Here is a 72,089-nt window from a genome sequence, read left to right as displayed (position 1 = left end):
TGTTTGCCCTTCTTTTAAATAAAGTGGAATAGAAATCCACATTAATGAGCCCTACAGTTTATAATGAATCGGAGTGAAACTGATGATTTGTTCAAGTTCTGTTCACCAAGTTCATTAACTTAATGTAATATACAGTGAAAAGACTCTTATCTACCATGACTATAATTAAAATGTAAATGTTCAGTATATCCATCTCACCCTCAACTCTAAGCATCTAAAACATGCCTTATGGTATAATTCAGCTACTTGCAAAATTACGCAAAAAGATCCTTGTAGAATGATATTACATATGACCCGTTATAATTTGCGAGCTATTATTTGTACTAATCATAAAAGTATAGGTAAAAATAAAGAGATAACTTTTGGTATTCTATAGGCTTTGTTGTAACTGGAATTTTTTCTTACTCAAATCCTAATTTCTTTCACATATTTTCATCCACCTCTTCTGCTAGACAGGACACCAATAGGCAGGAAGACAAGAGGTAAATGAAAAGAAAACTGAATTTTCACTAAAAGAAAAAATGAGCATTATCTGAAGAGCAAAGAATAAAACCCAAACATCCCCAAATGTCCTTGCTTTATTTAATTCCTAACAAGACACCACACCTGTTAAAATAATGTGGTTTTTTTTTTTTTTTTTTTACTTTTATCAGCTCACTTCCATCTTTTTGGCATCTCTGTTTAATTGCAAGAACAAGTGCCTAGTAAATGGGATTTGCAATCCAAAGTTTACTCGGCCAAGCCAAGTCCTCTGCCTATAATGCCCTCTTCTCTCTACTCTATGTATGTGGTAAACATTTGCTGCCTCCTACTTTAGGGAAATTGTAGGGACAGAACTTTAAGTAAAATACACGTTGATATGTATCTAAATTGTTGCTAAATTTTCTGGTCAAAAAAAAAAAAAACAAACCCAAAACACATTAAATCCAAAGGCTACATATTTGAATTACTAACATCTTCCGTTCTCTGACAGCTGGGGATGTTAAGATGAATAAGAAATAGACCCTGCACCCATATGTCCTTATTGGTTGTTTTTGAAGTAATACATACTTCCCTACTGCCTGGAAAATAACCACAGCCATTGTTCCCTGAGTGTGTCCCAGTCACCCCATCAGCCAGGGCTCTGGGACACCCTGTAATTCCCCGAGATCCAGAAACTAAAGGGTTAATGGCCAGCACAGATGAGCTCCAAGCCCTCACTGCTGCACTTGGTCGGTGTCTGTACCAGTTATTAGACCTTTTTCACACCAACCCTGACCATGATGTCAAATTATTTTTTAAAACTCTTCTTGAAGCCCAGAGGAGGAGGTGATTAATTCCAACCCTAGAGATAAAGAAAGCCTATAGAAAACAGATTAAATGTGGGTTGAGTCCATAAGTGATCAACATAAACCTTTCATCTCCTGTCTAGTCTTTTCTCCTTTGATATTTCTAATTGCCTCTATATTAGGACATAAAGCCGTTAGTTTGCATGTTTTGTTTGTTTGTTTGTAAGAATAGTGCGCTAAGTAAAAGAAAGGAGCTTCTGATCAAAAGTGGAGGGACCCTCTTGAGGAACATATAACACTTTGAGCTTGAAGTCTTTAGCCAGCAGCTTCAGCTGTACAGAAACCATTTTATTTCCTGGCCCTCAGGTGTTTTCTGGATGGTTGAGATTAGTGAGCCAGGAACTTCCTTGTAAGTGGATACTAAATGCCTTTCAAAAATATTTGCAAGTAAAATGACTATAAAGGCAATTTTATGAAATACGAGCCTTCTGAACTCTAAGTACATTTGATATCTAGGTTTTTTATGCTACTGTGCTTTCTACCACATTCAGAAATGTTAATGACAAGATTTTATCCAATATTTTCATTACACCCATATCTTACACAATGAGATTTTGTTTCTATTGTTGCTACCTTTCAAATATAGTCATATTTGGAATATAAAAAGAATAAAGTAATAATTTCAGAGAAAAAGGACACAAAAACTTTAGTCATAGTACCTAAAAGGTTCTATTGAGTAGAAATGTCCAGTATAAAAAAAAATAAGCCATATTTTTACACAATATTAAAATGAGAAATCTTCAATGATAGTTGCTTAAAATGTCTGCAATTATATGGGATTCATAAGGGCCACCCCCTACTGTTTTCCATTCAAATGAATGGGAAGCACATGGGTAAATTACCGCCTGCAGCGCATGATAGCGGCCATAGTAAGCAGCTGTCACTGTAGCCCTGTAATTATGCAAGTATCCTTCCACCATTATACAATTAGAAAGACCTATCTTTCTTCCACTAGGTGATGTTTTTGTTGGTGTCAAGAGCTCTAAACTATCTCTACTTGTTCAATCACTTGTATCTGAGTTGAATATAACTAGTATAACATTATTGGGGACTTTTTTTTTAATATCATTTCTTGGGCCTTCTGAGAAATTTCTATCATAATAAGAAAGCTTATATTATTCCAGTTAACGTTTGTTAAAAATTTTTTTTTCATCTTTGCCTATCTTTTTCCCAGTGATCACCTGGGTTGGAGCCTATCAAGGAGGGAGGTGAGGAAGATCAAACATTTTGGAATAATCTTTTAGTATCATAAGTAAATTAGATAACCAAAGTAAAAACCAAAGCACAGTTATTAAATATTTTTCATGTCACTGTTATAGTTTTAAAACTAGATATTAAAAATCTAGAGATTAATAAACCTTTAAAACTTGAAATATTTCAAGATCACTGAGGAATGGAAATTTAATTGAAACTCAGGATATCAAAAAATAAAGTGACTTACCAAAAATAAAAACATGACACTTTGTTTATGGATATCAGAAGGCGTCTTGGCTAAAAAGATAAATGCTTTCACTTGACTCAGAGCTAATCAGCAATACTGCACATAATGACTGAGCCATGAATTTATGGATCTCTTTTATAAGAGGAGCAGAGCTGGGTGGTTGGTTGAACATATAAAGCCAATCAGATAAGACTGTAACCCTTGCATAAATATTAATTGCTGCCAATCTATTACTAGTTTAGAGACTAAAATATATATCATCATTCCTAATCTCACTAATTATATACTAGCATTAAAAAGAAAATTCAGCTTGTTAGAAACATCTTTATCACAAGTCTTGTTAAACACTTCATGCATTACAGAATGCATGTTGCTTGCATTCACTCAAATTCAACTGTGCTGAATGCAGTGAGCAAGAGGATAGTTAGAAACATCTTCATGGCAAGATTTTTTTAAATGAGGTATAATTGACACATAACATTATAATAGTTTCAGGTGCACAACATAATTATATATACACTAGCGTTTTAAATAAAGACTAACTAGAAGGTCACACAGCAAACTAATGAGTCTCTTTTAAATGCTGACAATCAGGTTATTGAAGACTTGAACTTAGAATAGCATTAGAAAAGAATAAATTTCAAAACAAGTTCAATATCACACGCTAATAAAACCTGTATTAATCACGTAACACGATCAGTTAATGATCAGGCTGTTTTTGATATTCTTAACTTTTTTCCTATCTCTGCTCCTTGTATTCGCTAAGTCAAAACAGGGCCATGTTCACTGCAATGTGTCTTAGATTTGAAGCTCTGCCGCTGCCTAAATCCCAGCCCTCAAATATCTCCTGCCTTTATTAGCGCCATAACCTCTGTGTACCATAAAGAATTTTTGTTTTAAAAATAACAGAAAATCTTAACCCAAACAGGCTTGAGGCAAAAAGTCTCTACTGCTTAAAGAAATAAAAATGTCTAGAAGAGGATCTGGTTTTAGGAGTCAATCTCTCTCTACTTCTTGGCTCTACATTTCTGTGTTGGCTTCGTTTTCAGCCTGGCAGTGTCCTTAAAGTGCTCATATGGGGTAAAATGTGCAAGGGGTAAAATGTTCAAGCAAACCTTGTACAAGAAGACTTGTTCTACCCAAAATGCCAATAGCGGTCCCAGGTAAGAAATACCACTGGTCTATTGGAAAAAAACTCTCTGGGCAAAACAAAAAACCCACCCAGATTTGTAGAGTTAACTGATTTCCATGGTGTAAATATTCCCACCATGGCTGATTCAAACTGCCAGCATGAAATTTAACAAATGGATAGAAAAATTATCTGTTAAATATGACACCTAATGCCTAGAAATAAGCAAAAAAAAGATATAGTCACTTTTACCTGAATCATTAAAAATTCAGTATATACTACGAATTCACAATGATGATTACCTTTATCTAATGAAAAGCACTGAGCTTGGGAAGCATAAAGTTGACCTTAGACTACAATTTAATATTTTAGTTTTTTTTATGAAGAGAATGTAGTAATGTAATACTTGTGTATGTGTATGTATATAAAACTTAAAAGAAAGCGTTGACAATTGTTATAATATTTTGGATGGAGACAGAAATTGTGGTCCTGGAAGTTCTCTTATCCTCAGTTTCCTTATATATGCTTGAAGAAACATGAAAAAGAGGCTTCCATTAAAATACATATTTTCTTCCATACAAAACTTTCAAATTTTGAACTTGCATATTTAAACTACTAATTCCTGTTTCACGCTATATTAGGTCTGAAACTTAAATCCCACGTATACCTTGAAAAGATAAAATACTCAAATGCCATACACTGAGAACTCTTTAAATAACTTTGGAAAATCAGTAACTTTGAAATTATTATTTGTTTCAACAATTTACATGCTAGTTATCTAAAGATTTCCAACTTTATAATGCTAAAAACATAGTTTCATGATTTTTAACCTTAAATTAAGTTTAACTTTAAAAATATTTGCACTCATGGCAACATATAATGAAAAAGAGTGATTGAAAAACACTTGAAAATGACAACATTTCTCAGTTTAATGGGAAGCAAGCCAAGTTAGGTTTTTAAACTATTATATCTGGATTAAATATAAGTTGGTTTGACTTTTTGTACCAACTTAGAATCGTGGGCATATATTGGAATACTGATAAACTGATATAGTATTTTCTCTTAAGAAATTAGATCCAATTAGGATATATAATGAGGCTCATATTCATTACCAGTACTGTCAAAATAAAACAAACATGCTTTGGAAGTATTCTTCCCAGGAAGAAAACCCAAGGTTTTTACTATGAAATAAAATACTTGCCTTCCTAGAGAAAATCAAAAACATGACATCATAATGCCCCCTATTGTTTAAAGTGGGGTATGCATTAGAAACTGTTCCCAAATTATATACAAATAAGTGGACATTTTGGTAACTTGTGGTGAATTTATAACAGCAACAAACGTTAAAAAATAAATACATCTCCTAGACTCTTAAAAGCACATTTCCAAATAGCTTAAGATTTGTAACTTGAATAATCTGCCCACCAAAAGGGAAATTCTAAGAGCTCCGGAAGACACAAATTAAAATCTAATTGTGTGACAATAACAGTAAACTTATTTTCATGTATATATTAAATTAATATGCTTTATCTTTATTTCTTTAAAACAATGACCCCGACAGACACCATACCTGCCCCCAAATACTTAAGCATCACATAAAAATAGCCCCCAATACAGGTTATCCCAGAAGAGGAAGGTGTGATAGATGAACTGACCACATGGTGGCAACATTTCACCACATAAATGCAAATAAACCAGCATTAGACACTGGAAATCCCCTGGATTTCAAGAAAGGACTCAGAGTAAATAACTCTGAGTTAAACTCACTTTCTTTACAGTACTTTACTCCTTTTATAGTGCTACTTTACTTTCTCTATAGTAAAGTAAGAATTACCTAACATTCTACCAGTATGCAGATACTAATTTTATTTGGGAGTCGAGTACGTCATTTCCCACGTATAATCTGGTTTACATGCAATGTATACTTTATTTCAATCTTTTAAAATATTCCATTAAATTTAAATTTCAATGTGTGAGGAACTTGTTAATTTTTCCCCTTGGAACAGTTCGGTTTTATTGAAGCCTGTTGTAGAGTAGGGCTGTCTCCGGAACCAATTCCAAATCTACACCCCTGCTCAACTACTCCCTCGACCCACCCTGGTGGGAGAACCCTACAGAAGCCTTCTGGGTGCCACAGATGTTCCTGGCATCCAAACTGCAAACAACCCTAGGGCTGGAAGAAATCTGATTACGCTTTAGTGGAAATACCTAGAGTGGAGAAATAAGGCATTCAGTTCTCCTGACAGCTGGGCCTGAAGGGGTTTTCTAAGAGAATCTCAATTGTCTTTATTATTGACAATTAAACAATTAAGTCCATAACATTTAAAAGAACCAAGAGGTAATATTTGATTAAATTGTGACAAAGATAAAAGCAAGTGACATACTTTTTTACTAAGTATATACCTTCAGGTCACATGTTTATCTACAGTGGAAGTTAACCCGTTTTCTGAAGTCTCCTAATATGTGTACTAGTCATTCGTGCACATTTATAAGACAGTAATGAGTGATAACCGCTCTATTCATGAGCACGTAGACCTGATCAAAGATGCAATTCCCTTAGAAATTAACTACCATCCTTGTATTATTCTATGGTCAGTGTGTAGGGCTCCAACCCTCTCACAGATGGGTACCCTAAGTAATTACAAAGGCAGGAAATTAGCAATGTCTTTTTTAAAAATGTTTTTATTTATTTATTTATTTATTTGGTTGCACCGGGATCTTCGTTGACCCGTGTGAGATCTTCCTTGTGGCGTGCAGGATCTTTAATTGGGGCATGCGGGATCTTTTAGTTCTGGTAAGAGTCTGCACGCCGCAACTAAAAAAGGATCCCGCATGCCTCAACTAAAAGATCCCGCATGCAGCAATGTCCTTCTACAAATTCAACACTGTTGTTGGAAGAGCACTCCAACGGCTACATTTTTTAAAAATGACCATTGGCAACATTTTGGCTTAAAAAATATCTATATCTTATCACTTAAACATGAGTTATAAAACAATAGGTGTAAAAGAGTATGTAATTAAGACTAAATTACAATTTCCATGACAAGTTAACAATGGCTCAAGAGGATGTTAGTAATGCATTCCAAGTATGCATTCCAGGGAAATAATTAGACATTAAAAAGTTATGATTGGGGCTTCCCTGGTGGCACAGTGGTTGGGAGTCCACCTGCCGATGCAGGGGACACGGGTTCGTGCCCCGGTCCGGGAGGATCCCGCATGCCGCGGAGCGGCTGGGCCCGTGGGCCATGGCCGCTGGGCCTGCGCGTCTGGAGCCTGTGCTCCGCGGCGGGAGAGGCCACAGCAGTGAGAGGCCCGCGTACCGCAAAAAGAAAAAAAAAAAGTTATGATTGGCCATATAACATGTAACTTAGGATATGTGAATGTCACAGTCAATTAAGTATACATATGCATAAATATCTATTTATAATACATAAACCCACACATACATTTGAAATTACAGAGCAAAGAGGAAAGAAAACATACAGAATTATTCACAAAATTTTTTATTCATTAACATCTGTGGACTATGACCCTACTTTTACACAACATTCCAATACCAGTACTCCCAGAGAAACCGATGGAGCAAGTATAGTACAGAGACTCAAACATTATAGAGCACCACCATATATATATTTGTGAAATGATGATATATTTTTTGGTTGCCACTGATGTTACAAAGTATTCCTAAAAAGAAACTTAAGCCTTGAGGAAAATTTGTGTTATTAGTAATTTACTGGTAGTTTGTAGGCAAACAAAAATTTTAGGATGCTTGGCCAGCCTTGTTCCATAGATCAGTGATTTGTGGAAATATCAGAAATCTTAATCTACATGCAGGACAAATATGTTGTAAGGAAGCTAATGTTTGTTTTGTTTTGTTTTTAACGTTTTTACTGGAGTGTAATTGCTTTACAATGGTGTTAGTTTCTGTTTATAACAAAGTGAATCAGTTATACATATACATATATCACCGTATCTCTTCCCTCTTGTGTCTCCCTCCCACCCTCCCTATCCCACCGCTCTAGGTGGTCACAAAGCACAGAGCTGATCTCCCTCTGCCATGCAGTTGCTTACCACTAGCTATCTATTTTACGTTTGGTAGTGTATATATGTGCATGCCACTGTCTCACTTCGTTCCAGCTTACCCTTCCCCCTCCGCATGTCCTCAAGTCCATTCTCTATGTCTGTGTCTGTCTTTATTCCTGTCCTGCCCCTAGGTTCTTCATGACTTTTTTTTTTTTTTAGATTCCATATATATGCGTTAGCATACGGTACTTGTTTTTCTCTTTCTGACTTACTTCACTCTGTATGACAGAATCTAGGTCCATCCACCTCACTACAAATAACTCAATTTTGTTTCTTTTTATGGCTGAGTAATATTCCATTGTATATATGTGCCACATCTTCTTTATCTATTCATTTGTCGATGGACACTCAAGTTGCTTCCACCTCCCGGCTATTGTAAATAGAGCTGCAATGAACATTGTGGTACATGACTTTTCTTGAATTATGCTTTTCTCAGGGTATACGCCCAGTAGTGGGATTGCTGGGTTGTATGGAAGTTCTATTTTTAGTTTTTTAAGGAAACTCCATACTGTTCTCCATAGTGGCTGTATCAATTTACATTCCCACCAACAGTGCAAGAGGGTTCCCTTTCCTCCACACCCTCTCTAGCATTTATCATTTGTAGATTTTTTGATGATGGCCATTCTGACTGGTGTGAGATGATATCTCATTGTAGTTTTGATTTGCATTTCTCTAATGATTAACGATGTTGAGCATTCTTTCATGTGTTTGTTGGCAGTCTGTATATCTTCTTTGGAGAAATGTCTATTAAGGTCTTCTGCCCATTTTTGGATTGGGTTGTTTGTTTTTTTGATATTGAGCTGCATGAGCTGTTTGTATATTTTGGAGATTAATCCTTTGTCAGTTGCTTCATTTGCAAATATTTTCTCCCATTCTGAGGGTTGTCTTTTCGTATTGTTTATGGTATCCTTTGCTATGCAAAAGCTTTTAAGTTTCATTACATCCTGTTTATTTTTGTTTTTATTTCCATTTCTCTAGGAGGTGGGTCAAAAAGGATCTTACTGTGATTTTCGTCACAGAGTGTTCTGCCTATGTTTTCCTCTAAGAGTTTTATAGTGTCTGGCCTTACATTTAGGTCTTTAATCCATTTGGTTTATTTTTGTGTATGGTGTTAGGGAGTGTTCTAATTTCATTCTTTTACATGTAGCTGTCCAGTTTTCCAAGCACCACTTATTGAAGAGGCTGTCTTTTCTCCACTGTATATTCTTGCCTCCTTTATCAAAGATAAGGTGACCATATGTGTGTGGACTTATCTCTGGGCTTTCTATCCTGTTCCATTGATCTATATTTCTGTTTTTGTGCCAGGACTACACTGTCTTGATTACTGTATCTTTGTAGTACAGTCTGAAGTCCAGGAGCCTGACTCCTCTAGCTCTGTTTTTCTTTCTCAAGTTTGCTTTGGCTATTCAGGGTCTTTTGTGTTTCCATACAAATTGTGCAATTTTTTCTTCTAGTTCTGTGAAAAATGCCAGTGGTAGTTTGATATGGATTGCATTGAATCTGTAGATTGCTTTGGGTAGTAGAGTCATTTTCACAATGTTGATACTTCCAATCCAAGACATGGTGTATCTCTCTATGTATTTGTATCACCTTTAATTTCTTTCATCAGTGTCTTATAATTTTCTTCATACACGTCTTTTTTCTCCTTAGGTAGGTTTATACCTAGGTATTTTATTCTTTTTGATGCAATGGTAAATGGGAGTGTTTTCTTAATTTCATTTTCAGATTTTTCATCATTAGTGTATAGGAATGCTAGAGATTTATGTGCATTAATTTTGTATCCTGCTACTTTACCAAATTCATTGATTAGCTCTAGTAGCTTTCTGGTAGCATCTTTAGGATTCTCTATGTAGAGTATCATGTTATCTGCAAACAGGGACAGCTTTACTTCTTCTCCAATTTGCATTCTTTTTATTTCTTTTTCTTCTCTGATTGCTGTGGCTAAAACTTCCAAAATTATGTTGAATGACCATGGTGAGAGTGGGCAACCTTGTCTTGTTGCTGATCTTAGTGGAAATGGTTTCAATTTTTCACCATTGACGATGATGTTGGCTGTGGGTTTGTCATATATGGCCTTTATTATGTTGAGAAAAGTTCCCTCTATGCCTACTTTCTGGAGGGTTTTTACCATAAATTGGTGTTGAATTTTGTCAAAAGCTTTCTCTGAATCTATTGAGATGATCATATGGCTTTTATCCTTCAATTTGTTAATATGGTGTATCACATCGATTGATTTGCATACATTGAAGAATCCTTGTGTTCCTGGGATAAATCCCACTTGATCATGGTGTATGATCTTTTTAATGTGCTGTGGGATTATTTGTTAGTATTTTGTTCAGGATTTTTGCATATATGTTCATCAGTGATATTGGTCTGTAGTTTTCCTCTTCTGTGACATCTTTGTCTGGTTTTGGTATCAAGGTGATGGTGGCCTCATAGAATGAGTTTGGGAGTGTTCCTCCCTCTGCTATATTTTGGAAGAGTTCGAGAAGGATAGGTGATAGCTCTTCTCTAAATGTTTGATAGAATTTGCCTGTGAAGCCATCTGGTCCTGAGCTTTTGTTTGTTGGAAGATTTTTAATCACAGTTTCAATTTCAGTGCTTGTGATTGGTCTGTTCATATTTTCTATTTCTTCCTGGTACAGTCTAGGAGGGTTGTGAATTTCTAAGAATTTGTCCATTTCTTCCAGGTTGTCCATTTTATTGGCATATAGTTGCTATTAGTACTCTCTCATGATCGTTTGTATTTCTGCAGTATCAGTTGTTACTTCCACTTTTTCATTTCTAATTCTATTGATTTGAGTCTTCCCCCTTTTTTTCTTGACGAGTCTGGCTAATGGTTTAACAATTTTATCTTCTCAAAGAACCAGCTTTTAGTTTTATTGAGCTTTGCTATCATTTCCTTCATTTCTTTTTATTTCTGATTTGATCATTATGATATCTTTCCTTCTGCTAACTATGGGGGTTTTTTGTTCTTCTTTCTCGAAGTGCTTTAGCTGTAAGGTTACACTGTATATTTGAGATGTTTCTTGTTTCTTCAGGTAGGGTTTTGTTGCTATAATCTTTCCTCTTAGAACTGCTTTTGCTGCATCCCATAGGTTTTGGGTCACCGTGTTTTCATTGTCATTTGTTTCTAGGTATTTTTTGATTTCCTCTTGGATTTCTTCACTGATCTCTTGGTTATTAAGTGGTATATTGTTTATTCTCCATATGTTTCTATATTTTACAGATTTTTTCCTGTAATTGGTATCTAGTCTCATAGCACTGGGGTCAGAAAAGATATTTGATATGATTTCAATTTTCTTAAATTTACCAAGGCTTCATTTGTAACCCAAGATCTGATCTCTCCTGGAGAATGTTCCTTGAGCACTTGAGAAGAAAGTGTATTCTGTTGTTTGGGGATGGAATGTCCTATAAATATCAATTAAGTCCATCTTGTTTAATGTATCATTTATAGCTTGTGCTTCCTTATTTATTTTCATTTTGGATGATCTGTCCGTTGGTGAAAGTGAGGTGTTAAATTCCCCTACTATGATTGTGTTACTGTTGATTTCCCCTTTTATGGCTGTTAGTATTTGCCTTATGTATTGAGGTGCTCCTATGTTGGGTGTATAAATATTTACAATTTGTATATCTTCTTCTTGGATTGATCCCTTGATCATTACATAGTGTCCTTCTTTGTCTCTTGTAATAGTCTTTGTATTAAAGTTTATTTTGTCTCATATGGGAATTGCTACTCCAGCATTCTTTTGATTTCCATTTGTATGGAATATCTTTTTCCATCCCCTCACTTTCAGGCTGTATGTGTCTCTAGGTCTGAAGTGGGTCTCTTGTAGACAGCATATATATGGGTCTTGTTTCTGTAGCCATTCAGCCAGTCTATGTCTTTTGGTGGGAGCCTTTAATCCATTTACATTTAAAGTAATTATCGATATGTATGTTCCTATTACCATTTTCTTAACTGTTTGGGATTGTTTCTGTAGGTCTTTTCCTTCTCTTGTGTTTCCTGCCTAGGGAAGTTCCTTTAGCATTTGTTGTAAAGCTGGTTTGGTGGTGCTGAATTCTCTTAGCTTTTGCTTCTCTGTAAAGGTTTAATTTCTCCATCCAAGCTGAATGAGATCCTTGCTGGATAGAGTAATCTTGGTTGTAGGTTTTTCCCTTTCAGCACTTTAAATATGTCCTGCCACTCCCTTCTGGCTTGTAGAGTTTCTGCTGAAAGATCAGCTGTTAACTTTATGAGGATTCCCTTGTATGTTATTTGTTGTTTTTCCCTTGCTGCTTTTAATATTTTTTTCTTTGTATTTAATTTTTGATCATTTGATTAGTATGTGGGGCGAGCCTGCAGCGGCAGAGGCCGGCAAGACGTTGCACCAGCCTGAGGCTCGCCATGCGTTCTCCCGGGGAAGTTGTCCCTGGATCCCGGGACCCTGGCAATGGTGGGCTGCACAGGCTCCCCGGAAGGGAGGTGTGGATAGTGACCTGTGCTCGCACACAGGCTTCTTGGTGGCAGCAGCAGCAGCCTTAACATCTCATGCCCGTCTCTGGGGCTCCTTTAAGCAGCGCTCTTAATCCCTTGTACTCCAGCACCAGGAAACAGAGGCAAGAAAAAGTCTCTTGCCTCTTCGGCAGCTCCAGAGTCCTTCCCGGAATCCCTCCTGGCTAGCTGTGGCGCAATAGCGCCCTTCAGGCTGTGTTCACGTAGCCAACCTCAGTCCTCTCCCTGCGCTCCAACCGAAGCCCAAGCCTCAGCTCCCAGCCCCCACCCGCCCCGGCAGGTGAGCAGACAAGCCTCTCGGGCTGCTGACTGCTGGTCGGCGCCAATCCTCTGTGCGGGAACCTCGCCGCTTTGCCCCCCACACCCCTGTTGCTGTGCTCTCCTCCGCGGCTCCGAAGCTTCCCCTCTCCGCCACCCACAGTCTCCGCCCGCAAAGGGGCTTCCTAGTGTGTGGAAACCTTTCCTCCTTCACAGCTCCCTCCCACTGGTGCAGGTCCCGTCCCTATTCTTTTGTCTCTATTTTTTCTTTTCTCTTTTGCCCTACCTAGGTACGTGGGAAGTCTCTTGCCTTTTGGGACGTCTGAGGTCTTTTGCCAGCATTCAGTAGGTGTTCTGTAGGCGTTGTTCCACATGTAGATGCACTTTTGATGTATTTGTATTTGTGGCGGAAGGTGATCTCCACATCTTACTCTTCCACCATCTTGAAGCTCCTCCTAAGGTTAAGTTTTGTGTTGCTGACCTGTTGTAGGGAGAAGATGGGGAAAGGACATAAAAATTTTGTACAGGGAAATTGTATTTGTTGGCAGTAAGAAGCACACACATATAAACACTGGTATTCTCATCACTTACTAATATTATATATGTATTGCCACATAATTATGATTAAGTAAATTATAATTTTTATTTTGTGTTATTTACATTATAAAATAAAATTATCGTGTACCTCTTAAATTTCATAAAATTGCTGTGAAATCTCAAAAGATGTAATAATTTTTGTCTCCATAGCATGTGCTTCTCACCACTCGGTGGCGCTATTCTGAGAGTTCCCCCCCTTAATTTTTAAATTATGTCTATTTAGTGTTCTTTTCAGTGTATCCTATGAAAAAGCAAAAATAAATAAATAAAAAATATTTACTTTAATGTAATGAATATAGATTTTAGCAGACTTACATGGAAAATTGCCTTATTGCTTATGGAGCTCCCACACATCCTAGAGCCGAGAATACAAAGAGATGAAAAATACCTGATCCTCAAATGAACCATTATGGGAAATAAACGCATAATGTCTATAATGTTAACAAAATTCAAGAAGTCAATGTAAAAGCATGTAAATTAGAGATACAAGATAAATTCCCAAAAAGAAAAAAAGAGGTAAAAAATTCAAGATAATTCTCACTGGGGATTAGGAAGTGGGAGTGGGTGATTCTTTGATAACACAGAGAAAAAAGGAAGTTATTTAACTTGCAGTATAGGTTTCCTCCTCTCTTTCAAATAATCTATATAGCTTTTTCCCCTATCATGAACTGCTCAACATTAGCACCATCTTGCTCTTAAATTTACATAAATAAATAAACCTAAAGTAATTGGGAGAAATAAAAACAGTCTGTGAATCTGCCCTAAGTGTAATCATGACTCTGTAATAAGGAATATTTGGGTGAGAAACTTTAGTTAATTATTTATGAGGTAATATTATATGACGAAATAGTAGATGCAATGAAGGAATAAAAGGAAATTTTCAAAAATGTATGACCAGTGTTCATTATGTACAAATGTCTGAACCAGCTGGACCTCAAACACTGTATGATGTTCCTCTATACTCATGTTTTCCTGGAGTAGGCTGTTTGTTATCTTAAATGCACTCTTAATGACTAACCTTGTTTGATGCAGTTTAGGGTGATGCACAAGAAAGTTTAACTAGAAAAAATAATTAATTTAACTGTTCTGTGGCAACTATTAGACAACCAATCTTTTACCTAATTACAGACCAGTTAGGATAATTTGGGCTCCACGTAACATGCAAGCCAATTCATAGTGACTCAAACAAAAAGGATATGTGTTGGCCTGCATAACAGCAGTCCAGGGTTGAAAAATCTCTCTCTTCTATTATGTCATTAAGGACCTGTTCTCTCAGTCTCTCCATTCTGCCATCAACAGCTTAAACCTAAACCAGCTTCCAACCTCCTGGTTTTAAGGTGGTCACCAGTACAGATCAAAGCCACATGTTTCCTTGTTCATGACCAGCTCAAGAGAAAGAAAACACCTCTTTCCTAACTGCACAACATAATTCCGTTCTATTGGACCAACTGGGCCCCTTAGGTTATTACATGCCCATTCCTAAACCAATCACTGTCACCAGGGGAATGCAATGCACTAGCTGGCTTATGCCTGAGTTCCTGACACTTAGAAGAGGAGAGGGATTTTCATGATTGCCCTGGACCTCTCAAGCTTTACTCTTAGATTTAAACAATTTGATAAAGTGAATGGCAGCTACAATGGGTGTTGAGGGATACACAGATGTTTGGAAGTTGAACAGCAATCGCGACTCCCCCACTGAATGAAACACCATCTAGCTTAAACTGACTACCATTCATACCCGATATTTACCATCTCAATACTGAATCAATATCTTTTAATATGTTTTTGCTTAGAAAAGGACTTTCCTTTGAAGGATCTTCTTCTCAATAAAAGGTTGCCACCTGAGCATATCCTTTTATAATACAGAGACAGATAAAATATACATCCAATTTGATGAATAGACATGAAGAAAATATTTAACTCTCAAAGTAGTACAGATATTTAATTCTACTCTATACATGCATCATGTATTTATTTGTGTGCAACTTTTCCCCCAAATATTTAGCTGTGATATTAACTATCCTTTCTAGTTAAACTTTCTTGTGCATCACCCTAAACTGCATCAAACAAGGTTAGTCATTACGAGTGTATTTAAGATAATAAACAACCTACTCTAGGTAAACCTGAGTTTGGAGGGGCATCATTTTGAGGTCCAGCTGGTTCAGACATTTGCACATAACGAGCACTGGTCATATTTTTTTTTAATTTCCTTTTTATTCCTTCATTGCATCAACAATTTCTTCATATAATATTTGCTCATAAATAGTTAACTAAAATTTCTCACCCAAATATCTCCTTATTACACAGTTATGATTATACTTAGAGCAGATTCATAGACTGTTTTTATTTTTCTCAATTATTTTAGGTTTATTTCTTTATGTATATTTAAGAGCAAGAAGATGCTAATGTTTAGCACTTCATGATAGAAAAACAAAAACTATATAGATTTGAGAGAAAGGAGGAAACCTATACTACAAGTTAAATTGCTTCTTTTTTTCTTTGTATTATCAAAGAATCCCCCACTCCCACTTCCTAATCCCCAGCAAGAATCATCTTTAATTTTTTACCTCTTTTTTTCTTTGGGGGAATTTATTTCGTATCTCTAATTTACATGCTTTTACATCGACTTCTTGACTTTTTGTTAATGTTATAGACATTATGCATTTATTTCCCATAATGTTTCAACAGAGGATCAGGCATTTATCATCTCTTTCTATTTATTGACTGTAGTATGTGTGGGAGCTTCATAAGCAATGAGGAAATTCTCCACGTCATTCTGCTAAAATCTGTATTTATCTCTCATTGGTACTTCACAAAGGGAACATTTGGCTTTATCACCATTCAGTATGAGGTACTGTATTAGGTATTTATTTTTAACGGTAACTGAGTAGCCCAATGCTGGCTGTGTGATGGTTTGTCTAAGGTCCATGGTCTAGTTGGCTGTGACTCTTATAGAGATTTGTTCAGGGCTATTCAACCATTATGCCTGTCATACCTGGACTTTTTCATTCAGCTGAAGCTCCAAAGCTGAAAACAAAGGATAATTCTTCCCAATTTTAAAAGAGGCATCAGAGAATCTGTGCTGAACTTGCTAAGTGATGACCTAAAAATAGACACCTTAGCCCATCACCCATACAAGGGTATGTAAGAGGTAGTGAGGAGAATGATTCAAGGATGACAAAGAAAACAGAGTTTTGGAGAGAATTTTCAGAGGACCAGGCAATCTTCCAGTCCTGTGAGGTAGGGACTTCTTACCCATTTCAAAACAAGTAGGAAGGATGTAACCCAACCAGCTGGAGAACTTGATCTTGGGTTTCTAGAGTTCATGGGGTGCTGGAGCTGGTGCCTAATTCTCAGTTGGAGATGTGTTAATGTTAAAAATCCATCAGGAAGTATCTTGACACATGAATGATGGGCATGGGAAGCACATATGCATTGCCTGTAGGCCACAATGACCCAGCGAGATCCCCAAATGGTGGGACATGAATTGTTTTCAGAAGGATCCAGCAGAAAAGTTTGAAATGTTCTGGGAGATAGAAGCTAAATCAGCAGGAAGGAATGACCTTCCTATCCTCCATGTGGTTATGTCACTGGTAAATACACAGATTCATTTATTGCATTTTGAGTTTGACTTTTAGGGATTCCATTTTCAAATTTAAATTAGTTTTTTAGTTATTGAAATATATAAATAGTTGAAAAGTCAAATCTATGAAACAAAGATTTTCAGTGAAGTCTAGCTGTCATCTGATCTTTTTCTTTTATGGCCTGCTCCTGCATCCAGATAGATGGATTGATAGATAAATAGAGATAATAGATGTATAGATATAAATAGGTCTATATATATAAACACACATTTATGTTATATATATCATATATACACACATAATACACACACATATGCACTTACACACACACACACACACACAGATTTTATAGCTACATAGTACTCCATAGTACTCCACTGTGTGGATATACCATAGTTTATTCAACCATTTCTGATTGATAGATAGTTTTGTTTTCCCCATTAAAAATAGTAGATAATAGAGAGGGAGGGAGATGAGTCTGGGAACTAGGAAAGAAACAGAATGTGTAAGGCTTTGAAAGCCATAGTAAGAGTTTTGGACTTTATTCTAAGGACATCCACAGCCATTGAAAAGTTTTGAGCCGAGGACTAACATGCTATGCTGTTTGTTTTGTCTAGGACTGTGTGAACTGAAGAAGAGAGGCCCAGGAAGGTGACTACTGCATGAATTGCAAAGGAAGATCATTTCTATTAATGAAATATGTCCTTTGCTTACCCTGAAGCCTACAGTTTTAAATAATTTCCTAGGAAAGCAGATTGATATAGCCAACTAGAGTCTGCAAGATACTTAAAAATAGGTTTCCAAGATTAAGATTTTAAGTTTATATTGTCTGGTCCCAGACATATATTTATTTAACATTTCAGAGTATATAAAAAATCCCATACAGATTATAAATTAAGGAAATGCAGAGTAATTTCTGTATGTACACAAAGACTGAAATCTGAAATAGCTTTGTGTTCAATGAGAGTCCTGAAGGTCATTTAGTTTTTCAGAATCTGTAAAGCTTTTCCAAAACCATGCCATTAGCTCCCCTGTGGTACTACACATTAGAGCTAATAACGCAGTTACAACTTATGTAGTTAAACAGTGACATTGCTTACTTCCTCCAGAAGTTCTTCTTTTTAGACATACAGTCATCTTCATTGTACAGTTGTATGGATTCACATTGCTGCAGCCAAAGTAAAATTATCAATATAAATTCTCTGTCTTAGTAAATGCCAGATTTTCTATCAATTAACCAAATACTGAATTTCATTAAAGCTCTAACCTATTTTAAAAGAGTATGTAGTGTTTCCAGGCAAAGACTCGGGTTCTTTTTTTTCTTTTTTCAAGTGGCTTAAAGAACAAAGGTGTTTTGTTTTTTGTTTTTGTTTTTTTGTGGTGCGCGGGCCTCTAACTTCTGTGGCCTCTCCCATTGCGGAGCACAGGCTCCGGATGCGCAGGCTCAGCGGCCATGGCTCACGGGCCCAGCCACTCCGCGGCATGTGGGATCTTCGCGGACCGGGGCACGAACCCGTGTCCCCTGCATCGGCAGGCGGACTCTCAACCACTGTGCCACCAGGAAAACCCGGTTTTTTTTTTGGTTGTTGTTTCCTTTTGTTCTCTTCTTGTTTGTTTTGCCATCTTTTGCCTTGTGAAATGTGTATAAATTCTCTTTCTCTAAAAACTAAAACAGTTATATTTTAATATTCTAGCTACAAATAATAAATCTTATGGGATTCCTAGTAGATGAAGTAAACCTTTATACTACAGAGGAGGAGAAGGAGAAGGAGGGGGAAGAAGAGGAGGAGGAGGAAGAGGAAGAAGAAGAAGAAGGAAGAAAAGGAGAATATGTGGCCACCATATTCATGGGTGGCCTTGAAAGATATTTTGGATGAAAATCTTCTCAAGGGGAAGATCAACAAGGAGTGTACCTGCTCATCTAGTTTGTGTGAGAAGTGGCCAAAAGTGAGACTATGTATAGGTTCCTAGGCAGTAACCAGACAGATGAACTTCTGGTCAGGACATTGGAAAGGACCAAAAGTTCAGAAATAAGAAGGTATGGCGTAGAGGTATATGTCTGGACATATGGAATGGACAGAAAGTATAAATACTTTGTAGCAGTTTTAATGCCCATCAAAAAACATGCACCACAGAAAAGGTCCTGGATAACTAAGTACACAAAATTACTTCACCAATGGATATTAGCTAATCTCATTATCAGCAACTTCAGACTTAGCATAAAGGGTATATTAAAGGAATGGTCACAGTGGCATAGATGGAGGTTATGGATGGTTCAAGCGCATGGACTCTCATCAAGCCCTATGTAGCTACTTCTGCTTCTGAGCATGTAACTTGTTCAGTAACAGAGACCAACTCTGTGCATCTGATTGTTGAAAACAAGTCTCCATGTGTTTCTCATATGTTTGAAGGCTTTACCAGCAGAGGCACTGGCCACTTTTGTTCAGGACTATCTTTTCAAGGATGTTTGTAGTGAACAGACTTGGAAGACAGAGGTCGTGTCTTCCCCTGGAGTTAAGGGGCAGGTTTGTTTACTATCCACTACTATAGTGATAGCACCTCCTTCTGGGGAAAAGATACAAACCTACTTCCCATTATAAAATATCTGGGTTCCCTAAGGTTGGGGTTCCTGTCCTGTCCGACTCACTGCATGTGTATTCCTCTTCACAAACCCCTTTTGGGAAATGGGGGTGGAGCAAAGATGATGATACTCTCACTACTGCTGTTGCTGTACATAATAAACAGCCTGTTTTCTCTGATTCAGGAGTCTCATGTCTTCTGGCAAAATCTATGAAATTATGGCAGACTAATGTAGTTTGTAAATAGAGTGAAATCTCAGCTCTTTCACAGTTCTTGACAACAATACGTCACTATTACTTGAGGAGACCAATAGACCAGTTGGAACATGTTGACTACATTGACCCCTTCCATTCTAGAAAGGCCAACAGTCCTTCCCTCTTAGAGGAATAGATGCCTATTCTGGGTATGGATTTGCCATTGTTACCTGCTTAGTTTCAGTGAGCACCAATATTTCAGGGTTTATGGATTTCATATGGCATAGCATCAGATCAGGTAACCTACTTTGTGGTGAAAGAGGTATGAGAGTGGGCCCATGACTATAGAATCCAATAATTATATCACATACCAAACCATCCAGAAGCAGCCAACCTCACAGAATGCTGGAACAGTTTTAAAGGCTCAGTTTCAGCACCAGTTCAGAGGCAACTCTCTGAAAGTATGGAATGCCACACTTTGGTATATATTAAATTAGAGGCCTCAATATGGCGTTGTGTCCCCAATGGAAAAATACAAAGATTTGAGGACCAGAAGGTAGAAGTAAGAGTGACCATGTATAGCATCTCTCTCAAATACCCAATGGGGATTTTGTGCTTCCCATCCTACAGCTCTGGGCTGTGCAGAAATAGAGCTCCTGAAAGCAGAAGAATTATACTATTATCAAGGTCATCAACAAAAATTCCATTATATTATAAGCTACAGCTGTCACCAAGGTGCCTTGTCCACCAGGACTCCTCGTGTCCAGAGATCAGCCAGCAGACAAAAATAGAAATCACCATGCTAACAAGGGTAACTGACTCTGAGTGGCAGGAACTGGTGAGGCTGCTTTTACACAATGTGGGCAAGAAGGAACACATGTGGAACCCAACTTATCCACTTGGGTACCTCCTAGTATTCCCTTGCTCCACTGAACAGATATATGCAGCAACTCAGGCCTGATAAGGACATGATCATCAAGCATTCAGACCCTCAGGACGCGTAATCAAGATATGCTGAGGTGCTAGCTGAGGGTTTTAGAATGGATCATATAGGTGGACAAAGATGAGAACCAGTGAGATCAACCACAGTGACCAAGGCTCTAGTTCACCCTATAAATTTCTCTTTTAAGTTTCCCCTCAGGAAGACAGATCCATGGGAACCATGGAGGAGCTCCTCCCCAAATAAGTGTGGAGAAGTAAATCTGTGCAGAGCAAGTGCTAAACTGTGGCAGCCATGAAAATGGACCATTCAAATATCTTGCTGAATGAAGTGTAATTGATTGGTGGCCCAAGCTGTTACATTAGGAATCCACCAACATGACTGTGCTGAGGCCACACTTCCCACATGCTGCTTCTAGCCAAAGACTGAACACACAAGGAACTCCTCTGATGGGAAACTTTGGCTCAAAACCTCCCATTGCCTTAGCTGAAATTTTCTTCAAACTGCAGTGCAAGACCCTCCTTCCTTCCTTCTCTCCTTCACAGAAGTCGGAACTTCATTAGAGTCAGAAGGCTTTCCCCACCTTCTCCAGCCCCTTTTCATTTGTCCCTCACAGATGTTTTCTTCAGTATAGTTCTTGCACCTCTAACCCCATCTTGCCTTCTGCCCTTAGAGGACCCAAACGAACACAGAGGCATCATTAATAAGTACATCTAGAATAAAGGACTTTATATTAAGTAAGCCACTACCAATAGTGTCAACAGTGACATCCATTAGCTCTGCTAGATGTAATCATCAGGAATTCTGTGAATATGTGTCAGAAATAGAAGCTGAGTACTCTACCTTACAGCAATTCTATAACTCAAAAGTGACACTGTATTGCAATTTTCTTGAGGTCAGAGCCAAGATTAAACTTTCTGTGATCAAGAAGAACTGTCCTCAAACACTCTTTTTGAATGTTGAATGAATTTGGAGATTACCAGTTGTGGTAGACTTGATAACATTTCTTAATTAATTCGACCTAAAATTACAAGGCAAAACTATAAGTACTGATATCAGTACTTACATGCAAAACTTACACTGCAGGAGTGTCATTTGGAGGACAACTAATATTGTTTGAACCGTAAGTAAGGCCAAGCTGCTTTATACACCACCTAGGTTGTCAAAAGTTAAGATAAAAAGAAATACCTCCACTACCACACAATTTTGAAAGAGATATACTTTTCAAGCTCAACCTAAGTTCTAATAGTTCCAGGTTCAAAGGAAATTTCCATGTTTCAAAATTCATTTAACTACGTAAGTGAGGAGTTTCCACCTAACCTACAACTGAAAAGGAATAATCTGAAATGTAATGACATACTAAAAGGCAAATATCTAGAGAAGAATCTAACGGAATTCTATAAGTGCCTTTCATGTGCTCAAGGATTAATATTAGTATTTGGCAGAATTTAGCTCTGTGAAAAGATATTTTCAAAGATAAAATAATAAAATCTCATTACTGATCAGCATTGTGATGAATACTTGCAATTGATTTTGATGATGGGAAACATTGACTTGGAACCCAATTAGTGAATATTATTCCTAAAGGAGAATTCCACTTCTCTGATTAATATGCTTATATTACCAAAAATTGTCTTCAATTATTATGTTTTGAATATCATCAATAAGATTTGTGGAATCCTGATTTCTCACTTGTTATTTAATGTCCTCTGTAATTTAGTCTCAATTTTGCCTCTTGGCCCACAAAGCCTAAAGTATTTATTAGCTGATCCTTTCCAGTGTAGGTTATGAGTATGAAAGGTTCAAAAACAGAAACCGTATGCAAAGCCTTGATTGTTTTTCCTTGAATTTGATATTAATTAAATATACTCTATTTTCCAGAGTGCTATTTGAGAACAATTCTCTGATGCCTTCAAATACAAACATGTTTGCAGCAAAGCAGATATGTGAGGGGAAAATGTCGATGAGTTTTGAATGATGCCATTTAGATTTTCACAACCCAGTTTCCTTAATCTTATACTGCCTGAAGTCATCATTTGTGGCTTGACATAAGACAAAATTATTTGAAATTGTTCAACATGCTCCATTATAGTAGTATTCTTAATGATATCCGATGCACTCTTAATCTAATTTGTAAATTGTACTGGTGCCTAAAATGTTTTAGCTGTATTTAAGTTTCAGAATATAAGAATATACCAATAACAGTGACCTAGGGTAAAATATATGACTATGCAGAAATTATGTGTTTGGGCAGTGCAGGAAGCTATTTACAGATTCTACCTGCCTTACTCTGTGGTCATCCCCTGTGGCATACCCAGATATTTTCATAAGCTGGCAAGAAAAACACTGGGAGTGAGATAAATATGCAGTTTATACTCAACAGAAAATGTAATGAAAATATTAAATGTACTTGTGCTCACATTAATAATCTTTAAGATTCAATGTTACAACTATAGTGCCACTACTAATGAAGTTTTTAAAAAATATGCACACCCAAAATAAAGCTTTAACTGAAAAATAATGAATATTAGTTATATTACTCTTCAGAATGGCATTTCAAGAGTGTTATTAAAATTATAAAATAAACTAGACCCAGTTTGTTAATGCTTTTTTTAAAAAACTATTTTAGAAGATAAATGCTTTATTAGAATTCATTCATCTCAAACTTATTCCTTCCGCATGCTAATTAATAGAACAGGATCATGGTTTTGTTAATTAAAATACGATACCTCAGGGAATTGAAATTAATTTTGAAGTCCTAATAGATACTCTCATATCAATAAATCTCCCAGATGTTTTGTTAGCATTATATGAAAGTGGATAAAGGCACTCTTAGCTTGACTTTGGAGAAAGTGAGAGGGAATTACCCATTTTAGGCTAATCACAATGCATGAGGTAGATTAATGTAGTTTTTCATTAAGATTAATCTCCATGGATATGTTAGAAATTTCAGAATAAGCTTTCAAACACTATATATCTAAGTCTTTTGTTCAAATGAGATCCAGTTTAATAGTTACTGAAAGCTGTAACCATCTGGCAGATGTTTTCTGGCCTATGTGAAATGAGTTGAGGGGCTCATTTCTGCTTCCAATGAACACATGTCCAGGTCACCAGAAATACCACCACAATTTGCACCCTAATTAGCAATCTCAAGCATGTTGTGGGCTGCATGGTAATGGAACATGGGCTACTCTCCAAATTTGGAAATGAATCTATTCAGATACAAATAGAAATGCCCTCGTAGGGTCAGCATCAAGAGAGCTTGCGTTTCTGTGTAGTGTAAATTTCAAAAACAAAAGATTGGGTTTTTTTTCTGGCTTTAGGTATTCATTTGACATTTTCTCTGAAAAATTCTTCTTTTTCATTAGCAATTTTTTGATATAATATAGAGTAAAGCATATGTCCTTATGGTTCTTAACATTTTGAGGAAAACAGACCCTTCTGAGAATCTGATAAAAGCTACAAGAGCTTACCCCATAAAATTAATTGATGGATATATACCAACATTTATATACAACGTCAAAGACTTTACAGAATAACGTTATCCTAAGATAAGGGAAAGATCTTAGAAACTATGACCAAGATTTTCACTGTGATGTGTAGACTAAATTCAATAAAGAAGTTTCTTCATTACAATAATAGGCCCAATAAAAATACATGGTAAGAATTTTTAAATAAAATGATTCGATACAATTGTCACTTCTTTCATATGCTAGTTGGAATGGTACCCCCCAAATTCCAACATTTTCTTAGGTTGGTAGTTCTCTAACGTCTGAGGCTATATTTCTATAAATATATTTATTTGGTCCTATAGGCTATACATTAACTACAAGTCACTGCCTTTTACATGAGGCCTTCCATTTTGTTTATAACTATCAAATACCTGCTCTAAAAGATGAAATGGAATGTCCTTGACCTGTGAGAAGAATAATTACACAAGTATGAAAATGAAATTCAGGAGAGAAAACAAGAATTTTCTTTGTACATCAAATTTATATAATATTAAGGCGGGTATACTCCGCTTGAAAAAATCTGTTCCTTTAAGTCAACTAATCTGTATTGAGTTAGAAAGAGACATAAACAGAATAGAAGGGGTTGCTGTCCTTTTAACACAATGAGTGAGAGATGAACATATGGAAACAAGCAGCTCTAGCACAGCATGGGATAAGCCATGGGGGGGAGCAACAAGATGGGACAGTAGTCCTTAAGAGGTAAACCTGGGTGATGCTCAGGGTCTCTGGACCTAGAGCTCCTGGAGGGCCACATGTGTGTTTTGTTTGATTCTAATTCTTATGTCCAGCGTGATGACTGGCCAGCAGAAATTCACGTAATAGAGATTTTGTGTTGAAAATTCAATTTGTCATGGAGTTGATGATGGTGGTGGTGGTGTGTACGTACAACTTATAAAACATCAGAGCTTTTTGAATAATCAATATGTATAGTTATTTATACATGTTTTACAAAATGTGTTATACAAATCGAAGGATCAGAAGAGAGGTATGGACTAATATTATGAATTTGAGAGTTGATAGAAATTAGAGTACACATGTGGATCAGATTGTTCAGGGAGAGAGTATAGAATGAAAAACTTAAAAAAAGGACCAAGGATGCAGCATAGGTAACACCAAAATTAGAAGGTAGGTAAATGCAAGAAGGCCCTCAGGGTCATAAAAGCAAAACCAGGAAGAAATAATATCAAATAAGTCAAAGAAGGAAAGTGTTTTGAAACAAGCAGAAGCCAGATTCTGCTTGTCTAGGTAGAGAATGGCGGGTAGTGGGTGGGCAGAGGAAGCTGAGAAGGCAAATAGTGATGTTTATTTCAGGAAGCTTTTATTCAAACAAAGGAGACAAAGCCTCTGGCATTGCAACTGACACAGACACCAATGAGAGAAATATGCTCCAGATTTTCCTTCATGTGACACAAGGATTCCTGCCCAAAGGATTTCACACAGATTTAAGAACTCTCTGCCAGGAAGGGGAGGTCAAATAAACATTACAGTGAATTATGAGAAATGGTTTCTGGAATCACCTTTCCTCTAGGTTTATCTGTCCAAATTACTTGTAAAATGTGCCTGAGGCTAAGGAAATGAAGCACCTGAGACCTGGAGACTTCTTGCAACTCTGTAGCATTGTCATTCTTTTTTTTTTTTTTTTTTTAACTTTAATTAGCCTTCTGAGGAGCAACTTAGAAAGGCCAATGTACCATTTCTCAGATAATTCCTGGTTATAAAGAATATAAAATATGAGGGGAAAAATTAAACACAGATGACATAGAAGCCCTTAACTCGATTTCCTTATTTACAAATACTTGCAGCCAAATACAACTACAACGTTCACTTTCCTTCCTTGCCATTGTTTTGTTTATTTCTACTTCACTTAAATAATTGGTTTTGTTCTGTGACTTCTCTTGTGCAGTAATGCATGCGAATATAAATGAATTAAATCAGCCAAAGAATAAAATTAGATGATAAGGTGTGATTCCTTCCCTCTGCGTTTTTTGCTAAATAGAACAATTTTTAAAACTGAAAACTCTCAAATTTAGCTTTTCCCCTTTGTTTACTTTAAACTAATAGAGGGTCTAATCCTCTCCTTTCCTCTGGCACACTAACCAGAGGGACAAGATGGGCCTCTGTGAGACCCCCTATGGCCTCCTACTTTGTAATCTCATTTTAGTTACAAACTCAAGAAAATGCTGTTTTGGAAATCCTGCCATTTGGGAAAACATGAATGGAACTTGAGAGCAGAGCATTATGCTAAGTGAAATAAGTCAGACAGAGAAAGGGAAATTCTGTATGATATCACTTAGATGTGGAACCTGAAAAAGCTGAATTCATAAAAACAGAAAGTATCATGGTGGTTACCAAGGGATGGGGGTAGGGTGAGGGGGAGAACTGGGGAGATGCTGTTTAAGTGTACAAACTTGGAAACAGTAGATAAATAAGTCCTGGAGAGCTAATGTACCATATAATGATTATAGTTAACAATACTGTATTATAATCTTCAAAGTTGCTAAGAAACTAGATCTTAGTTGTCCCCACTGCAAAAATAGAAATGATATTTGTGTGACATGAAAGAGGTATTAGCTAAGGTTTTGGTGGTAATCAGACTGCAATATATACACATATCAAATCATCATTTTATATACCTTAAACTTGCACAAAGTTTTATGTCAATTATGCTACAATTTAAAAACATTTAATAACGATGATTATTTGAGGAAATAAAACTGTTTAGAATTCATTTTCCCTCACTCTTTCTTTAAGCTCTTGGTGACAGAGTGACTTAAGGCTTTCTGTGTAACTGGATAGGCAGAGTTCACACTTCCACCTACCAGGGCAAAATTACAGATCCCTTCTAGACCCAGCAGAGGCATAAAAAGGCAATATTCATACAATAACTGGACAGGTTATGGTTGCTTATTAATTCAGTAAATATCTCAGTAAATACCGTTCTCTTGGTAAATGTAACAGGTTGATCACAGTGACCCAGAAGAATCGACAAATGCCAGCTCTTAAGAAGGAGCATGAAAGGGATCTAGTCTGGGAGGTCGGTCACCTTCTACTCTTTCTCACTTTCACTTTCCTAAAGAACTGTTTGTATCTGATCACATGTTTGTTTAATGAAGTGTCTGACTTTAAATGAGTTAATGAACCTCTGTTTGCAGAGCAAAATAGGCAATGCTGGTTATTATGTGAATAGCAAGCTGATCATTGCTTCATTTCTCCTTAATTGTAATATCGTTTGAAAGCTTTATGCCACTAATATATTAGAAGTGATTTTGAGAGAATATTAAGATAATTAATATTAAGAAAAATTTTAAAGCAGATCAAATCAAAGCTGTTCTGTTTGGGGCTTCCCTGGTGGCGCAGTGGTTGAGAGTCCGCCTGCCGATGCAGGGGACACGGGTTCGTGCCCCGGTCCGGAAGGATCCCACGTGCCGTGGAGCGGCTGGGCCCGTGAGCCATGGCCGCTGAGCCTGCGCGTCCAGAGCCTTGCTCCGCAACGGGAGAGGCCACAGCAGTGAAAGGCACGCGTACCGCAAAAAAAAAAAAAAAAAAAAAAAAAAAACTCTGTTTGAAAGGAGAGAAGAGGAGTTCAAAGTCTGTCTGCCCAGCCTCACATACACCCCTGGCTGCACTCTGCATCCCACACCCTGCCCCTCACACTCAGAAGCCCCTGAGGCCTGCTCTTGGAACGTGAGGATTTCCCGAGACATAGTCAGAAATTCATTGATCTAGACTATTACCTTCTCACATTCCTTTCCTCTCCTAACTTTGGTTATTTTATGACTCATAGTCACCTTCAACTGTAGAGCAATCAAAGAACATTACTGGAACCGAATTTTGTGAAAAACATACACAGCACTTGTAAAACAGAGAGAAAATTACTCGCCTTATCAATTTACTGTGATTAACTAAATTAAATTAAATATATTTAATTTCTCTCATAGCATCTGATACAAAGATGATAAGGGTATAAAAGTTAATAAACAAAAACCTCAGTTAAATAGAGGGGCAGCTCTCATGCTCTTCCATGATAGCAGAGCCCAGCAGGAAGAAGAAAGACTCCCTCTTCTTGCCTGGCAAGAAGCTTAGTCAGTGAGAGACAGTCACAAATCAGAGTATGAAAAGCCATGGACTGTTTACTGTAGCCCTCCCAACTTCCTTTTCCCTCTATAAAAGAGCTGTCCTCTCCATTCATGCTAGGGACTTACTTCCACATGGCTCACCATAGTTGCAGACCCCAAACTGCAATTCTTTGCTGATCCTGAATAAACTAGTTTTCTGCTGGAAAAATAACTGGCAGTCTATTTGTTTTAGGTTAACAAGACCATGTGAATTTCCCTCCTTCCCCTTACCTCCTTCAAGCATTCCCTTTTTCAAATGAACCAAGGACTCTAGTGATGCCCCAGATTTTTTAAAAGAAGAAATTTTATTTAAAGTCATGATTTCTGCAGTGAAAATCATTTTCTCTGTGTGTTTCTCCAAACAGGGGAATAAGTATTCTAAATAAGGGCTATAGAAAATGGAATTCAAAGGAATTCTCTGATAGTGGACCTGAAGCATCTTGATGGGGACAGCTCCCACCTGTTGAATTCCATCAGTGTGTCCTTAGTGATGCAATGAAATTTAAATTCACAGCAGCTCCCTTTTAGGGGTTAGTGTTGCATTATTAACAAAAGATACCAATACTGACATCTTTTTACTCAAACAGAAGGCAGCAACCCATGGCTTAGCAGGTGGTACGTGCAGTGTTGCCATATCTATTGAAGGCCATACATATTATAGATATGGCAGATTTGTATATTGATTACAACAATTTTTCTAACAGATGAGAGTAAAATCCCAGTTCTAACAAAATCACAAAAGGGTCTTAAGGTAGGGGTTTCATGGCAGGTATTTCCCTTTTGTCCCTAAAAATCCATTCTCTATCCATCTCTACCTATCCCTACCTGGCTCTCTACTCAGAAAAACTGATTCCTTTGTTCTACAAAATAGAAGCCCCTGTCTTCTTGTTGGAGTTTAGCCAGAGACGAGCCGGGAGATGGGAAGGTCAAGGGAGGGAGAAATCAGAGTAGCTATATTCCTTTTACGTACCTCTCATGTCAGCCAACCCCACCCACCTCTGTCTTTCTGGGTTCTTGTTGTAAGTCACACACTTGTCCCTTTGGGGCTGACTAGTAGACTGAGGGGTATTCGTCCTAGGTCACCACACCTACAGATTTAGAAATAATGGCTTTGTAAATAAATAAATAAATATTTCTGACTTCGTTCTATTTTGAAAGTGCTTCTGTTTCCTCTTGGTACCCTGACCGCTGGGGGTCCCTTCCTCATTCATATACAAGCAGTGCATGTGTTGGCCCTTCTTTGTGCTCATGCTCCAAATTCAGGGCCTTGGGCCCACTGATATGTGCCTCTGTACTTTCTCCCTAAGAGAAAAAAGGAAATAAAGGGAAAATCTCAGAAGAAGAGAAATGTTTATGGGGAAAAGGACCCTCCTAGAGAATCTAGGGCATGTGCTTATGTTCAAATTCAATTTGGAGAGATAAAAAAATTCGTACACATTCCTTTTTACTGTGAAAAACACCATTCCAAAATTCAGAACAACAAAAATCTCGATTTGCTATTTATTTAAAATGCTTAGTGCTTAAAACATAAATGTCAAACCATATAAACGTTTTAAAATATGAGTCTTATAAACTAACTTCCAATTCCTGGTTCCATTTTCTTTATAACAATTTACATTTTTTTTCAAGATGGATATCAGAAGATATGCTTAAAATATTCTAAAAACATTCAAATATCTAAATATTAATATATGAAACTATTTATAAAATTATTCTAAAATATGCTTATGCTTTAGCTTCCTGATTTATACATTTAAATAGTACCTCTTGAGTCAACAATATTAGGTTAGCTCTTTAATAAAATCACACTTGCTTTCACCAAACATTATATGGATAAATGTACACAATTGCTTTTATGTTTTCAAGGTTTCTAAAATTTACCTTCTGTTATTTGTCTATAACCATGTCCTCTGTGTTTTATCCATAGGTTGATTATACAAACTGACCAATAATAGCATTTATCATATGGCATACAATACTGCAGAGTCAAGTTATATGGGGGAAAAATGGATACAAGTAACCTTTAGCTGCTAAATATGTGCCAAAGGGAAAATATCCTCAGCATCAAGGTCAAATTAATTTTCTTTTCAGATACTCAATGAATTGCTCAAAACATTGTCACGTGACTGTGCTTGTTCCTCCATCTTGAACCATAAATCCAGTTATATATAATTTTAAATGAGAATTAAAAATAATCATACTCAAATCCATAAATTACGTACAAATACAGTATTATTTATGTTCAACTTTCAATAGATTTATTAATCCTAAGAAAAATTGTTAATGAATGAAGCTATGATTTCAGGAAGGTTACCTTGGTAACAGTTTGGCTTGGTTTCCATGGTTACAAAGAGTACAGCTGAGAGGCTCAAAGAATCACAATTTCCTTTGATTGGTAGAGTCTCAAAAATGATGATTTGGAAAGTGACAGGGGATTAAAAAAAAAAAAGAAAAAGGTTTCCCTCATGAGGAAAGAGACATTAAGTGTAATAATAGCACACTGATGCTCAGACACAAGACAGGCCTTTGAAATTTAATGAAATCTCCCTTCGCCTCTTCATAAAAAAATTGGACAGACTATCTCAATTTATAACAGCATGAATCTGCAAACCCAAATTCCCGCTCCTGATTAACTGGTCAAAATATGTTAGATGGTTTATGATGAACTTTTGAAAAATTAGTTTAAAAATTTACTAATTGACTTAAAAATGTAAATAATTCAAAAGACTAAAATAAATATTTTTGATTTCTCTTTATTGTTTTCTGGGTTTGAGTAGGAAAAAATAATATGGTTTAATAGAAGTATAGTGAGTGATAAGGGCATTAAGAAATCAGAGTCAGGGATATCTCTGTAGCTAGTTGCATGTACTTAGGCATATCATTTTATTTGCAATTATCAGTACTTACTATCAAAATTAACACAGAAACTGAAAACTATCTAAGCTACTCGTTGGAAAATACTATAATACATGATTTTAAGATCTCTTTCTGTGCCTTGAGTCCTTTGATTTTAAAATACTTCCTCCCAATTGAAAAGCACACTGAAGAGATGTGTGGGCAGGCTAGGAAAAATGTGGACAAAAGCTCTAGACACTTAGCCCCTCCCTACTGTGTCAGAGCCTCATAAGAAGAAGAAAAAATGTCTAAGACTCTTCATTTAGATTTTCCCAGCAGGAAGGATGTTTAAAGGAAAGACAGAATGAACAATCTTTCCCAGAGTTAATTGTCTCCAGCCGGAAGGCAAAGAAGTCAAAGACAAAGAACTTAAAAAGCAAGGCAGATCCACTGAGAGAGGAATGAGGCCCATAGAAATGGATGTACTAAAGGCCATGGGTCTAGACACCTTGACTGCGGTCTCCCAGTCCCCTTTGCCAGGCAATGCCCCAACCCTTCAAACTCTAACCCCCTGGTTTGTAGACTAGTCATTCTGGAAATTCTGTGGGCAAAAGCAACAGTTTCCAATTGTGTTTCTGTTCCCCTGCTTGGTGAGAATGTGGAAATGGCAGCTGGAAGAAGTGACAAAAGAACTACCCAGCCAAACCTTGCCAGAAGCAAAGGAGGGCTCCAGGATCCCACTTGACTTTGGATACAAGGGTATCCACCACAAAACAGAAACAGGATACACAGCCAACTTAGGACACTGAAATGGATACAAAATCTTTCATAAAAAATGGAAAAAGGAGTACAGAGATCAAATCTTGCAAATAAGATAACACAGAGTCTAGGTTGAATTCTACTCTTGATTTTCATGGTCTTGGGCTACATAATAGTAATAGATTGTGAAAAACAAGATGTTAAACTGGAGCTCTGTGAATTATATATCAGGCCAGAAAAGAAAATCATGGAGGATTTATCCACACTACCTCAAATAGATTAGAAGATCTTGGCAGAGCTGGATGAAAGATAAAACATTTTAATACTGCAAAGATGCTATTGGAAGGAAAAAGGAAGGAAAGAATGAGAGAAGAGAGAGAATGAAAGAAAGGGAAGAAGGAAAAAAGAATTTGGCTGAAAGGGAAGTTGGATGAAATGATGGCATACAAAAGGGAAGTAAAAAATTAACTCCCGAAGGAAAAATTACCTAAGAAAATAAATAAAAATGTCTTACTGTTCCTTGACAAAAAATAGTATAAAGAAAACACAAACCCAAAGTAACTAAGTTTACAGTGATAAAATAGCTGAATAAAATGCAAATGCAGAACTAAGAACCAAACTGAAGGGGCAAAAACAGCATTACATAACTAAGAAATAATCTGAAAATAACAGGTACTTCCAGTAACTAGATTATACTAGATAATATAGGTAAAATGCATAACATAAAAGATAATATAGGAAACTGTTGAGATTAATAATGTGAATGCAGATGAACAAAGTTATGAAAGCAATTAGAAAAAATAATAGTAGATACAGAGCAGGTAATAACGATGAAACCTAGGATAACCCTTGAAGTAGAGAGCACAACTAATGGAACAGAGAAAAATACTTTTAAAAGAAAAATTTTCTTACATAAAAGAATAAATGGATGCATGGATCAAAAGATTATGTGTTTCTTTTTCTTTGTTTCTCTCTCTTTTCTTTTTTTTTGGCCACACCATGTGGCTTGCGGGATCTTAGTTCCCCCACCCGGGCCCTCAGCGGTGAAAGCGTGGAGTCCTAACCACTGGACTGCCAGGGAATTCCCAAGATTATGTGTTTCTAAAAGAAGTGGTGGCGCAGTGGTTAAGAGTCCACCTGCTAATGCAGGAGACACGGGTTCAATCCCTGGTCCAGGAAGATCCCACATGCCGCGGAGCCACTAAGCCCGCACACCACAACTACTGAAGCCCGCGTGCCTAGAGCCCATGCTCCGCAACAAGAGAAGCCACCGAAATGAGAGAAGCCTGCGCACTGCCACGAAGAGTAGCCCCCGCTTGCCACAACTAGAAAAAAAAAAGTACTAAAAAAAAAGTATTACAATACAATTAGCTTCTAACATGGTAGTCAACTTCTTGAACTTCAAGGCTAAAGAAATTATTCTTCATTCATCTAGGTAAGGAAAGTAAGTCACTTATAAAGTGGGAAATGTCGTTGTCCTCAGACCACCACATAAATATTGAAAAAGCCATAGGAGCAGAGTCTACAAAGTTCCAAGAGGAAATCAAGTATAATCCAGGAATGTTATACGCAGCCAATCTGTCAAGCAAGTGTAAAGACAACAGAAAGAAATTTTCAGATATGCATGGTTTCAGGAAACATGAGCCCATAAGCCCTTTTTGAAAACACAACATCATGACAAACGTAGCCCTAAATAATATACTGACCTTGTGGTAAACAGCTAATGTTAAACATTGAAAACTTTATGTATAGAACTAAGACCAAACATTAAGATATGGTATAGAAGATAACTTTAGACTTTATTACATACATGTGATCAATATATAAGTTTAGCCTTTATAGAATAGAAAAAGAATCTATAAATTTCAAGCCAAGAAGCTGAAGAAAGGGGGGTTGTATAGGAATATTAAATGGGGTGATTAAGATAGACTGCATGTAAAAGGTGATATTTAGGCAAAAATGTAAATGATATGAGGGAGTTTATTTGCAAATATCTTGCAAAAGAACATTCCAGATAGATGTTACTCAGCAAGGGCTTGCTGCCTTATTTGCATAGAAGCCAGTACTATGGCACCAGCTTTTGAGAAAAGAAAGAACTTTATTTACAGGTTGACGAGCAAAGAGACAGGAGGCAAGTCTCTCAAATCTGTTTGCTGATCCAAGGTTAGGGGTAAAATTTAAGGGGCTGGGGCAATCTCCAACTTGGAAGCTGATTGGCTAATATTGAATTCGTACATATAAGTTACTCATCTGCTGGAAGCTAGATTTTCCTTATGGAAGGACTTCTTGCTTTGTAAAGGGCTCCAGTGAAAACATTTCTATTCTTTGAGTTCCATAGACTGAAGATTCTTGGCTCTGGGGTCATGCTGGGCACCTCCACAGTGCTGTCTCTGTAAAACAACTCAAGGTTTGATTTTTCAACAACCTATTTGAGGAGGCAAAGTCAGTTTAAGCTGATGCTATTTCATAGAGGGAATAGTTAGAGCAAGTCGTAAAGTGGAAGAATCCCAGGCGTGTTCTAGGAATAGCAAGAAGGCCAGTGTGACCAAAATAGACTAAGGGGAAGAGTAGCAGAAGATGGGATAATAGAGACAAGAAACTATAGGGTCTATTGAGCTCATTCCAAAGTTTCAGGAGCAGGATGATATGATCTAACTTACATTTTCAAAGAGTCGTTCTTGCTGTTGCATTTGAGAATTAGCAGTAGGGGGCAAGGGTAGGAACAGGGAGTCTATTCCCGAGACTACTGCAATAATCCAGGCATGGAATTATCATGGCTGGGCTAAGATGGAAGCAGTGAAAGTAATAAGAACTGGTGGGATTATTGATGTAGTTTGAAGAAAGAGCCAAAGAACTTCCTGTGTGAAATATAAGATGTGAGATAAAGAGAAGAATCAAGAATGACCCACAAGATTTGACCTGACTGGGAAGACAGGGTTACCAATGACTAGACGGGTAAAGCAGATTAGGAGTTCAGTTTGAACCTGCTGAGTTTGAGATGTTATTACATAAGTAGAGAGTTCAGAACAGCAGCCTGAGCTAGAGATATATTTTGGAGTAATCAACATTTTTAAAACCATAAGACTAGACAAGATCACCAAGGAAGTGAATGTATAGGAAAAAATGACTAAGGATTGACAATTGGAGTATTCCAAAATAAACATTTGAAAGAAGAAGTGCCTCCAGCAAAACAGACTAAGAATGACCAGTAAAAACAAACAAGCAAAAAAGGGATATGCTAAAGCCTATTAAGAAAAGTGTGTCAACAAATGAACTTATCTACAAAACAGACTCACAGACATAGAGAAGAGACTTGTGGTTTCTAAGGGGGAGGAGGGTGGGGGACGGATGCATTGGGAGTTTGGGATAAGCAGATGCAAACTATTTTATATAGGATGGAAAAACAACGAGGTCCTACTGTATAGCAAAGGGAGCTATATTCAAATCCTGGGATAAACCATAATGGAAAAGAATATAAAAAAGAATGAATATATATGTATAACTGAGTCACTTTGCTGTACAGCAGAAATTAACACAACACTGTACATCAACCATACTTGAATAAAATTTTTTAAAAAAAGAAAAGTGTGTCAGGAGGAGCACATGATCAACAGTGTCAAGTGTTGTCAGTAGATCAAGCAAAAGGAAACAAAATTGACCACTGGATTTAAGAACATGGAAATTATCATTAACCTTAACAAAAGTATAGTTTTTTGTGGAATGGTTAAGGCAAAAGTCCATGTGGGGCAAGTGAAGAGAGCACAGAAGGAGAGAAGTCAGAGGCTGAAAATACAGAAATCTCTTTTGAGGAGTCTTGTTACTAAAAGGAGCAAAAATATGGTCTGTAGCTGACAGGAGAGGGGGTCAAAAAAAGTTCAGATGGAAGTTATAACAGCAGTTTGTACACTGATGGACGTGATCCTGCAGAGTGAAACTTGATGTAGGAGAGAAAGGAGAGAATTGCTGGTACAATGTCCCTAAGTGTGCCTGAGAGAAGGAGATGCAGTGCACACAAGAAGTGACCAGCATGGACAAACCATGTATGGATACACAGGGGAAAGCAGGCTATGTGCATGTATAGTTGCTGACAAGTGCATGATATGGTGGTAGGGGTTTCTGAAAGTCATGTTCAGATTGTTGTATTTTCTCAGTGAAGTAGGATGCAAAGTCATAAGCTGAGAAGAAGGATAGGATAGGAGGTGTTGATGCTTGTTTAGAGAGAAGGCATGAAATTGTTGTCTAGGTTAGTGGATGAAATGGTAACCTGGCAGCATTGAGGAGCCACTTGATTTTGAGGTCATGAATATAAAACTGAGACTGATATGCATTGTTTTGTGTCCTTTGTTCATGGTAAGGTACAGACCTGCAGTAAAAGTGTTGCAATTAACCAGGATTTTTTTTTTTTTTTTTTTTTTTTTGCTGGTTGGTTGGTTTTTGCTAAATAAGTACTACAAAATAGGAAATATGTGTATTCAGGGGTGTGATCATAACAACTCTCCATAGACCTTAGGCTGAATAAACAAGCAAATGAAGACATCAAGGGGGGGCAAATGGTAGGCAGGATGGGAGGCCTTGGTGCCTCAAAAGATTGTTTCACTGAAAGTATCGGAGAGAGCAGGCCAGAAATAGAGGAAGGAAATAGAGGATAAGATACATGTATTTAATATTATGGAAGGACTGCATTCACTAGTCACCAAAAATACCTAAGATACACCTATAAAGAGTATATCTTTTTAAAATGTAGGCTGAGGTTGAATAGGAAACAAAATCATCAGAGGAAAGTAAAAGGGCAGGCGTTGTTGGGATCATTTATGTATATATTGTATTTTCCAAGTGTCAAGATAAAAGTAGTATTGAAACACGTGACAGAGAGTCAGGGTCTAAAATCACTGAGAAGCGGAAAGCAATGTCAGCAGATACCAACAAGAGAGTAAACTTGTTCTGTTCCTGTTTTTTTAATAAACATTTTTACCACTGTCTCTTCAGGTTAATCTGTGTACATCTAGTTCATTATTCCTAATAGCTGGTTGCTATTCCACAGTGAGTATCCACCACACTTTGTTTATTCATTGTCCCAGTTACGGACAATCTAAGCTGCTTACAAATCTTCACTACCACTAGCTATCATGAGTGTCCCTTATGGTCCCAACAGAAGAATTTCACTGAGATATCTGCCCTCGGTATATACGCAAATACTGCCAGATTACTCTCTAGAGTGGAAACACCTATCCACACATCACACCAGTTAAAAATTAGAATGTTGCCACGACTTAAGGATCTACTTGTAGGTCTCTCCCTTTCACGTATCTTCCTTATCTCTCTAAAGGTAACTAACAATCTGATTTTCACTTTATTTTTCTAAAAATGTATACTTTTAGTTTTTATGTATGCATTTGGTTTATAGCCCATTTCAAACTTTACAGAAATGGAATCACTCTATACAAGCACTTTTTTGTGTGTGTGTGTGGTATGCAGGCCTCTCACTGTTGTGGCCTCTCCCGTTGCAGAGCACAGGCTCCGGACGCGCAGGCTCAGCGGCCATGGCTCACGGGCCCAGCCGCTCCACGGCATGTGGGATCCTCCCGGACCGGGGCACGAACCCGTGTCCCCTGCATCGGCAGGTGGACTCTCAACCACTGTGCCACCAAGGGAAGCCCTATACAAGCACTTTTTGATGACTCACTTCTTTTGTTCAATATCATGATTGTAAGAAATAACCATATTGCATGCATGTAGCTGTAGTTTATTCATCTTCATTTATGTGGAGTATTCATTATATAAGTATGCAACTATTTGTCACATTTTTTGTGAATGGAAATTTTGGTTGTGTTGGAGAAGGTAATCAAGTAACTGAGAGGACGTGACCACCAACTGACCCTCAAGCTGGACCCAGGCAATCAGAGGCTCCTCAATCCCTCCCCTGTCCTTGGAATGTGTGTTCTTCTTGCCTTCCCTAAGCTAGAAGTTGCCCCATGGACACAACCTTGAGATACAAGGTGTTGTTGAGAACATCTGGACAGTATACACGACTGAATCCAGTTCAAAGCCTTATATAAGTTTTAAGATTCTAGTGAGCAGTTGTGGAGATCTATTCATTTTGCAGCCACCCAAGCAAGCTGCCTAAGTTCCCTTGCTTATTAAAACTACCACCTACCAATCTGGAGTGGTCTGCCTCTTTCTTTGGCCTCTCTTTGTCCTCCATGTACAAGGGCCAGTTTGCAAACCAACAGGTTGCTTCCCATTTGGGGTTATAATGATCAATGCTTCTAACGAGTAGTCTTCCATATTTCTCATGTGGGAGATGTGCAAGGGTTTCTTTGTATATACCTTCAAATATACAGTTGACCCTTGACCAACACAGGTTTGAACTGCCTGGGGCCACTTATACATGGATTTTTTTTTCAATAATATACAGTCATCCCTCTGTATTTAAGAATTTCACATCCACTGATTCAACCAATGACAGATTAAAATTTCCATCTGCTGTTCATTGAATCCATGAATTCAAAACCCATGGATATGGAGGGCTAACTGTATTCACTATACTACACCATGTTAAAAAAAGGGACTTGAGCATCTGTGGATTTTGGGTTACCTGGGGCCTCCTGGAACCAATCCCCTCTGATACCAAAGGATGACTGTACTAAATAATGCCAAACTGTTTTCTACAACATTGTGGCCATACACACACTCACCAGCAGTGCATAAGAGCTAACATGCTCCATGTCCTGTCAACACTTAGTATTGTCAGTACTTGTAACTTCTGCCAGTTTAGTAAGTGTGTCATGGTATCTTATTTAATTTTACTCTGTTTTCTACAGAAGCTGAGCACAGTACAGGTCTGTTTGTATAAGATTTCATATGTTTAGAAATTCTTTAGATTCCCATATTTTAAGTATAAGAATTTTTTTAACCTAAAAATATACACATAAAAGTTAACAGTAATGATTTGGGGAGGAAAGGAACTGGTATCAGGGGAGAAGATAATCTTTTACTTTTCATTTATCATTTTCAGTATAATTTCAATTTGTCTGCCCTATCAGTCTGTTACTTTTATTTAAAAACTATAAATTACAAATTGAAGTTCAAAATTATCTTAAAGCACATATGTATTTAAACAAACACATAAGCTTAACACACAACTTTTAATCTGTCACCAGCCAAGCCGTTTTCTGGATAAATATGCTAGAATTTCCATGTCCAGTACAGTAGCCACTATCCACATGTGGTTACTGAGCACTTGAAAACTGACTAATGCCACATGTTGAAATTATACGTTTGAAATAGTTGGTGAAATAAATCATTTAATTTCACCTGTTTCTTGTAAGTTTTTTAAATTATTTTTTAAAAAATATTTATTTATTTATTTTTTGGCTGCGTTGGGTCTTCATTGCTGTGTGCAGGCTTTCTCCAGTTGCGGTGAGCAGGGGCTACTCTTTGTTGTGGTGCATGGGCTTCTCATTGCGGCGGCTTCTCCTGTTGCAGAGCACAGGCTCTAGGCATGCAGGCTTCGTAGTTGTGGCATGCGGGCTCAGTAGCTGTAGCTTGCGGGCTCTAGAGTGCAGGCTCAGCAGTTGTGGTGCATGGGCTTAGTTGCTCCGCGGCATATGGGATCTTCCCAGACGGGGGATTGAACCCGTGTCCCCTGCACTGTCAGGTGGATTCTTAACCACGGCACCACCAGGCAAGTCCCTCTTTTAAGCTTTTAATGTGGCTCCTAGAAAACTTTAAGTTACATATGTGGCTCAAAATATATCTCTATTGACAACACTGCACTCGAATCTATTTAGTAGCTAGAGAAAAACATGACTAAGGATATTGCCAAAGAAAAAATACAACTATGCAAAACATAAATATATCTCGCTTTAAGCCAGCCCAGAATTATTTCTAGTTATGCCAAAAACACAAAGCATACTTGGATACATCTTATTCAAATCACGGCTGACGACAATTTGAAGTCAGGTGCAAGATTATAATTCTCATCAGATTTTACAGTTCCTACGTTTGCTTGTAGACAAAATACGGAAAGAAGTCCCAAACCACAAACAGTGCTTTTGGTAACACTTACTCCCTCATTCTTGGAGTTAACATTTCATGAATGCCTATAATGGGTCAGGACCTGCATTAGACAACAACAAGACAAAGGATGTTCACTAATGAACACAGGCCTTCCTCTTCCAACCCCATTCAGTGAAGGCACGTTCTCCGTGGCTTATAGGACACATCCCACACTTTTAGCCACCGCTTCGCAAAGCATGCATTTAAATGCAGTAACATTTTCAGGATGATCTAGCCTATAAAGAGCACCAGAAGAAAACACTAAATATGCACCGTTAAGCATAAATTAACTCTAATGTATGTTGTCTATGCACTTAATGTATATTTGTTATAATAACTATCTCAATTTCTCGGGAACTTTGCTCTTGGGGGGATCCAAGCTTGGGGGAGCTTATTTTCAAGGCTGGAAATGTGAAGGGAACGTATTGCAGAAAATAATTGGTGTCCTCTGGCTGGCACTGAGCTGCAGCTGCACCGGCTTGTGTGTGATATGGCTGCTGTCAATGAAGGCAATTGCATGCAGAGCACTGCTGGGCTGTCGGCTGCAGCCACGGAAGGGCTTGTTGCAGTATTTTGGTGATGTCTGAAGATGCAGGCAAATGTTGGGAGGACAAAGCAACCACACCGAGCAAGGCACAAGAACCCAGACACAAGGTAAGTATATTTAAAATAATGGTAGAAATAAAGAGATTTTCAAAACGGTAAAGCAGTTCTTGATGGGGGGTAACTGGGGTTTCTGACGATTTTAAATGCCTTCTTAATTCTCCCCGTCAGTCTACGTGGTAGCTCCAATTCCCTTCTGTTCTCTTTCTCTCTCTCCTTCTCCTTCTCCTCCTGTCTCTTTCAGAGACACAAACATACACCCTGAAGGACATCTAAATAAATAATTGTTGATATGTCATATGTCTGTACAGTTTTCTGCTTGCAATGCTCTTCTAGTAATATAGCTTGCAATGAGCCAGAACCTCTCAGAAGATTCCCACTACTTTTAGACTCTTTAAAGGAAAAATGCTATTATGAACTGTTAAAAGTTTACATTATGCATAAGAGGTCAGAAAAATGCCAGAAGACAAAGTACAGTAAAGACAGACTACTTCAAAGAACTCCATTCAGCTTAACTTCATCTTACCTGAAGAAAACGTACAAGGCAGAAAATTTTAAAAAGAACTTCTGTGGACAATCTAAACTTTTGCTTCTGCCTTGGGCTTTACAATCTACTGATTATGCGATACCCTTTGTCCCAGGGAGTCTGTGCACAGGACTCTAAATTACGAGTCTTTTTTTATGTCATCTTGGTGAGTGGGGACCCCTCTAGATATATTTGTTCCAGAACCAGCTTCTCTTAGTTTCAGACAGATTCTTCTCTGTATCTAGGATTCTTTTCCATTTTTTTCCTAGTCCTTTAAATCAATCTCTTTTTAAGTAGGCAGAAAGAGAGAATGCAAGAAATCTATCCCTCATTAGCAACCAAGAAGCATGATCCAGTACACTATTCTTTCATTATTTAAGAAATAATATCTTAATAGTTACTATTTTTCTGTTTTAAAGTAACAGAGGAAAGGAAAATTAGACATGTACATGTGAAACAAAGAATTGCTCATTTGAATGATACATTACTGATTCTGATTAGCTTTGTTTTTCAGAGAGAGTATGAGTTGTATCATTTTATTTTCAGGAGGTGGTAACTGACTCTTACTTTTAAAAAACAAAAGGAGTATTGCATCTCTATGCTGTGATCCTCCACTAGAGTAGAGGTCATATCATTACAGTCTGTAGACTCCATATGATATGCCCACAGTAAAAAGTTAATAAATAATTATTGAAAGAATGAACGAAGCATTGTATCAAAAGGGCAGGTCTGAATAAGATAGCAAAGAAAAACACTTTGATAGGAGGTTTGCAACATGTGGACAGATGGCTGCTGAAATAGGAGTTGTACTTTCCCAGGGAAGACACATCCAAGTTCGCATTAAAAGACTGGATATCTTGGACTTCCCTGGTGGCGCAGTGGTTGAGAGTCCACCTGCCGATGCAAGAGACACGGGTTCGTGCCCCGGTCCGGGAAGATCCCACATGCCGCGGAGCGGCTGGGCCCGTGAGCCATGGCCGCTGAGCCTGTGCGTCTGGAGCCTGTGCTCCGCAACGGGAGAGGACACAACAGTGAGAGGCCCGCGTACCGCAAAAAAAAAAAAAAAAAAAAAAAAAAAGATTGGATATCTTACATCCACAGTGTAGTTGCAAATCCAATAACTCTGGAAAAAACATTTATACTAATGATATTTCTTCCCATGATTGTGTTAACTAATTAATTAGTACCCACCCTGAATTGTTTCACAATGAATTTTAGTATGGGAAATTATATATCCAGAGATAAGATTTATGCATAGGAATGCATGCCTTAAGTGCTGCAAGTTTGCTAAAAGTGGATTCACATTTTAGCAGATCAGATCGTGAGCCTCACTGAATGAAAGGAGTTATGTTATCACTAAATTGCAGTCCATTACCATACCATTCCTCACCTATAGCAGTTACTTGTATGATACGCTGTTCATAAAGTTTGCTATTAATTATTCTTGCATGATAGAGTATGATAGGAACAACTGAAAACATAAATACATGTAATCATGTTTACATATATCAGATTATAATGTAATTAAGACTTCTAGATGGTGCCTCCTCATAAATTAATACTTAGGAGTCCACTAGATATTCCCCACTATGGTGACCAAGCCAGTGTTGAAAGGGATATGTGGAAATGGGAATTCTTATCCCTTACTGTTGGGAATGTAAATTGGTACAAGACCATTGAAGATCAATTCAGTGATACCTAGTAAAGATGAAGATCTTCATATCCCATAAGCCAACATTTTTATTTCCGGATATATATCTTCCAAAGGACTGCTGTACGTGTGCATAAGAACCATTGCCTTACATAATGGAAACAACTAAACATCCATTAAAATGGCAATGAGCAAAAATTGTATTCATTATCCTCATAAAATGTAATAACATGCAGTGGCTGAAAACAATGTAATGCTATGCATTATCATAAATTTTTAAAAACGTAATATTAAGTGACTAAAATGTGTTTGAGTTATACCTAAAATAATATTTATATAAATCAAGAAAAACAAGTAATTCTCTCACTTCATGTATATTTAGTTATATATTTACATATATATGTTTGTGTATGTATGTAATATAATTTCTAGGAACACATACTTTTATAGTAAAACCAGAGGCAGATTAACTATTAAGCTGATGAAACAGCCTAAAAGTCAGTTCCTACTAGTCCTGGTCCTTGGTCCTGCCCCAGACCTGTAGGCTTACATCTTAATGCACTCCATGCTCTTTCCGCAAAGGATGTCATCGGGAGCATATTGCTGATTTTGTTTCGTTTCGTTGTATAACAGGTAGCACTTATTTGTCACTATATAGGCTTAAATAAATAGGCAGTCTCTCCCTTTGTACTGAGAGAAACTATTTTGGTGAGCCTTTTCAATCATGAAAATTTAAGTCAAACATCTCACAACTAGATAATTAAATAATGGGGAAGTTCTGAACAGTGATGTAGCATTGAATGGATGGACCTTCCGAAATAGCTTTGACAGATCCTGGGAAAAGGCCATGGGCAGGCATGATTGTGTCAAGATTATGATGGAATTGTTTTTCATTTCCTTTTGGCTGAAACTGAAGATGGAGGATATAGAGTCTTTTCTTTCAGCGGGGGGACAAGGACAGCCAAGGCGGGACATCCTGAGTAGATGAGCACGCCCAAACAACAGAGCAGCAGAGCTGAGGCTCACGACCGAGAGACCGGTAGGGAGTTTCCTGGGAAGGGGCAGGCCCACTGACACTAGATTTCCTGATATTCATTTTCGCGTCTCCTTTTGTGTACTTCAATCCCACTATGTTATCATCAAGCCCTGGGTTATGTCTGTTGGACATGCCCAACTTGTACTGTCTATATTTCATGGAATCAAGGGAGCAGACTGAAATACCGTAGCCTGCTGGCAAAATAAAACTGAAGCCGCTTGAAAAAGCCCAGGGCTTCATAGCACAGGGGCAGGAGGATTGTGTGACCATTTGGAGTATTGAGAGTGGTCCCGGTTCTTCCATAGAGGTGTCAGGTGTTAGGGGAGTTGGAATGAGAGCACTGTGAAGGTGAATGGCAGCAGGAAAGCAGCAGGATGGGGGTTGAGGGCAACTTGTGGAGCAACATCTCCTGTCTGTGGGAGCACTCAGTGACAGGACACTTGAACCTCTGGGAGGTCCCTTAAGGAGGGTTTGCAAGCCTCTCCTTGAGAAAGGCTGGGAAACCGAAAGGAATGGAGGGAAGGGGAGACCTCAGGTTGGTATCTGCTGGGCCTTTTTTAAAAAGAAAAAAGGACGTTGGTGCTGTCTTTGGCAGGACAGAGGAAGAAAGTATAAAGGAAGAAATAGGCACTACCTACACATCATCAAGTTAGATGGCCTGGGAAGTCTTTGTTGCCGGACAAATATTGAAAGATTCAGTGAGTCAAATGACCATGTCCAAATGCATAGATTGTTGGCCTTATATAGGCCAAAACATATGTTTAATTCACTTAGGTTTCTATATTTTGTTTCAAAATTGGTGCTCTGTTGAAAGTCAAAATTAACTGGTCTGTTATGACCATAATTTAAAATACCATGTTTTTAAAATTAATTTTTATTGGAGTATGGTTGCTTTATCATGTTGTGTTAGCCTCCACTGCACAACAAAATGAATTAGCCATACACATATCCCCTCCCTTTTGGACTTCCCTCCCATTTAGGTTACCACAGTGCATTAGGTAGAGTTCCCTGTGCTCTACAGTATAAAATACCATGTTTGATAGTGCTAATAACAACTTAGTTTCTTTGGATCAAAGTTTTTCCAAATGCCCGTGGCAAACATTAAGAAATTTAGGAAACGTATAATTTAATTTAAAAATACTAATCATATTTATACACATTTTCTGCAAAATGATAACTCAAATAATGGCAGCTCATTTTAACCTCGAACATTTCAAAACAACAACAAAAAGAAACTTCTCTTTGCCAAATAAGAAGAACCCAAACTTTTGGCTGTCTACAGCCTGTGAGCTGACTTCATAATTTTTCATCACTATCCATGCCTTCTCAGGCCACTTAACTATTTTTAGAAGCAGACAGTGTTGCTGATAATGTAGTATATCCTACAAGTTCAACCTTTGCAAATCATGCCATCCAGGGCGACTGACTTGGTGAGCAAAATCTCCATGGTCATTTAGAAATATGAACTGTCTAGTCAAGTTTACAGTGCTTTTTTGTTTCCCCTCAGTGTACAATGCAGTTAAATATTACCTGTATGTTTCATTTAACTCTGTGAGATTATTGAAGGTTTCTATTTTCAAATTCCTGATTAATCCAATTCAACTAAAAATAAAAATAAAGATTCACTTATGTATGTAAAAAGTAGGAAGTAATCCTTTTCTTGTTACGGGGAGAGGAAAGTGGGGAGAAATCCAGAGTAAACATAAAAATATTGCCGTTCAAACATTTTCAAAATTAAAAAAAAATTATTTATAACTGTCAGAAACTTACATGTGATAAGAATGTTTTATCACAGACTCTTGTACAGGAGATTTCTAGAAATTAGAAAAGTAGAATATTTCTATTATAGTAGTAAGGGCAAAAATATATATTCCAAGAAGTAATTTTTAAACACTAAGTGGAAATAAGGCCCATAAAAATGAATGTTGTATGTTGTATATTTTCCTTCCTGGTTTTTATTATTTTGAAATTGGTCCTTCAGCCACCAAGTGGGATGATGGTTTCTGAATAGTGTTTACTTTTGATGATAGCTTTGTCTCCCCCTGTTGTTCAAAATGATAAAATACAGCACTCTGGAAACAGCAAGGCTCTCCGTTCCTCCGGTATTTGTAAGCTGACAAGAAGTATACAGATACCCTCTGAAGTTTTATGCCTGCTGTGTTTCTCTCTTTGCTGCAAGAGGAGCCTTTTCTTTTAACCTGCATGCCTTTGAAGAACTGACTCAGCATATTCATGGCCTCTAAAGGTAAGAGTAAATATAGGCAGCTAATAAATCTTTCTTTATATTATGACTGAAAATACACAGTTCTAAGGGTGTTACAATCGGTGAGATTGATACTTTAAAACCTGTCATTTAGTGCTTTTCAACGTTGGACTTTTTAACTTTGAACTCCAAGGAGCATGTTGCATTACATTTTTTAAAAAACCCTCTATCTGATAGAATGTAAAAGTTAAGATGCAAACAGTGTTTTTGTTATCATAAATATAAACCTAGTGACTTGATGTGAAAAGCTGCAGAATAAAATTTAGAATGGGAATATTTAATGCCAAACACAAAGACAAGTTGATATTCCCAGTTTAAAGGGATTTGTAGAAAACTTTTCACACATAAGTTAAAAAGTGTTAAAGTACAGTTCAATATTTTAAAATTTCCCATTTGTTGTTTAAAATATGTGATACAGCCATTTATTATAGAGAATTAAACATGTGTTTTCAGGAAATCCTAGTAAATTTAATGGACTAGAAGTAAAGATTTCTGAACTATGAAGCAAAAATCTTTCAAAATTTCTTTGATGGTAAGTTATATCTAAAAAGCAAACAGAAACTAAGCAAGCAGATTAAAGACTTTGGGAGGGGGAACTGGTAAGTTTTCCTCAAATCCCTAAAACTGCAAATATCATTAGTGTTGTCTCACTTAAAGAACTTCTCAGAAGACAAGGGATGTGCTTGTTTTAGGTAATGGGTTGCAATCTCACAAAAAATACTTGTGAAATGATATAAAAATGAAATTATAATGTGTTTTCATTCCATTATCAGAAGAAACCATTAAACTCTAGGCTATAATGGAAGTGAAGAATTATGATTAGTATAATTGGTGGAAACCTTTTAACCTAATTACAAATAGGATAATAGAGTTCACAATTTAAAATATCCTAAATTAAATTAATGATCCATTCAGAGAAACATGTATGCTTATTTGCTTCCTTTATCAAAATAGACTTTGGATGATATTTAATTTGGAACAAAGGAAGTAATCTTTTCACTTTTTGTCAACATGTAGCATACACCAGTCCCTGAGTATCACTCGGAAAGCTCAAACAAATTGTAAAATATAGATGTGAAACATCAAAATTATGAATTTTAATACATGTGTACTTCATTTTTATATTTGAAGACAGACAAACAAAACCTTGGCAAGTTCTTTCTTTCATTTAAGACTGACACTAAGACTTAGTCCAAAACACTTCATCACTTTATCAAGTAAGAGTTACAGCAACAACTGCAGCCTGTAAGGTAAAGAGTTGCAGAGTATGTGAAATATTTATAAGCTAGTTATACATTTTTAAAAGAGTAGATAGAAATTCAAAGCCAGATAGAAATTCAAAGGAGTTCCTTCTTCATTTGGTGGTCTGAGTCTCTGAAGAAACTTGTGACTAGAAAGCAATATTATAATCAAAATATGATTAATCTACCAAAAAAGCAGTGATGTTCAGTAATGATAGGGGCTCAAGACTAAACTTAGAGGCAAAACTTACGGTAGAAAACTAACACTCTTGCTCCATCTCACTCAAAATATTTAACAGATGAAGTGGGTAAAACATCTGTGAGAGACCCTATACTACTTAAAAGAAGTGAAAAATGAAGTTTCCTTTTGAATTAGAAATCTGGTTTTAGGGGGCAAGTTGGTTTATCATCATTATTTACCTAAAATATTTTTGTGGAGTTTTATTCAAATATATTTAAAGACATTATTTATAATGTCATGATGTTTTCTGGCCCATGAAACTGTATTGGCAATTAGCATTTTCCCACGGAATACAGGCTAATTAGACATTTAACACATTTTGTAGGACGTTCAATCAGCACCACGAAATCAAAGGACAGTCTGGATACTGGATGCCATTAGAACTGAGGAAATATTTGTGTGGTCTGGAGTCCCCTGGTTTAGTATAAATAAACACAATCTAAGAACAGGTTGGTCTCAGACTTTAAGTTTGAGAAAAACAGGAGTTTCCAGGATGATCTAAACTGAACAGAAGCTTCAGTTTAGGTCTTCAAAGGCTGTGCTGCTCCAATGTGAGCTGAAATCCCAGAAGAGAAAGCAAATGACCTCAGAATGGTGATCCCCGCAGTCTCTAACTGAGCCTCTACTCCCCAGTAAAGACTTTGGACATGATCTGCTCCGGGCCCCAGTGCATTAACATCTCTTAATGCCATGAAATCTAAGGACCTAAAGACCTGGGTCATAAATGTAGAGCCACTTGCCAGACACTCAAGAATCTACTGCGTTTTGTCACAGCAATAGTTTACAAGATAAAATTGGAGTAATTTGCTAATCTTTTCAACAATAAAATTGGCAATGAGAGAGAATCTAATAGGCTTCTATCAGCTATTATTAGAAATTAATCCCTACACATTTTTTTAAATTGAAGGATAACATGTGTACAGTTAAGTGCATAAAGGCACCAAACTTAAGCTCCATGATTTTAAAAATCAGGATGCACTTGTGTAACCACCACCAAGATCAAGATACAGAACATTTCTGGCACCTCATAAAGTTCCCTTTCTGGTCAATAGCCATGCACCTCCACTCCCAAGATGAACCACTATTCTGAATTTTATCATTATGAACTAGTTTTCCCCAGATCACAATTTTGTCTCTGCTTCTCTGAAAGTCAATGACAACAGTGTTTTGGGCACTAATGCCAAAGAAAGGAGGTTTGTTGCCTTTTATTATTTTCTAGCTGTTATTGCGGTAGTGGCCATTTGCTCCTCTCCCAGATTTGACATGGTGTTACCTAGTCTTCCTCTCAGTTTACTCAGTTAGTAGCTCTCGAGAAGGGCTAAGAGCAAGAGGAATTCTAAAGTCTATACCCTTTGTGTCTGCCCCAAATCTGAGAGAAGTTCAGGATGGGGGCCTTTGGGGAAGCAAATTGTTATTATCAGTGTGGAGCTCTCTTTTCATGGGGTCAAATGACAAGTTTGCTTCCATTCATTCCTACCCCTAAAGCGTGTCCAAATTCTAAATGTCACAGACCAGTATAATCTTAGAAATCCATATCGGTCTCTTCCCACAACCTTATTGTTAAATGAATAAATGAATCATTTGGCAATTAATGTCCCTCATTAACACCAAATGTACACATGACTTTAATGAGCCAACTATTACTAGAAACAGTTTATGTCAGTGTCCAAAGGACCACTCTTTAGGTGCCTGTGTTCCTTCACCAGGTTTGTTTGGGTTTTTTTAATCCCTCTCAGATGCTCACCCAGGCTATGCTTGAGAAGCAATGAATGAAGAGGAATTTATAATCTCCAAAGGAAAATCAGTCCTTTCTTCAGATTTATTTTTTAGAGGTTTAAAAGATTCAGAAGAATACCTCCTCCCCCTTCACACACACATATTACATGGACCTGGGTATCAGTGCTGAAGAGAGACCATTCTCATCTACTGTGAATTATACAGCTGTCACTCCAATTTTAGTATATGTACAATGAGTGCTTATCCAAATCTTTGTGCATCTGTTATAAATTTCTTCCTCATATTAATCCAGAGCCAGTTTCCTTGTCCTTCCCATTCATCGTTTTTTTTGTTTGTTTGTTTGTTCTTTTGCGGTACGCGGGCCTCTCACTGCTGTGGCCTCTCCCGCTGCGGAGCACAGACTCCGGACACACAGGCTCAGCGGCCATGGCTCACGGGCCTAGCTGCTCCGCGGCATGTGGGATCTTCCCGGACCAGGGCACGAACCCGTGTCCCCTGTATCGGCAGGTGGACTCTCAACCACTGTGCCACCAGGGAAGCCCCATGGGTTTTTAAAATAGTCTAAATTACTTTTCTTCATAATGGCTTCTCTGATATTTGAAAACACCCGTCATGAACCTTGCTTGCTCCATACCTACACTCAATCTAAAACAGCAAAGTGTAAACGAAATGAATGCACATGTGAGAACTCTGACAATTTGGCTTAATAAAGATGAGAAGTAAAAACACTGATAGTCTTTGAAAGAAATAATGGTATCTAATGAGGGAGACAGCCAAATGGTAGTCATGTGAGAAGAAAAGGGAAAAATAATAGTAGAAAGGTAATAAAGTATATTTTTAACAAAGAAGAAGAATTTTGCATGCACCATGTACAGGTCTTATGCATAATATTAGGCTCCAGACTAAGGCAGTATAAATAGCAAATCTCCGAATTTCAATCTAAGAGATAATTGAAATAGTAACAATTTTACCTGGCAATAATATAGAAAACAGGTGATTAAAAAATCAAAGCCAAACATTTTAGAATTCTGCAATTCTTTTATCCTTTGTAATTTTGGGTGAGCTACAAAGGGATTCATACTGTCAAAATTTTTTCGGATGCTTTTATACCAAACACTGAGGAATCAAAGCTAAATTAAATATTACACTGCCCTTAAGAAGCTCATAAATTAGTTACAAATATTCCCATTAGTTCTCAAGGTATATATCGTCAGACCAGCAGCATTAGTTTACCTGGGAACTAGTTAGAAATGCAAAATTCTCAAGCTCCACACCCACTCCAACCACAGAATTAGAAAGTCTGGAGTGTGGCCCAGCAATGGGTGTTTTAATAAGCCCCCCAGCTGGTTCTGGTGCAGGCTAGAGTATAAGGGCCCTGAATTACATCTAGCCATAGCAGTATGATTGATAAAGAGAGACAAAATATCCTTGGAAATTATGAGGCACCTTCATAATATTTGAGGAAGGGAGAATATGCTTGAAAGTCATAGTTATGATTTAAAACCTATGTCTAAGGTTATCCTTTTATGAGTAGAGAACATCTAGTTTCTTTTGCCATTGATTTTCTTTTTGCAGTGTATAATCTTTTAGCTCTTTGAATAGAAGTTTCACTTGTCTTCAAAAAATATACTTTCTAAAAAATCATTTATTTTGCCCAAATTATCCAGCTTTTCTCACAGCTACCTCTGGTAGTCTTCCACAGTCCTTTATCTCTGGCTTCGGGGTCAAGTGGTGCTGACAGTGAGTAGGAGAAATGAAGGAAAGGGCACTGTAGTGAGAGGCTACCGTGGGAGATACTCTACCCTCTGAGTTAAGAGGAAGCAAATATTATAAGACAAAACTAAATAAAACGGTCTACATTTAAATACGGACTGGGATGGTCGTTCTCTTGCAGATGCACAGAACCAAAGAAGCAGAAGTCTGCCTGGTTTTCTTCCGGGAGCTTCAGACCCAGACCACGGCCTTCACATCTCACCTTCCAATCCAGGGAACCAAGTGTGGCAGCGGGGTCCCCCTCCACCAGGGAGTCTCCCTCCTGGTCTAGAATATTTAAGCCAGGTGCTTTTATCTATTTCTACTAAGTGTTTGCCCTTAAAATGAATATAAACTTGATTTCTTGCCTTTCAATCAAGGCTGAAGAACTTCAACAAATAACTTACTGAAGTGAGAAAAGCATTATAAATCATGAAATTATAAAATCTGTCTTTTATTTATTTCTGTTATTTGGGAAGAAACATTTTTCTTTTATGGTCACTTCTAATTTCCTTGTTTAATTGTCAGAGGAAGAACACTAAACATTTTCGAGCTGTTTAGCACATTTATCATTTTACTGCTCATTGCTCAAGGTGCCAGCACATTTGGCCTGGAGAAACTGTCTAATATGTCTAGTCACCTACAGCTATTTAATTAAGGATATTGAGTACCTGTCTTAATCAAGGCACATAAATGGTATAAAACCTAGTCCCTCTCACCCAAACGTTCTGCAACCTCATTGGCAAAGACAAAAAAATGATGACAAAAAAATGCAAGCCTGGGTACTAGAGCCAGATAAGCACACAATTTTAATTTGCACAGGTGTACAGAGAAGAGAAACGTTGCTAAAGATCAAAGTACTCAGGAGAGACTTCTGCAATGAGCCGAGGGTTCAACATCTTCAACTGAATCTCAGAAAGGTGGATGGAAATCCAAGAGAAAATCAGCCTATCAAGTTAGCATTGTCTTCTGATGCTCTTGCATCTCCAGGCCAATTTGCCTGAAAGATCATATTATCATTAGGTATAGCCACTGTTCTAGTCATCGGAGGGTAAGCAATGATTCAAGCCTTATAATAAATCAATCAAGAAATATTATCACCTGAATTCTATGGCACATAAATAGCAATTGATATTTATGTATATTATTGTTGCTTTTGTATTTATCCTACAAAAGATTAGAAATACACTTACACTAATATTGAGATGTCAGCACATCTGCTGCAATTTTCAGCTTGTTTGGCACTCTTTCAAACTATAAAGTCTATCTCCTTTATCAAAATCAAATCTCTGTGTTAATTCCCTTAAGGTGCAAGAGATTTCTGTTATGCCTGATAGGGTTTAAGCTGCACGCAGCATATGTTCCTGGGAAAATGTTTATAATTGCAGATGCCTTCTCCAGAAACCCACTGGCAGACAAATGTACTTTAGAGACTGGAGAGCTCAGGGAGATATGTAAAAGAGCTGGAAAGGCTAACCTACCATCTTCCATCTGCAGGAAGGATCAGCTGTAATAGCTGACTAGAGTTGATTAACTGCTGCAAGCTGTTTGGGAATGTTGTCAGACAAGGTTTCGCCGAGTATAAAAGTGATATACCAGTGCCAGAGGGCTGAGGTTTGATGATCCCATATGGTCATCACATAGTCTTCTTCCATCCATGAATGATGACACACCCGGAGCCAGACGCTTGACATGAATACACTTTTTTCATATTTGATAGAGATATGAACCCGTTGGCTGCAGTTCTAAAATGAAGTCAATTTTCCAAACGTACACCTTTGGTAATCTTTTTCAGAAAACAAAAACATGCCACAAATTGGCAGATATTTTACTTCAAAGGGAAAGAAAATTGATAATCTTTATACTAAAAGAACACTAATTTGCTTTAAAGTGGTGCATATAGAAAAGGATGGATACACATTTTGAAAGTTTAATACTACTAGTTTGTAAGAAACATATATATAAAGAATTTCGTGAGTTAACTTTTATCTAAAACCATAAGGTTAAATAAAACTATGAACATTTGAAAATAGTACATGCTTCAATAAACAAACAGGAAAATATTCAATAAAAATCCTTCTAAGTTAAAAAACTCAAAGTAAAATTTAAAAAAAATCATCTATTCTCCTTTAATCAAGACTATCCAATGACTACTACTGAAAATCATGTTTCCATTAATAATTTGAAAATAAACTCCCAAGCGGGGTGTGTGTGTGTGTATGTGTGTATACATACATACGTACATGCACATACTTATATGTCTAGACATGTATATATATGTTGTTCATGTAGGTTAAACTTAAGAATAAAACCAATACATTCTCTTTCCAGATGGATTAACATGTTCGTAATAGTCAATAACATTATATCCTATAAGCGTCAAAGGATAACTATTTATAATTTAGTCACCTATAGCTAAGAGTAGTGAATCAAAGTCTACAAGGACACATGTAAAGATCACATTTATCTTGCTACATGTATTAAATGGAACCAATGATACCTGTAAACCTGATAAATTATACATAAGAATTGATTCTTAGTTACATATCCAAGGCTGTAATTAGGTTTCCATTCTATACCTTTCATACTTCAGGAGTCCTTTACTTGCCCTGACACCCGAATACATGACACAATCTCTTTAGACTTTCCAACAATTCCTAGTTCATCAATTAATAGCAAAAGATGAAAAGGGCTCTTTTGGACCATGGTTTATAAGTGGCCTGGGGCAATTTAAAGGAAACCACAAGAACAACCAAAACCAAGACCCTCAAATCCAGGACGCTTGCCCACAGAGGTAGATTAAGTCAAATGTTATTACAGAGGATGGGTGAGTATAAGAGTAAATAGGGAGGAAAGGTACTCAGAAGTCCCATAGCATCACTTAAGAATTGTTTCTCCCAGTTCCTAAGATTAGTTTAGTGATGTGGTACAGCAGATTTAAGAGCACGTCAAAATCAGCGGCATTACTGCTGGGTTCAAATCCCAGCCTAACCACTTATTGATACATGCTCTGTGATGTTGAGCAAACTACTTTCTCTCTCTGGGATTGTTTCCTCACATGTAAAATGTAATGATATCTAGCTCTCTGATGTGTGTGAGGATTAAATCAGACACTGTGTCAAAAAATCTGGCACAGTGACTACCTCGTGGTAGTCATTAAATAAACAACTGCTATTATTAGGTATTAGGTACAACTTCCCTTTTCAACCAATAGTCTTTAAATTTCAAGGCTGAAAACTTGATCCATGACACAAATAGTCAAAGCTCCTAAACTCAAACTTAACTTCTGCCCCCATACCCCTTCTCTATCTCTAAGTTACTCCTACATAGATCCACTGCTTAATAATTGTGCATGTCCTTTTGAAGCTTACCCCTTCTCTTTCCTCAACTCTCCATTTTCCTCAAAAGAGGAGAACAGAACTAACAATACTACACAACAAAGACCGATTCAAATTTTTTTTAAAAACTTTGTCATAGTCGTTAAAATATGTTTTAGAATATCTTAAATCATAAATTTTGGAAAAAATATTTTTGTGAATCTTAAAATGGAGGTCACATGTACTTTTATCAATAATAAGACTTAAATAGAAGAAATGATATTAGTTTTTACCTCCACCTCAGGATATACAAGGAGAGTGAAGGAAATAAGGTAATGTCATATTTTCTGCATTTGTGATGCCCAATCAATTCCAACTGTTAGTATCGATTACTTTCATTTAAAAGTTATCAGTGAGTATATTAATGTGAAGGGAGAATAAAGTGAAGAAAATTTTAAGGCAAGATAGAAAATGAAGCATTTAAAAAAGTAATAATCAGCATTGCACTCAGTGATTTTACCTTAGTGAATCTTCAAGTATTGAATATCAAAAGGAAAACATACACAAAGAAAATTCACTCTAAGAACATATTTTAAATATTTCCTTTAAAAAGCAGTTTGTACTGTATTCTGTTTAATAAGTCACTCCTCAACTGTGGCTACTTTATCTCTGTAAATTAACTTCATTTCTAATTACATAGGCAAGTTTTAATGTGTCATGCATTTAGTGGCTTAACTCTTTTCTACTTAAATTGGTACTTTGCTGGCATCAGCAGGATTTCTGGGTTTTCTTCCCCTAGTTCAAAGGAAGATGTGAATGAGAAAATTTTAAAGAATAGCTTTTTTCAGCTTTAACAAAGACGTTTCATCACTGTGAGGAATGAGTTACCGCATGATAGAGTGAAAGTAGAGTTATAGGGCTGAGTGGAGAGGCCATGCATGCAGGTCATGCATGTTTTGTTTCATTTTGGTTCATTTCTTTTAAAAAGAGAGAGAAAGAGAGAGAGAGAGGTTTAAAACCTTATAGGCATTCTTATTCAGACTGTTTAAAAATATTCTCAAAGATATTGTTTCCAAGAGCTACACTTTTATCTGATTACCACAGAAAAAAACACAGAGCTAATCACAGTTGCTAATGTTATTCTGGGCAATTCTGCCTTGAAATTTTCAGGGTTCTTGTAATTTTTAAATTTTACTTGAATAAAAACCATGTTAACTTCTTCTTCATTATAAAATGTGAGCTGTTTTCAAGCATTTCCCTCACAGAGAACATGAAAATCATCTAATAGTAATAGCTGCAAAGGTTTTCAAAGATCTGTGATGTAACACTTTTTATTTCCTTTATGTCGTCTTTTAACAGTTAGACCTGATAATTATACACCAGCAGGTGGAGCTTCTTGGAAGTAAGTATATTATATTCTGTAATTATTAAAACTGTTGAAATGTTTTAAGTTTCAGAAGTTTCTTTATATCTAAATATTTTATAAATGATAAAGTTAAATGTTTAGGATAGATTAAAAAGAGCACTAGGCTTATTTTTTAAAATATTGAAAGTAAAATTATTAGTCTGATATAGATAAACATAAAAGCATAAAACTCCCCAAGTCTTTGATGATACTGTCATTAGGAATCTAATATTATTTTTAATCTTAAAGTAATAAAAACTATTTGGTCATTTCCATGGCTGCTAATAGTTTAAATTTTCTTAATGCTGTAATTTCAGACATGGAAATCAAGGCTGAGACTAAATAACAAAAAATCATCAAAACAAAATATGTTTTATCATAGTGTCAGTGATTCGTCAAATAGGCAAATCATTTAACAATACACAAATTTACAATGATGACTAACTGAATTCAAATTAATCAAGTATTTTTGTCCTTAACTAAGATATGTCAAAATTGTAATAGATAGCATGCAGCTGTAGATATAATACCAGATAGAGATTTTAGACAAAATCATTACTATCAGTGTGAGTTGTCTCAGTAAATTCCATAACAGTGATAGAATTATTATCTGAGTATTTGATCCTTCTTTACAACGTTGCTTCCCTAGTTGAAAAGTGGTACTATATGTGTCCAAGTAGGTCATATATCTGTAATCAAAATTTAGTAATTGCACAACTTTGTTCTCAGAGTTTACTTTGATTTCTATGCCTAAATCCTCCAAATTTCGAGCACGGAAGTAGATGTGTCTGAATAAGATACCATATACTTAATAACTGATCACACACTCTGTTTTCTTTTAATAACTCAACCATTTTTACTCATATAAAGTTTTGCTAGTAAGCAATAAGCATGATTTTGATAATTATTTTTTTTTGCTTTATTAGTGATACTTGGCACTGAGACCTCCAACAAATATGAGATTAAAAACAGCTTGGGACAAAGAATTTACTTTGCAGTGGAGGAAAGCATCTGCTTCAATCGTACTTTCTGTTCCACACTGAGATCTTGCACTCTGAAGATCACCGATAACTCAGGTCGAGAGGTGATTACAGTCAACAGGCCCTTGAGGTGTAACAGCTGCTGGTGCCCTTGCTACCTACAAGAGGTTAGTCTTTGGCTCTGGGTGTGCTTGTATTTTTCCATGTTTGGAAAGATCAGTAATTATTTCTTAAATAAATGGCATTCATCTGGAGATATGGGGCAATTAACCTTTCAATTGGTTGAATTAGAATGTTGCTCCTTTAGGATCAGAACAGCTTGAGGATTTGGTGATTCACTAAATTTTTTTTTCCTTTCCAACCAAAAACTATAGTGGCTTCTGTGATGTTAATCGGTAACGACAGCTCATGCATCATGTAAATGAGACACATCCTCCTGAATCTCTGTATTAGCCACGTAATTGTAATAGCTGTAAGTTCCACCATTAAGCAAATCTACCGTTTTTCTTCTCTTATTGGTGCAAAGTTCAGGGAGTGCTGAGTGTTACTAAACTCTTCTAAAGTATTCTCTTGGGTAGGTATTATTTTTAGCACAGAATCTCAGGTTCCATTCACCCATTTATGACAAACTTCAAGGTTTAGCAAAGACTATGTTCTTGTTCTAGAGGGAATCATCTGATTCTTATATTTTTAATATATAATAGATTTTCATCACGAATAGATCTATAGTAATAACTTTCATTGACATGATGTAGCTAAGTTGATATGGAAAATATACTTACTTTGATGTTTTTGATATCATAACACCTCTATAAGTTAGAAGGAATAGATTTTACTCTCTACATTTTGCAATTGAGGAAACTGGGGCTTAGAGAGTGGAGGTTCCTTACCTATGATCACACATATAGAAGATACAATAAATGGGACTTGATCCAGGTGTCTTTATTCAAGCCCAAGCTTCTCTATTGAGGACCTATGTATAAATAGTCTACTTAGCACAAAGGAAAATAAATAGTAATATGGAACTCTCCTTAATTAGAGAAGTTTCTCACAATATATATTGAAGCTAATTCTCCATTTATAGGCAATTACCTGGCTAAGTGATAGGATTGCTAAGGTACTTATATACGGAGCCCAAAAATTTTTATACTTTTACTGGGGATATTCAAGATCTAATATGCCCCAAGATGCTAAACTTCGTATAATCCAGAATATATGCCCATTTGAAAATTTCTGATAATTGATGTTTTATTTCAAAGTAGCCCCATGTCATATAACTTAACCATAAGACGCATCCTAATACTGATTAATACGTTTTTTAATTTGGTTAAAATCACATCAGTTACTTTAAAAGTTATCCTAGAACAAATCTATATAATTCTAAGAAGACTTGTTGAAACCACCTTTGTCCACCTGAAAACACTACAGACATGCACATAAGACTATGATCTTAACAAATAAGGAAAGACAAAAGGAGATCAGATGATGAGCGCTGGTTTGATCTAAAAGCAAACAATGTTCATCATTTTCACCCACTTCCAGCTTAGTTTACAAAGTATTTGATTTGGCTACATAAATACGTTGAAATACAATATTATGGACAATGAAGAAATCAGGGGAATAAAGGATGATGGAGTAAAATACTAAAGTCAGCCCTGAAAATGCAAGTGCTAGTCTTTAACACTGGACAAAATGAAACAAATCAAATTGGTGTGTAACTCTGCAAGAAGCATTTGTTTTTAACTGAGCAAGAAGCATTTGTTTTTAACGGAGCACAGAGAAGCTAGAAGTTGGCAATCCAAAGAGAAAAAAGTCCATAATAATCAGTAAGTGACACTTAAAAATAGATGTGTGTTGTGGCCACAACTGAGAGGGGATGGAAACATCTTCAATGCTTGACCAATTACTGTACTTGGAACAAAATGGCAAAGAAGCCAGTGTCCCAGGGTCAGAAAACAGCTTTGGGATAGGTTCTCCTTAGGGAAGGAAGATCAAAGACATGGACGTTTAGCGCATAATGCAGAACACATATCTATATAGTGAATTTCTTTGTTTCTATAAATTATTTTAAAAAACCCAGTATAAGATAGAAGCAGATATTTAGAAGCTTTTATATACTGTTTAGAAGTAAGCTGACATTATAGTAAAATTAAAATACAACAACTTTAGGAAATCTTATTTTATTATCTCTTCTTACAGTTAGAAATCCAAGCCCCTCCTGGTACTATAGTTGGTTATGTTGCACAGAAGTGGGACCCCTTTCTGCCTAAATTCACAATCCAAAACGCAGACAAAGAAGATATTTTGAAAATTGTTGGTCCTTGTGCAACATGTGGCTGTTTTGGCGATGTGGATTTTGAGGTATGATTGACAAAATGAAGGACCGTTTTCACTTAGGTCCTGATTTTTTGCAACATAATTCAATTTTTAAAATGTTCAAATCATGAAACATCTCTGAAATAGATTTAGAAAATTACATATTTGTGAAATAATGTAAGAAGTAATATTGTACATGCCAATAATAACTCATAATTCCAGAGATAGTAAGTTCAAGAATTTTTTTAAAACATACTACAAAAATATGATTTATGTGGAATATAGTGCCTATGGTATAAAGCAAATATATTTAGTTCAGAATCACCAAAATTACATCTTCTTTCCTACATCCCTGGTGGTAACATATTCAGTCCTGATCTCAAGAGCACACTCCATTAAAATACCATTAATTTAAAAGCTATGTTCATAAGACTTGCTAACTTCATTTTGTAAAACAATCTATTCTCATGTAAACATATTTGTGTAAATTGAATGTTAAAAAACAGTAATTACTTGCAAATTCAATGTGCAAGAATGTGAACTATCTTAACAGATTTTCCTAGAGGATATAGTCTAATTTAAAGTATGTATTTCTTTTTCATTTCATTTCATTTCACTCCATTCATTCATGTATATCCCACATAGGACATTAAGGTTGCAGGATTTCAGGGAACACTATTCACCTAGGATACAACGTACATTTTGCAAAATGAGCTGTCATAACTCCAGCCCACGCCAAAAAGACTTGGTATAACTTTCCTAAGAGTAAAGGATAAAAATATGCCCTATGATTGAGGAGAGCTTAAGAGTTTCATTATTCATGGTATAGACATGGCCTAAGTAACTTTCTCTATTTTCTATCCTCTACTCCCATACAGAAAGTGAAAGTTTATACTGAATCACTTTCAGCCTTTGAATGAGAAACAGGGCAAGCAAATGAATAGTGGATAAAGTTTAACTGTAGATTCCTTCTAACTGAAAAGAACTATAGACTTTTGATGTCAAAGTCTGAATTTCCCGTGTGGTACATTAGCCCAGAGAATTTTTCGAATGAAAAATAGGACTTAGGGTTAGTTATAAAGGAATGACCTAGTAAATATCTGAGTATAATATAAAAATGAAATTGAGCAATGACTGATAATATTTAAACATATTAGTAATTATAAAATCTTAGCAATAAAAATTAAAAGGTTATAAATTGTACTTAGAAATTATTTTTTTCTAAAAAATTTCTTCTAAAATATTTCACATATTTTTTTCTTTTCTGATGAAGAATTCAGATTTAAAATCTGGACTTCAGGTAAAGGAATCATGGTTAGACCATATAATTGAGACTATGTACCTGCTGCCATCTTGTGGTAGCCTGTCCTCAATTACTTGAGGCTATTAAATTCTCAATCTGCATACAAAAACAAAAAGAAAAAAAATAAATAAATGAATTACAATGGATTAAAAAATGTCAGAAAAGCAAAATTCCTGAAGAGTAAACTGGAAAGTTAAATCTACAAACCTATGCTTATATAAAGGAATGAGTACCATCATTTAATTGTCATTTAAAGATGATGAATAAAATAATTCCTATCTCTCATGAAGTAAATATATGAAGAAATGTAAAACCATCTGTATCACCTTCAAATTTACAACTTCTTATTTTCTTTTCAAAGGTGAAGACCATTAACGAAAAGCTTACAATTGGGAAGATTTCAAAGTACTGGTCAGGATTCGTAAACGATGTCTTCACCAATGCTGACAACTTTGGAATTCACGTTCCTGCAGATCTAGATGTGACAGTCAAAGCAGCCATGATTGGTGCTTGTTTTCTCTTTGTAAGTGCAGTCTTAAAGAGTAAAGGTGATTTATTTCCTTCCTTTTCCCTTGTTGATTATTATAGAGCCAATCCCGTTTTACACAGCATTTACTCCAAAGAGTAAGTTTAATCATAGAAGGTTAGTTTGGGGCCAACATTCTTCAGAAGTCAGAATGTACAAGCCTGCATTTCTATTAGGCAGGTCTCCTCCAGTGGCCCTCATACCCCCTCTTCCTCGAGGATTGATACCCCGTCAACATCCTACTCATCATTTCTCGAAACCTGAGTTATCCTTCTCTTTCAATTTTAGTTTAGACTTTTGGCTTATTTTCACTTTCACTGAAAAATATTTAAACTTAAATATCATATTATTTATCCTGTGTAAAGTTCAGGACTTAATAGTTTACCAAGGAGTTAGGTGATATTCAGAATGTGAAAAGTACTGTTTTCTTGCCCTTCCAATATGTACGTAGATACATGAGTAGGCAGAGATGAGTTAAGATGTATCAGTTTCCATTATTACAAAGATATAATGTCTTTGTCCTTTCTTCTCAACTTCCAATTTCATTAAAAAACATTTTCTTCTAGATTGGTGATAGGAGAACAGAAGTCAAGTAATACCAGTGCCAAAGGTATTGGCCTTTGGGCTGGTTTTCCTGACTTTCCTTCTGATATCTCCCTCATTGCTTACCATCTTCAGTGCATTCACAAAAGCCCATGGAATTATAAAATAAACCTACATTCTTCCTCTCATATTTTGTTATTCTTCAGGGTTTTAGGATCCTAATCTTATGGTGATATTAACGTGTGCTGCTGTGGGGGAAAAAAACGGTCCTATTAGTCTCTTCTAGAGACACTTGGGAATTATATTAACTAAAAATAATTCCCCAGTGACATCACTGATGGATACTTAGAGTTTAATTAAAAATATATATTAGGGGACTTCCCTAGTGGCACAGTGGTTAAGAATGCACCTGCCAATGCAGGGGACACAGGTTTGATCCCTGGTCCGGGAAGATCCCACATGCCGGGAAGCAAGTAAGCCGGTGCACCACAGCTACTGAGCCTGCACTCTACCGCCCGCGAGCCACAACTACTGAGCCCCTGCATGAGCCACAAACGTTGAAGCCCGGGCACCTAGAGCCCGTGCTCCGCAACGAAGAGTAGACCCCGCTTGCTGCAACTAGAGAAAAGCCCGCGCACAGCAATGAAGACCCAATGCAGCCAAAAAAACAAACAAAAAACCATATATATATTAGGATTTTTTTCTCCAGCAGCTTAGAGAAACGATTTTAACTTATTCATTCCCTATCATTGGTAGACGTAGAATTAATACGTAGAGAGCTAGGTTTCTATACTTACTAAGTCATCACTTACGCTCAATTCCCATTTTCATCTACAGATCTAACCAAGTCCAGTCAATTTTGCCTGTCACCTAATACTTTTTCAATTTCCCACTCTCCTTACCTGTTTGGTAAGGCTTTTAATTTGCCACTTCCTGCTCACCCCTTCTATGTTTTGACGATTTCTGCATTTCGACACCAAACATGCCAGCGATCATGTGCGTGCATGCACGTAAAGGTGCGCACGCGTGCACACACACACACATGCCCTTTTCCCAAAACCTTAATTTGGCCTTTCTGTTTAAGCCCCTTACTTAATATTTATATTAAAAATAGATTATCTTTAATCTGCCCTACTGACCTATTTTATGTAACAAGCTGATGGCAAATATGCACTGTCAACAATTCCCTATGCCTATAAACTGAAGAAGTACTGATCTAGATAACATCCAAGTAATCTGAAAGGATAACTTTTTAACTCCAGTGTCTGAGGGAGAAACACACTCACTGAGACTATCAGACAGCTCCCATCCATTGCTTTTCCTTTCCTTTTTACCATAATATCATAAAATATTTGCACTTTTTTGGATAAGATAGCTTTTAAGATAATTTGTCACCAAGAATTGTCTTTATTGCTGTCTCCATTTTATTACCTTGGGGTGAGAGAGCTTTAGAAAGCTGTCGGTGTGAGGATATTCCCCGATCCAAACAGCAAAATTCACAAGTGTAATCTTATTATTGGTCTCTTCTTGTTTGAGGCTACCGCTACACAACACACACCTCTGACCCCTCCCCGCCAAAGTTCCCTCTGGTATACTTCCTCAGATGACTGCCGAGTTACTGACCACAAAGTCCATAATGATATGTCTACCTCTTGTTTAAAGGTCAGAGTCTATCACAACTTCCCACGCTGACCCAGACTGCCCTACCATCTAATTCTAAAAAGTCTTGATCACCCCAAATTTGACTGGTGATATCATGCTGATTCAGATAAGGTTTCCAAGTTACTTGTACTCTGTAAATTAGACATCTAAGTGTCATGAAGCGAAAAACTTTGATTTCTCTCCTACTGATAAATCACATGTTCCTGGAGCACCACTGGGAAACATAATTGCTTTACGTAATCAAAGCTTACATGTGAGACTCTTGTTGCCTTTTTGTAAATTCACTCATATTCCATTTATTTATTTGTAGGATTTTATGTTCTTTGAACATTCGCTTGCTGGATTATAACAAGCAAGATGACAAAAACAATAAAATATGCAGAACAGATTTCAGTAAGTAAAAGACAAGTTTAAATGATCTCTTTCCCTTTGAAGAGGTCTGTATTTGATGCTAATTCTTTTTCATTTTCTTCTAGAAATCCCCTGGGCTCTGGATTTCAGTTCTGAATGGCTTGAGTATTGGCTTTTTTTGGTAACAAAATGTTAATTATTATATTTATTAAAGCATAATGTAATGAAGCAATTATCTGGTTGTGAATGCATGATAGCTAAAGACAAGATGACTGGCCTTAGCAGAGTGTCGCTTGGAGAGATTACCATTCTTTCTTTTTATCCTTTTGAAGTTATTGCATGGTAAGCATGAAAGATGAGAGCTAAGGCTTGCAGCATCACTGATGAAAATTCAATGTTTAGAGAGCACTTTGAAGTTTCTCTGGTACTAGGGCTGGTTACTAATCAAAAGGACTGGATTTCTAAAGTATTTTTTCATAAATAGTCTTTTTTGCTTTGTTTATTAATCTTCTTATTGTAGTGAGACATTTTTACGTTATGTTGGAAAAGCTAAAAGTTGGGTAAATAATACGTTTAAAGGTGAGACGGAAGATAGATGAAATCAATTTGTTCTAGTGGCAAAAGGCACAGTTACATTCCATAAAAAAGATAATATGTACAAATCAAAGTATGTTTTAAATACATACCCATGCTAGGGATTTAAATAAGCATATTAATAGACTTCTAAGTTAGTATTAATAAAGCAGTGGTATAGAGCAGGAATTTTATCTATTTGCAGTAAAAGTTCAGTCAAAAAAGGGATCTGAGGCTCTGAAAAATAGACAACTCCAGGCCTTAAAAACAAGCAAACAAAACAAACAAACAAAGCCTTAATACCTGAGGCAAATACAGATGTCAGGAAACACAGCCAATTCAATCAATTAACGCCTTCCATTTTAATGTTTTCATAGTCCTCCAGATTACTATGTCTAGTTGTCCACACATTTCCAAAGTCCATTCAAAAGGAAAATCTTTTTTTATGAATGACAATAGTCCTCTCCCCTCTTCAAAATGAGGAAACAAATTTGTTTTAAGCAAAGCAGCATGTAGGCTCTACTTTAGAGTTACACAAACATGCCAGACACTATGCTTGCTGTGACTTTCTGGTGGGGTAACAAAACGAAGTAAAAAAGAAAACTCAGGCAGTATGTGGAAGGCTGCCTGGCAACCTCTCTTTCCCCACGCTGCCCTGCCCTCCATGTCCCAAATGTTCTCCCTAAAGATGATCCTGCTTTCATAGCTTTTTCTTATCCTTTACTTTGATTTCCAAAATGAAAGATTTTTGTAACTGATGTTACAACAGCAGCACAGCAGTGGTTGAGACTTTCACAGTGAGGCAAGAATTGGAGAAAGAAAACACCATTTGTAAGTACTGCCTTTTAATATGACAATATTTTGGATTTTTAAAATATTTAAATGAACCCTAAAACTAGTGAAAAGAGCTACTTAATACCTACATCTAATGGAGACACCCCAAGAATCAAAATCTTTCTTAGAATATAACACTCATTTTAAAGTTGGCCGTATTAAATGAAAACCTGCTACAGTATTTGCTCACTCCAACAGATTAGGACCCATCCTTTCTCTCCTTCTTCGTTAAAGATGAAATTGATCTTTGAATGTCTTCTATGCACCACTTTTGTCTTTACCACCAAACATGAGCCCACAAAAGACTAGGGAGACTCTTGCTTTTCAGTGAAAAGTTTAATGAAAAGAAAGCAGCTCTAGAAAGACATTTTTCCTCATTGCCTTTCCTTGGCCCACTATGCTCTCAGAATACAGGTTCCAACCCTGTTTACTCTGAAATATGCTGGGAAAGTCTTGACCAGATTCAAATTCTTCCCTTTCATTCATTTTTTCATTAATTTAATAAATACTTCTTGACTCCCTCCTATATGCTCAAAATAGAGTGCCCCCGCCCCATGAAGCTTACAGTTTAGTTAAAGAGATGGCTATTAATCCAATAATGACACAAACAGAACTTAGATTTTCAGCATGAGAAGTGTTTACAGGAGATAGACAAGGTTCTCGGTGAGGTAGGGGTATGTGACTTGGTCGGGGAGTGAGGGAATGATGGTGGATTTAATATGCGTAGAATAAGTCAGAGCAGGAGGAAGAATGTTTTAGGCTGAGATACTAACATTTGCAAAGCTTTCTGATGGAGGAAAAGGAGGACATGATAATCTCAAGTGACTTAAAGAAAGCCAGTGATGGAAGTTCAGACAATGGAGAGGAATGTGGTACAAGACGAGAATGAATGGAGTCTGGAGGCCATGTTGAAGATTTTAAACTCTGTTCTATTAGCAAACCATCTGATAAAAGTTTATAAGGAGACAGTTGACTGATGAAAGATTAGATTGGTGAGAGGCCTTGAGAAGGTGCTCATGGACCAATTAGTGTTACTAAAGTAGTTTAGACGACAGCTAATGGCAGCTCGGATTAACGTGATGCTCATGTAAAGGGAGAGAAGTCAGCAGATTCAAGATATATTTGGGAGGTAAAATCACCCTTACTTGATGCTGGGTTGAAAATGGATGTTCAAGGGAGAAAGGGGATTTCTGGCCTATAACATGTAGTGACAGAGAGAACATTAGAAGAGGATCTGGTTTGGTGGTAAAGAAAGAGTGTGGGTTCCGTTTTAAACACATTAAACCAGTAATGCCTCTAAGTCTTCCAAAAGGAAATGTCAAATAGGCAGGTGGGTATCTTTTCATCTAGTGTATCTGTGGAGAGAAAGATGAGTTTATGAGAACTATATGGACCCACAGAGATCTGAGTAATCTCTGGTTTACTTCAAAGGTATCCCTAACAGATATTTTGAAACCTGCATGGACAATGAGTTCATTCATTCATCTAAATAATACTTTATGGAATTACTTCTGTGTACTAGGCACTGTATTAGCAGTGGGGATATTATGCTAAGTGGCCATTATTCCTACTCTAAAGATGCATTCAACAAATACTTGTAAAGTTCATATTATGTGCTAGGCACCTATGTCATCAATAAGTTGCAGCAGTGAACAAAGCAACAAAGTACCTGCCCTCTTAGAGCTTGCATCCTAATGCAGATAGATAGTAAACCAACAGGGAACAAAAATATCATGTAATTATAGGTGATCATAAATACTGATAAAGAGTCTATCACTCAATATCTAAAATAATAAACTGAATGTATTTCTTGCTAAGGCAAGGGAGGGCTGAGCTTATAAGACACAGTTTATAAGCAGAGAACTTACAAAGGGTTTTGGAAAAGTGTGGAGTTTAGAATCTGGAGTATTGGCTTTAGCTATGGAAACAGGTTTACCAGAGTAAGACTGTTGCTCACTGGCTGACTCTCAGACATCTGTTCACTGGATGGAAGCTGTTGCTGATTATCTGATTTTCAGTCTGATTTTCAGGAGTTGATTGCAGGGGATGTTGCTGATTTCCCTTCAGAAGTGTGTGCACTTTTGTAATCAGTCAGACTGATTAAAACAAGTTTAATACAGGCACACCTCATTTTATTTCACTTCACTTTATTGTATATTTTACAAATTGAAGGTTTGTGGCAACTCTATGTTGAGCAAGTCTATGGGTGTCATTTTTCCAACAGCATTTGCTCAATTTATGCCCCTGTGTCATAATTTGGTAATTCTCATAATATTCCCAACTTTTCATTATTATGTATTTATTGTAGTGATCTGGGACTAGTGATCTTTGATGTTACAATTGTTAATTGTTTTGGGGCACCATGAACAGAGTCCATATGAGATGACAAATTTAATCGATAAATGTTGTTTGTGTTCTGACTGATCCAACCGACAGGCTGTTCTCCCATCTCTCTCCCTCTCCTCAGGCTTCCCTTTTCCCTGAGACATAATAATATTGAAATTAAGCCAGTTAATAACCCTATAATGGCCTCTAAGTGTTCAAGTGAAAGGAAGAGTTGCAGATCTCTCACTTCAAATCAAAAGCTAGAAATGGTTAAGCTTAGCAAGGAAGGCATGTGGAAAGTCAAGGTAGGTTGAAAGCTAGGCACGTACACCAGTTGGTAAAGTTGTGAATGCAAAGGAAAAGTTCTTCAAGGAAACTAAAAGTGAACACATGAATGAGAAGAAAGCAAAACAGCCTTACCGCTCATATGGAGAAAGTTTTAGTGGTCTGGACAGAGGATCAAACCACCCAAAACATTCCCTTAGGCCAAAGCCTAATCCAGAACAAGGCCTTAACTCTTTTTTGTTTTATGAAGGCTGAGAGAGGTGAGGGAGATGCAGAAGAAAAGTCTGAAGTTAGCAGAGGTTGGTTCATGAAGTTTAAAGGAAGAAACTGTCTCCAAAACATAGAAGTACAAGGTGAAGCAGCAAGTGCTGACGTAGAAGCTCCAGCAAGTTATCCAGAAGACCTAGCTAAGATCATTAATGAAGGTGGCTACAGTAAACAGATTTTCAATGTAGGCAAAACAGCCTTATACTGGAAGAAGATGTCATCTAGAACTTTCACAGCTATAGAGGAGGAGTCGATGCCTGGCTCAAAACTCCAAAAGACGGGCTGACTCTCTTGTTAGGGGCTAAGGCAGCTGGTGACTTTAAGTTGAAGCCAGTGCTCAGTTACCATTCTGAAAATTCTATGGCCTTTAAGACTTATGCTAAATCGACTCACCCTGAGCTCTATGAATGGAACAACAAAGCCTGGATGACAGTGCATCTCTTTACAACATGGTTTACTGAATATTTTAAGCCCAGTGTTGAGACCTACTGCTCAGAAAAAAAGATTACTGCTCATTGACAATGCACCTGGTCACCCAAGAGCTCTGATGGAAATGAACAATGGGATAAATGTTGCTTTCAGGTCTGCTAACACAACATCCATTCTGCAGCCCATGGATCAGAAGGCATTTCAATTTTCAAGTCTTATTCTTTAAGAAATACATTTCATAAGTCTGTAGCTACCACAGATAGTGTATTCCTCTGATGAATCTGGGCAAAGTAAATTGAAAATCTTCCAGAAAGGATTCACCATTCTAAAAGTCATTAAGAACATTCATGATTCATGGGAAGAGGTCAAAATATCAACGTTAACAGGAATTTAGAAGAAGTTGATTCCTAGCCTCATGGATGACTTTGAGGGGTTCAAGACTTCAGTGGAGTAATTAACTGCAGATGTGGTAGAAACATCAAGAGAACTAGAAATAGAAGTGGAGCCTGAAGATGTGATTGCACTGCTCCAATCTCATAATCAAACTTTAAGGGATAAGGAGCGTAAGGAAGTTTCTTATGGATGAGCAAAGAAAGTGGTTTCTTGAGATGAAATCTACTCCTGGTGAAGATGCTGTGAAGATTGTTGACATAACAACAAGGGATTTAGAATATTACATCAATTTAGTTGATAAAGGAGCAGCAGAGTTTGAGAAGATTGACTCCAATTTTGAAAGCAGTTCTACTGTGGGTAAAATGCTATCAGATAGCATGGCATGCTACAGAGAAATCGTTTGTAAAAGGAAAAGCCAATTGATGTGGCAAACTTCATTGTCTTATTTTTAAGAAATTGTCATAGCCATCCCAGCCTTCAGGAACCACCACCCTGAACAGTCGGCAACCCTAGACACTGAGGCAACACCCTCTACCAGCAAAAAGATTACAACTCGCTGAAGGCTCAGATGATGGTTAGCAATTTTTAGCAATAATGCATTTTAAAATCAAGGTATATACATTGTTTTACTGGACATAATGCTATTGCACACCTATTAGACTACAATATGGTACAAACATATGTTTTATATGCACTGGGAGACCAAAAAATTTGTGTGACTCACTTTACCGCAACATTTGCTATATTGCAGTGGTTGGGAACTGAACCCACCATATCTCCAAGGTATTCCTGCCCAGGTTTTGATTATTATTCTTTGCTATAATGAACAAGCAGTTATTTCCTAGGAGGGTGAAAACTTTATATTCCCAAAAACCATGAAGAAAATAATTCAAGATAAAAAAAAAATAGAGAGAAATGAAGCTGCTGTTACTTTTGAACAGCAAAAGGAAATAAGGCAGCAATTCATAAGAATATTTGGGAAAAGAGAGTTCCAGGCAGATGGAAAAGCAAGTGCAAAGGCTCTGAGTCAAGGGGCTGCTGGACAAGTTTGAGAAATGCTGGAAGCCAGGGCAGTTGGAGTATATTAAAACAAAGGAAGAGAGGTTTGAGCTGTAGTAGGAAAAGTGGCCAGGGGCTGGATCATATGGAGTCTTACTAAGCAAGGTATGGAAGGGTAATTGATAAACCCTGGAATTTGATTGCATGTGGGATGTAAGGAATATTAAGAACTCATGGATAAAGCCCCAGTTTCTATTGTGGCCATGCCACTCACCAAAACAGGTGGAATTTAGTTTTACAGGTGCAATGATAAAAGAATATACATGAAGGAACAAAAAGAGAAAGAATTAAATACATTTAGGGTGGGAAGTCAGAACCCCTAGAGAGTAGATAACAGTACCTGAGATGAGTGTGTATCCTCCAGGCCAGGTGGGGTCAAAGCCAGGAAGTGTATGTCTGGGAGAACATTCCAAGCCAAGAGCACAGCGCTAAGGCACAGAAATGAGAAATGTCATTCTCAGTACCAAGAATGAAAAGCACCCAGGAGTTCAGGATGCACCTAGTAAGTTCATAGTTTTCTTGGACAACGAGGCCATACTTTCCCACTCAGCTCTCCTCCAAATTGTAGCACTAGATCATGATTCAAAGAATAGCTTCTTCTCCTGGATGTATGTTCTACGTCTATACTTGACCAAAGCATCCTCTAAGGGCTGTGAAAAATTATCTAGACACTAGATTGAACTCAGAAGTTGAGTCTGAGTGAACCAACAGGTACAGAGAAAAACAAAACAAATCAAAAACCTTGAATATTCGTCCCTATGCAGAATATTCTGGAGGAGAAAACCTAAAGCTCACCAGATAAATCACCTATATTTCGCTACAAGAGAGGTTTCGATAGATGATCTGAAGAATCAAAGTATAGCCCAGACAGCATACATAGCAGTTCACTGAAATTCTGATTTCTTGGAACCTTAATTAGAGGTTTATATACATTTGTTTTAGATTTGTTGTTGTTTTTAATCAGAATAAGAATAAACCTAGGAAATAACATAAAATTTTAATATTTCACCATTTACTCATATTTTTCAGTTCTGTCATGTTCTTTAATTGTTAAAATTAGAGGGAAGAAATTCTTGTTTATAATAATTTGAGTTCTCAAGTTCAGCAATTTCCCTTACTATAAACTGTGATTTTGTCCTTTATCCTAACATTTTGTTTTAGAATCTGCAGATTATCTTAAAAAGAAAAAGCCTTTTTTAATAAAAATTCTTTAAATGCAAATGGATTTTGTCTATTTCTTATACTATGACATTTTTTGCCATAAAAACAAGTGAGCATTGTCCTTAGTGACATGTATGATAGTTCATCCAACTGTCCAGGTGTTAACTTTAGACAGCACAGATTTAAATAATTTAAATTAAATAATTTAAGGAATCTATGATTTATTTTTAAGAGAAAAAACACAGTAATTAAAATCTTGTTAAAGAAAAGGAGAGCTCAAGAGGGAGGAGATATGGGGATATTTGTATATGTATAGCTGATTCACTTTGTTATACAGCAGAAACTAACACACCATTTTAAAGCAATTATACTCCAATAAAGATGTTAAAAAAAAAAAAAGAAAAGGAGAAAAAACACATTAGGTCTTGCTGACTGAACCAGTATTTTATGACTATCTGCTGAATATTATCAAAATAATTGAAAATGCATTTTCTGGGCATTTTCTATTTAATTATAAATATCTGGTTTTTAAAGATCTGTTACAATAGAAATATAAGAGATTTCACATATGAAAATATGGCATTTTGTCTGAAACCAAACATGACGAAACAATTTGTTTTATGAATATATAAAAGCTAATATCAATGGGTCTGTTTCAGACATTGTGCTACACTTTCCACACTCAATTCTCATCCAGTTTCAATGCAACACGACAAGGTGATCATTATAAGCCCAAAAGCACAGATGAAGAAAACAATGCTCAGGAAAGTCAAGTAACTTGCCAAATTCTACAGAACTGGTAGCTTTTTGTCTGCCTTCTATGATGAGAATATCAGTGGCCAAGAAATGGCAAGAGGAGAAGAACTTTTAAAATACATGGAATGAGAATTCAGAAACCTAGGACAGAAGTATTCTCATCCTTTAAAGACCTGAATAAGTAATCTCACCAACCCCATGAGCTATCTCTATTTGGAAAACAACATATAAACGACTTAAAATCTTTCATCCATTGACAATATACCTTTGGTGTCATTTTTGTGGATGTGTCTGTGGTTACCATTCTATATAATAGATTAAGTAGGTAATGGGTAAACCTGAAAAAAATTTCTTTGAGAAAAAGTTTAAATTTTATTGGAGTAATTTTTTTTAAAACTTTGTCAAACATAATCAATTTAGACAATATTTCCTGGTATCAATACATCATAAAGGCTATTTTAGTCTATCATTTAATTGTTTTTAAAATTAATTTTAGTATAATCAAATAATCAATAAAAATAATCTCAGGATTCATTTTGGTACCTATACTATATTCATAAGTACTTTGTGATATAAAATGTAAAATATATTACATGTTTAAGTAATATTGAAAGCTAGCAGTTGAAAATACATCGAAAGACTAAGA

At 36.7% G+C, this 72,089-nt stretch overlaps 1 protein-coding gene across 1 annotated transcript; it reads left to right on the top strand.

Moving 5' to 3' along the window:
* Window positions 1–45,956: 45,956 nt before the first annotated feature.
* Window positions 45,957–63,359, top strand: PLSCR5 (phospholipid scramblase family member 5). Its single transcript, XM_032631094.1, has 7 exons — window positions 45,957–45,969; window positions 51,101–51,264; window positions 55,635–55,677; window positions 56,607–56,827; window positions 58,860–59,021; window positions 60,641–60,802; window positions 63,321–63,359. Exons 1-7 carry the CDS (start codon window positions 45,957–45,959, stop codon window positions 63,357–63,359), a joined length of 804 nt encoding a protein of 267 aa, XP_032486985.1.
* The last annotated feature ends 8,730 nt before the right edge of the window (window positions 63,360–72,089 follow it).

The sequence above is a fragment of the Phocoena sinus genome, chromosome 4 (assembly GCF_008692025.1).
Source record: "Phocoena sinus isolate mPhoSin1 chromosome 4, mPhoSin1.pri, whole genome shotgun sequence".
Taxonomy (NCBI): domain Eukaryota; kingdom Metazoa; phylum Chordata; class Mammalia; order Artiodactyla; family Phocoenidae; genus Phocoena; species Phocoena sinus.
Note: the sequence above shows the minus strand (reverse complement) of the source record. Positions and strands in the feature narration are given on the sequence as shown.

Coding starts and splice junctions, on each gene's coding strand:
- PLSCR5 (XM_032631094.1), top strand. Junction 55,678..56,606: donor GCAGGTGGAGCTTCTTGGAA/GTAAGTATATTA, acceptor TTGCTTTATTAG/TGATACTTGGCACTGAGACC. Junction 60,803..63,320: donor TTGGTGCTTGTTTTCTCTTT/GTAAGTGCAGTC, acceptor ATTTATTTGTAG/GATTTTATGTTCTTTGAACA.